We start from the raw sequence: 72,089 nt of genomic DNA, 5'->3' as shown, positions 1-72,089 counted from the left end.
TCCCCTTTAAGATATTTTGACCCAAAACAACTTGAAACTTGATCAAGTTGGTACCAGGTGAAACGAAAAAAAATAACCTACTTCTGTATCCATAAACTCCTATAATATCGACAAAACATTGGACAAATTGCGGCCAAATGGAGCTGATATCAGTATTTTTTGTTTTCAGTTTGTTTTATCTTATTAATACCAGCATTTCTGATCGTTCAAAGGCCATTAACATATTTCATCACTAAGGCACCCCAGCAGGTTCAATAAGGTGTCGTTTATACAAAAGCCCAGAAAGCTAACTCCAGAATTGTAATTCAATATTCGAAAATCAAGATTTGAAATACCAAATTATAAATTCCTAGTTTGATCACATCATCATGTCTCACCCTTCAGATCAAAGCGGACCAGTCAGGTCATGTTTTCAAAAACTGATATTAGTGATAAAAAGTTATTGTGACAAAAGGATTTTTATATATTCAAGTCGGGGGGGGGGGGGGGGGGGTCACTTAACCAATCTGGATAGACACATATGTGTCATGGTTTTGGCAGAGTGTGTTTATCCCTGTGATCATGTCAGACCATTGAACCTCTGTCACATGGTGTCACAGACATGACAGACTTGAGATTGTGTAAAAATTGCCACAAGTTCTAACTGCGATATTAGACAGTCTGGTCTGCTGCATTAAAGGAACCCTGTAGCGCAACGCTTATAAAAATGAGGAGTTTTGAACGGCCCAGTTAAAACCTAAGGCTGGAATAAGCTTCCGTTCATAAATATCAGCAGTTTCAAGTTCCCCTCTGCTAGTTGTTTATGTGAGCTGGACATCAGGGTAACGTTGTATAACGTTGCATAACATTACTGACTCCAGTCAATGAAGTGCATAAGAGGTAATCACTAATTTAGTTATTTTTACTATGTTCAGCTAGTTTTAATACAGACTTAAGTCACGACTGGATCTCTTTAAGGGCTCTCTTGCAAGGCAATGCTGTCAACTGACCAACCTCAACCCAATATGGTCACCAGACTGCGATTGCAAATTTAGGGAATATTAAGCCTCACGAAGGATACAGACAAAAACATGTAATAACCTTTGACTATCCATTTGAGCTCCATCATATATGGGGGAGTTTCGGTCCACATTGGCACATATCTTGATGGGTGTGATACATAATTGGGTTGTCTGTCTTTTATTTGCTTTGTGAAGTGGTTTTTGCTGTGATCTTACCACAATACTTCAAGGGTAAAATAAGTGCTCACTGTCAACAAGGTTATGCATCAACCTGTGAAAACGTGACAGTGACAAATATGAATGCTGAGAAAAATAACAAAGTCATCATAGTTGCACTTTGTGCCTTCAATGTCAAAGAGATGACCTTTAAGGACAAAGGCACTGTCTGTGGTTATTGCCAAATCAGTTGTCTCTGCAGATTGTGTTAATGAGATACTTGACATCTGTGGCCAGGTTTGGGCATGATCCGGAGATAATAAATAATTGACTATCAGGTGGTGGGGAAGGGGGGGGGCCCTCTTGAACTTTTACATTCTTAGTGGAAACAGCACCTTTCAAATTTGATTTCACTTACTTACTCAGTACTTACTTACTTATAGATGTTAATATTCTACCATCTAATAAAAGTGGTGACTAAATAATGATGAAAATTCTGATATTTGACCATTTGGCAACGTTCTTGTCCAAATTTATGCGCGGAAATATGGACAACTGCTCAGTTGTATGAAGAATGCAGACACGTTGCTGTTGGATGGGTATTTGCAAGCGTCGTGTTTGATTCCCTTAACGCACCACATGAGATAAACATGATTAAGTCGTTTGCTATGATTTGTTTATAGCTTCATGAAATCTATACAATAAAAGGAGAAAGTGGTGAGGTTTGTCCGGAGTGTTCTCGAAATTGGGAGGGAAGAGGTTGTTTTTCGTAGTAGGAAGTCATCTATGGTTATATGTGGAATGTTGTTTTAATTATATGTAAACTTGGAATTGCTTGGAAGACGAATTTGACCAGGAAATCCGAGCCAAGATGTATACATCAATACATTGAATTTCGTCAGTGGTATTGGGGACTTCCAAAATTGGCATGCATTACAGGAAACAAATCCCCTCAATACCCCGTCCACAGAACGGGTACTATGCTAGTACTCAATATGAACAAATACGAAGTATTCAAATACTGCCGTCATATGCATTGTGATATTTCAAATACGTACACTTGTGATAAGATGATTTAATCTGTAAAATACTGTCATTATTTGCTTTTACTGAAATAGTTCTTATGATTGCTCAAATCAAATTGGGTCATGGGGTTGTATACATTAATGCAAATTATAAATGATAGCAAGTTGTAAAACACAGTTAAGCTGAGAATGGCATGAACAAGGTGAAGAAAGTAATGACTTCCTCCTCAAACTGACCTCGAGGAATAAAATTAGTAGCTGAATGAATAAGTAACTACTGCTTGTCAAAATGAAATTCTAAATTCCCAGAAAAAAATCAATTGTTCTACTAAAAGCGCTAAATAAAAGAGCAGAGGTGTTTAGAACAAATTGAAATTGTTTCTTTTTCTGCTGAAGAGGGTCAAGAATATAAAGGGAACAATTGAACAAAGAAGTATAGAAACACTTGAAGTGGGACAAAATTACTCGGTAATGGGGGGTTAACTGCCAAATATTGCCAAAGGTTCAGTGGGATAATTTCTTGACCTAATGCTTGAGGCATTTAACTCGGAAAAACCCAGACTTAAAAAATCAGACTTGGGCAACGATTAAGCGTGTGTTTGATAGGAAAAGGAGCCCGAAATTAATGCGTGCGTTATTTGAATCCCTTGTCAGGTCAAAATTGGAATATAATTCCGTTTCTTGGGATCATATCACGAGGGAAAACTTGGTCAAGCTAGAAAGGGTTCAACGCAGAGCCACAAGGCATATGTTAGGTGGAGAACTAAGTTACAAAGAGAGGCTCTCTGTTATGTCTATGTTACCTTTGTCTTACAGGCGGGAGACGGCTGACCTCAATTTTGTGCACAATTGCTTTATCGGTAAAATCGATTTGGACACTTCAAAATATATATCTTTTAGAGAAAGGAGGGGTGACCCACTTCTTATACCTGGTGCTAGATGTAGAACGGAGACATATTGCCGGTCGTTTTTTAATCGTGTGGAGGGCACGTGGAATGCCCTGCCTATGAGTGTGCGTTGTGCGGCGAGTCCTAACGCCTGTAAGCGATCCGTCAGGGACTTTTATGAAAGCCAGCTGATGGAGCGTTTTGACCCGGACAACGCGTGCTCATGGGTTGGGCGTTGCAGGTGTCCTTTTTGCCGCTATTAAAAGAATGCTTTTACATGTTTTATTAAAATTATTATACTCTTTTAGGGGTCCCGTGAATGGGTCTTAATTGACCCTTTGGCGCTCCCTTTTGGGCACCTAGTTTTACTGTTATTTCGACCATATGTTTTATTTGTATTTTCATCACTGTTGTTTTACTATGTATATAATTTTATGTTGGTTCTCAATAAAGTTGTTGAAATTGAAATTGAAATTGAAATTGGAAAAACCCAGACCAGTTATCTATATCCCAAAGACAGGCCATAATCAATTTACAAAATGAAATTGTCCAGGGACCATGTGCTCACCTCAGGTAATGTTAGTGGGTGTATTCTGCAGTGGATATGGGGAAACAGTTTTGGTCATTACAGTCAATTTTGCAATCATAGAGGAAGTGGTGTGGTAGTGCAGCTTTTATGGAGAATTTAAAGATTTTATCGAATTTTCAGGATTGCCACCTAACGGCCATATCCACATAATGTTCATGAGATTCAGGGTTATTGTAGAGTGTACATGAACATGTCACATGGAAATTAACTGACATCTGTTGAACAGTTGAAGAGTAATAGGACTTGGTTGAATTTTCAAGATGGCAGCCTGGAGGCCATATTCACATATTGTTCATGAGATTCAGGGTTATTGTAGAGTGTCCATGAACATGTCACATGGAAATTAACTGACATCTGTTGAACAGTTGAAGAGTAATAGGACTTGGTTGAATTTTCAAGATGGCAGCCTGGAGGCCATATTCACATATTGTTCATGAGATTCAGGGTTATTGTAGAGTGTACATGAACATGTCACATGGAAATTAGTTGACATCTGTTGAACAGTTAAAGAGTAATAGGACTTGGTTGAATTTTCAAGATGGCAGCCTGGAGGCCATATACTTATTATTGTTCATGAGATTCAGGGTTATTGTAGAGTGTACATGAACATGTCACATGGAAATTAGTTGACATCTGTTCAACAGTTAAAGAGTAATAGGACTTGGTTGAATTTTCAAGATTGCGGCCTGGAGGCCATATTTGTCATCAGATTTAACTGAAAATTGAGGATATTGTAAAGACAAGATACACAATCACCTGAAATTTGGTTGCAATCCGAAAGTGGGTTTCAGAGAAATAGGACTTTGTTTAATTTTCAAGATGGCCTCCTTGCGGCCATATTGGTTATTATATTGACTGAAATTCAAAGATGCTGTAGAGAGTACATACATATAAAATTACATGACATTTAGTTCCAATCCGATCATTTGTTTCAGAGTAAACGACATTGTTAAATTTTCAAGATGGCTGCCTGGTGGCCATATTTGATGTCCGAGCATGACAAATTTTTGGGTCACTAGATACATATCCACACATGTTTAAAACCTACTAGCTCAAATAGAAATGAAACATGCAACCAAACGGTGATTAAGCGAACTTTGATCTCTGCGACCTTAAAAGTAGGTCAAATCGAAAACCTGTACAATATGTGACGTATCCTTGCTAGTAGTACATACAAAAATATTTCAATTCTTAGAACCCTTGCAGTATGGGATTAAGATGAACTGACATTTTGATCAGTGTTTTGGGGGGGGGGGGGGGGCTTAAAACTGTGAAAAGAAAAAGAGGGTCATTTATTCAAGGTTACTGTTCAAAACTCTCAATATATCTGTGGGTTGTATTGGCAGTTTTCTACTGTGCACAGGTTATAACTGACATTATGAACCATATTCATTTGCTGGCGAAATCAATTATCTTAACCGGGTTTGATTTTCACAAATTAATCAATGAAATTGTTGAAATGCGACATAAGAAACAAAGACACTGCACACTCCTCAGTGTTCTTCCCCACCATTAATAATTTCATAATATGATTGCACTTTTGAAGCAAAAGAAATTCCCAAACTTTTACATCAACATGGGAAAATCAACTTAAGGACAGCAGTTTCAAGAGAAAATCATTGGGCTAAATTCACTTGTACCCATATTAGATTTGGCTTTAAAGGGACAATATAGGCAGCAGCTAGGTAGGCAAGATAAAGTTACATTAAGTCGCCAATAGAGGTCTCTCATATCTCACAGAAATGATTCGCGCTTGTACGAGGAATACATTTAGTGCTGAATCTGACATGACCCAGGACCAATACTGTGTATATTTAATAGTCACCTGAAAATGACCAAATTAGCCCCTCTGCTCCTGCCTATCGTCCCCCTTTAACGTTACCACTAAACGTTGTCTGTACAGTACCTGGGCTACTTACAGCTTTGCCTAAACACGCCCTTTAAGATATTTTGACCCAAAACAACAACTTGAAACTTGATCAAGTTGGTACCAGGTGACACGAAAAAAACAACCTACTTCTGCTATCGCATGAATTCATATAATATCGATAAAAAATTGGACCAATTTTTTGTTTTCAATTTGTTTTATCTTATATCTGCATTTCTGATCGTGCAAAGGCCAGTGACATATTTCCAGACTTAGGTACCCCAGCAGGTTCAATAAGGTGTCGTTTATACTAAAGCCCAGAAAGCATACTCCAGATTTGTAGTTCGAGATTCAAAATCAAGATTTGAAATAACAAACTTCAAAATTCCTGGTTTGATCACATCACCATGTCTTACCCTTCAGATCAATGCAGACCAGTCAGATCATGTTTCGAAAAACTGATAAAAAATTATTGTGACAAAAGGTTATTTTCATATATTCAAGTCTAGTCTGAAACACTTGAAGTGGGGAAAAATTACTCAAAGAAGTATAGAAACACTTGAAGTGGGACAGAATTACTCGGTAATGGGGGGTTAACTGCCAAATATTGCCAAAGGTTCAGTGGGATAATTTCTTGACCTAATGCTTGAGGCATTTAACTCGGAAAAACCCAGACCACTTATCTATATCCCAAAGACAGGCCATAATCAATTTACAAAATGAAATTGTCCAGGGACCATGTGCTCACCTCAGGTAATGTTAGTGGGTGTATTCTGCAGTGGATATGGGGAAACAGTTTTGGTCATTAAAGTCAATTTTGCAATCATAGAGGAAGTGGTGTGGTAGTGCAGCTTTTATGGAGAATTTAAAAAATTTATCGAATTTTCAAGATTGCCACCTAACGGCCATATGCACATATTGTTCATGAGATTCAGGGTTATTGTAGAGTGTACATGAACATGTCACATGGAAATTAGTTGACATCTGTTCAACAGTTAAAGAGTAATAGGACTTGGTTGAATTTTCAAGATGGCAGCCTGGAGGCCATATTTGTCTTCAGATTTAACTGAAAATTGAGGATATTGTAAAGAGAACTAAGATACACATTCACCTGAAATTTGGTTGCAATCCGAATATGAGTTTTAGAGAAATAGGACTTTGTTTAATTTTGAAGATGGCCTCCTGGCGGCCATATTGGTTATCATATTGACTGAAATTCAGGGATGCTGTAGAGAGTACATACATATAAAATTACATGAAATTTGGTTCCAATCAGATCATTAGTTTCAGAGTAGAAGGACATTGTTTACTTTTCAAGATGGCTGCCTGGTAGCCATATTTGATGTCGAGACAAGACCACTAATGAATATTCATAGGTTGGAGGGTCGAGGCCTATTAATTAGACGAGTGCATGTTTTTAACTCTCAAGTACATATTTGGAGAGGCATTGAAAAAATATTTGTTGTGGCAAGTCTACAGATATAAAGAAATTATTTGATGAAAAAATTAATTTCGAATTTTGCTAATTTGGTAATAGGGGGCGTGTTTTGAGATTTTTCTGCCAGTTGGCTGAAAAGAGTGGACATATCAATGTCTGTCTAATTTGTCGATTATCAAAAAATTTCCGTGGTCAACTACCAGTTTATTTTTCACCATTTACTTGCCCCACTGTCCTGAATATCATATCAAAATTTCAAATTCACAACCATATACGCAGTATTTGATGCGTCGCGGTCAAACATTGACAATTTAACTGCTGAAAGGCTTAAAAAATCAATTGTGGTCTTGTCTCTGTCTGAGCATGACAAATTTTAGATGGTAGATTTACAAATATACATATTGCGATTTGTGATCTGGTATATTTTATTATACAAAATGAAAAATATACCTGGTAAAGTATTTACTCAACTGGTCCTTTAAAAATGGAAAGTAATCTGTGAGATATCAGTGAATTTTGATTTTGACAAAGCACTTTATAACTTGATTTTAAGAACTATTGGGCTCATTGGTTGATGGGTAATTTTTTAAACTGGTTCTTTCGAAATGGAAAAATATCCCTATTTTATTAGTTCATTATTTATTTTGAGAAAGCATTCAACTCGATTGGTGGGGAATTTTTCCAATTAGTCGTTTAGAAATGGAAAACAAATCTGTGAGATGTCTGTAATCATTTATTTTGAGAAACTATTTGGCTTGGTTTATTGGTAATTTTTGCAACTGGTCCTTTAGAAATGGCAAAATATCCCCAGTATGTAGTACAATTTTTATTTTGAGAAGGCATTTAACTTGATCGGTGGGGAATTTTTGCAACTCAGCCCATAGAAATTAAGAAATATCCAAGAGATATTAGTTGATATTGATTTTGGAAGAGTATCTAACTGAATTGGTTGGGAATTTTTGCAACTGATCCTTTAGAAATGGCAAAAAATCTGTGAGATATTTGTAAACTTTGACTATGACAAAGCAGTTAACTTGATTTTGAGACCTATTTGGCTTGGTTGATTGGTAATTTCTGCAACTCGTCCTTTAGAAGTGGAAAAATATCCCTAGTTTATCAGTACAATTTTTATTTTGAGGAAGCATTTAACTCGATTGGTTGGGAATTTTTCCAATCGATCCTTTAGAAATGGTAAGAAATCAGTGATATTGATTTTGAGAAACTATTTGGCTCGTTAGGTTGGTTATTTGTGCAACTTGTCCTTGAAAAAAGGGATATTTGTTTTTCCTTGAGAAAAGTGATTAAAACGTTTTATTAGGCGTGAGTGGTGGTGTGTAGCGAGAGTTGCACGACACCCTGGCTGATGGAATTTTGGGGGGGGGGCTACAAACCCTAGTGCAAGGGCCGGGGTCATGTGCTTAGCATCGTGGTCACAACAGTTGAGCATCAACCTTGTGATCAGGCGGCGGTCCCGTCTTCGATACCTGGCCGGAGCCATTTTGTAACTCTCAACTGACCTGAAAAGTCCTTGTGTGCGCTAGATTGTGGCTGCCCTTGGTTCTCCAGAAAGGTCTCTGGACAGGCTAGATGACAATGTGTGCGATTTTAGAGCAGTTTCATACAGTAAACAGTACAGTGACAAGCAATATATAAAACTCTCTATCAAAAACTCACTATTCTCATGTCTTGGTGTTGAGCAGTTTTTTCAGTCCAATGCCTGTTGAAGTACAATCCATGAGGTCATTACGAGTGAGTACGTGCGAGGGTCCTCATGGGAACTGCATAGATGACCTGGCAGGGTTGAGCTCGACTCAGCTCAAACTTACTGAAAAATGAAGAAAAAAATTATTTATTGAGTAGCATGGAACCTCAGAAAACTGTAGAACTTAAATATTTCACAGCATTAATTTTTGGCGAATGAAGCATGATAGAAATAACTAGGCTGCAGAGTTGCAAGTAGGGGATACAGCTCAAACTGCTGACTGGTCCTTGTGACTGCTGGAATCCCTAGTGATGGTACACTAGAGAAAGGCCCCGGTCATGTGCTTACCTCCTCTCTTCTTGTGGTGTTGAGCAGATTTTCAGTCCTGCAGTGCCTGTTGATTCAGAGCCACGATGTCTTAATGAGTAAATGTGCGTTAGGGTCCTCTCAAGGAGTGTTAGTCTAAGTGTCGATGATCTGGCAGATTGAGAAAAAATTGTGTATTGAGTTGCGTGATGAATAATGATGGAACCTCAGACAACTGTAGAACTTAAATATTTTCACAGCGTTAATTTTTGGCGAATGGAGCATGATAGAATACCTAGGCTCAGCAACACAAGAGTGGCAAGTTTTGGATGCAGCTTAAAGTGCTGACGGGTCCCTGTGACTGCTGGATTCCCTAGTGATGGTACACTAGTGCAAGGCCCCGGGTCATGTGCTTACCTCCTCTCTTCTTGTGGTGTTGAGCAGATTTTCAGTCCTGCAGTGCCTGTTGATTCAGAGCCATGAGGTCTTTATGAGTAAGTGTGCGTTAGGGTCCTCTCAAGGAATGTTAGCCTAAGTGTGGATGATCTGGCAGATTGAGAAAAAATTGTGTATTGAGTTGCGTGATGAATAATAATGAAACCTCACACAACTGTAGAACTTAAATATTTTCACAGCATTAATTTTTGGCGAATGGAGCATGATAGAATACCTAGGCTCAGCAACACAAGAGTGGCAAATTTTGGATGCAGCTTAAAGTGATGACTGGTCCCTGTGACTGCTGGAATCCCTAGTGGTGGTACACTAGTGCAAGGCCCCGGGTCATGTGCTTACCTCCTCTCTTCTTATGGTGTTGACCAGATTTTCAGTCCTGCAGTGCCTGTTGATTCAGAGCCACGAGGTCTTAATGAGTAAGTGTGCGTGAGGGTCCTCTCAAGGAGTGTTAGCCTGAGTGTGGATGATCTGGCGGGTTGAGAAAAAAATTGTGTATTGAGTTGCGTGATGAATAATAATGGAACCTCACACAACTGTAGAACTTAAATATTTCCACAGCATTGCTTTTTGGCGAATGGAGCATGATAGAATACCTAGGCTCAGCAACACAAGAGTGGCAAATTTTGGATGCAGCTTAAAGTGATGACTGGTCCCTGTGACTGCTGGAATCCCTAGTGGTGGTACACTAGTGCAAGGCCCCGGGTCATGTGCTTACCTCCTCTCTTCTTATGGTGTTGAGCAGATTTTCAGTCCTGCAGTGCCTGTTGATTCAGAGCCACGATGTCTTCATGAGTAAGTGTGCGTGAGGGTCCTCTCAAGGAGTGTTAGCCTAAGTGTGGATGATCTGGCGGGTTGAGAAAAAAATTGTGTATTGAGTTGCGTGATAAATAACAATGGAACCTCACACAACTGTAGAACTTAAATATTTTCACAGCATTGCTTTTTGGCGAATGGAGAATGATAGAATACCTTGGCTCAGCAACACAAGAGCGGCAAATTTTGGATGCAGCTTAAAGTGATGACTGGTCCCTGTGACTGCTGGAACCCCTAGCGGTGGTACACTAGTACAAGGCCCCGGGTCATGTGCTTACCTCCTCCTTTCTTATGGTGTTGAGCAGATTTTCAGTCCTGCAGTGCCTGTTGATTCAGAGCCATGAGGTCTTTATGAGTGAGTGTGCGTGAGGGTCCTCTCAAGGAGTGTTAGCCTAAATGTCGATGATCTGGCGGGTTGAGCTCGACTGAACTCAAACTTGCTGAAAAATAAAGAAAAATTTCGTAAACATACACAATGTAAACCATGATGAAAACCTCTTTAGTTTAAGATTATAGCCGTCAAGGACATGACCCATTCCTGACAACCTAAAAGTCTTTGAATTTCAAGATGGCCACTATAAATAGTTCCAAAATTTCCAAATTATCTACTTACTTTAGACTAGGTGACTCCAAAAAGTAGCTGTTGGCAAGGAAAGTTCCGAATATTCTTTAATTTTCAAGTTGTTCGCTGTAATAGACCTACTGATTGTAATTGGGAATATCGTCGAGATCTTCCAGTAGCTGCCTCTCCCAAAGTGCCCCGGACAACATGACACATGCCCTATATAGCCAAGCCATTAAAAAGATCGATATTTTATCAGATTCAACCAAGTTCATGTTTGGATATGCTTGATATGTCATCAGCCCTAATTAGGCATAACTGTGAAGATTTATCTATCCAGGTGTATGAAAGTTTTTGACTTGTTAGCTCTGGTTTATAAGGAAACTTACTCTCACAAGCGTTCTGCTTTCACTGAACCTCTGGTCACACGATCTTCTCGGGAAGTTGTTTTCCTCTCTAGAAGGCATTGAATTTTCTTGAAAAGTCCTGGCCTGTATCCCCCTTAAAGTGGAGAAAAGATTGTCCAAAGAAATCAAGGAAGAAGTCATTTGAAGGAGAAGCTTATTTGCTGTTCTACATGGTTTAAGTGGTCTCTTAACACCTATAGAAATAGTGACATTGCTCAGGAAAGTCATCTAGTCATTTTTCAAAAAAAAACTTTTCCACTTTCCCCTTTTTCTCCCTTTCCCCAAATGCAACATGTTGATCCTTAGCCAGACCAGGGCACAAATCATCAACAATGTATCAGAGAACAATCTGTTTAAGCTTTACAAAAGTTTAATCTGGTGAGCACAATGGCCCATGGTCATTTCATCTGTTCATGGTTTGTTTTGTGTTGCAGGTTTGGTGCAGCATTGCGACCAAGGAGACCTACCATTTACAGTTAGTCAGTGATGCACACACACCAGCTCAGTATAGGTAAGTCAGGCCCAGTTATTCTCTCAGGCACAGTTAGTCACTCCAGCACTGTTAGTAAGTTATGCACAGTTGGCAAGCAGCAACAGTTAGTCAGTCAGGCTTTATAGTGAGTAAGCCAGGTTTAGGTAGTCAGTCAGGCACAGTTAGTCAGTCTGGCATCATTAGTCAGTCATGCTCAGTTAGTCAATCAGGCTCAGTTTATAGCATGATTAGTCAGTCAGGCTTAGTCAGTCAGTCAGGTTTAGATAGTCAGTCAGTCAGTCTGGAAAAGTAATAGTCAGTCATGCTCAGTTAGTCAGTCAGGCACAGTTAGTCAGTCTGCCACAGTTAAGCAGTCTAGCACAGTTAGCATGGTTGGTCAGTCAGGCACACCAAGCCAGTTAGGCTCATTTATCAGTCAGGCAAAGTCAGTTGGTCAGGCACTCCAAGCCAGTCAGGCGCAGTAAGTCAGTCAGGCACTCCAAGCCAGTCAGGCGCAGTAAGTCAGTCTGGCACCCCAAGCCAGTCAGGCGCAGTAAGTCAGTCTGGCACACCAAACCAGTCAGGCACTCCAAGACAGTCAGGCGCAGTAAGTCAGTCTGGCACACCAAACCAGTCAGGCACTCCAAGCCAGTCAGGTGCAGTAAGTCAGTCTGGCACAACAAGTCAGTCAGGCACACCAAGCCAGTTAGGCCCATTTATCAATCAGGCAAAGTCAGTCGGCCAGGCACACCAAGCCAGTCAGGTGTAGTAAGTCAGTCAGGCACTCCAAGCCAGTCAGGTGCAGTAAGTCAGTCAGGCACACCAAGCCAGTCAGGTGCAGTAAGTCAGTCAGGCACACCTAGCCAGTCAGGCACACCAAGCCAGTCAGGCACAATAAATCAGCAAATCTTATCAATATCCCTAATTTTCAGTCAAATCCCATGACAAATATGGCCGCCAGGCCGCCATCTTGGAAATCCTATTACTCCTTAACTGTTGAACAGTTGTCAACCAATTTCCATGTAACATGTACATTCTTCAATAGCCCTGAAATTCAGTCAACTTTATAACAAAAATGTTATACTTAGATGGTACCGGTAGTTTTCTTTTGTGCCATTGAGCCGAGAATAATAATATTATTCAATAGATTCAAAACTGGTGAAACTGGCCTGAAACTGTTCCCCCCAAATCCACTGCAAATGACATGCATAACATTACTCGAGGTGAGCACATGGTCCCTGGACCATTTCATTTGTTTTTGGCAATGTGTCTGCTGGCATATGATAAGTAATGGTTGAAAACCTAATCCGACAACACCTTTTTCCTTGGAAAAAATCTAACATACTTTCGTTTTTTTTCAGGGTGATTGGTTCGCTCTCCAATTCTAAAGAATTCGCACAACACTATAGCTGTCCGTCAGGAACCCCCATGAATCCTGTGAAAAAATGTGAGGTGTGGTGAGGTGGCGTGATACACGTGTATTATACTTGCGGTAAAGATGTAAAAAGGGGAAAGTGGAAAGAGGGAAGAGGGAAGTTGAAAATGGAAAAATATTGATATCTGAGGAAAGGCCAGGTGGTGATTTTCAGCAACGGGTAGCAGATGATCAATGATCGATTTTAAAACAAGCCTGACAAGTCAGCCTCTTGTAGCTACTTTTACTGCCAGTACCTTGGGTACAAAGCTTGAGCCTGCATTGTAGGCATTAGGGTTTTAAGAGTCGAGGGGATCAATGAAGGTTTATCTACCTGGGGGGGGGGGGGGGGGCAAGGACTCTTGTGGTTTGGCTCCCGCTGTTCAACCACTTCTAAGATGTTTCTTGGTTGTAATTGGGACGACGTAATGCCATGTATTCCGCCATACATCATGACGTCATTAGAAATTTGGGTCCATAGTACATGTAGCATGCCTCATGACACTTAGGATTGAAATATTGGTTCATTGTTGTGAAGTTAAAACTTCATCTCCTTTGCGGAGCAGGAGGAGGTGCTTTGCGGCAGACGTCATCAGCCCTTGGTGGTCAAATAGAAAAGTCAGAATTTGAGGACAGGTAGCCTGACAACTCGGCAAGAAAAATCTCAAGCTGAGTACTGCACTTAGGGTGTAAGGTGTTAGAAATGAGTATACCAAGGGATGGGGTCAGTGAAGGCCTATAAATCTTCACTACATATGGGGGAGGGGGATAGCTATTGGCAGCATGGTCATGTCAGCTGCTCATTACATTGGATGACTTGACTCGAATATGCTATGGGCGTGCAAGGTATAAGTGGTTTTAACAGCTCATGTTTTATTTGAACCCAGCTAGTAATTTTGTGCTAGGTTTCAGGGGTTTGGTCTTCGAAAACGAACAAATTCAAATTCACTATTGCAATGAAACTGTATGTCAATACCTGCAGCCTTTATCAAACCAAGGGATTATGAGTTTTCCCCGCAGATGAGCTATTCTTTTATTGCTCATCACAGCGATAATTGTCAGGTCAGAGTGACATAATTCGCACAGTGCTTTATAGAGCCTGTGTGTATTCTAATTTGTCGGTATGATTCTGCATGATGTCTGTTTGATGATTGTTAATGCCATTGGTGTACAATGTATTTACTAGTGGCACAGGAAATAAGAAATAAACAGTGCCGCTGAACAGTAACCAGACGTACAGAAAGATAAAAAATTTACCTGTCAAAGATATTTATTACAGTGTACATAACATCACAGTCGAAATTTTGTCTTCAATTCAATGCGTACTTTCATAACTGAAAAAGCCCAATTTTTGCCTGCATATTATTTCAGGGGATTTTGAGATTAAACTCGATTTGTGAGAAAAAAATGGCAAATATTTATTTTTTATTCGAAAAATAGAAAACCAAAGTAGGAACAGTGTGAATTTTTTGGAACATTTTGAAGTTTACAGTATTGATGTACACTCACATGAATGACTAAAAAAGAGAAAGTACATGTACTTGGTATCAGGAAAAAGATATTCAGGTTACTGTTTTGATTCAGAAGGTCTGTGCAGGTCGATGGGGGTAGATCGCTGTGGTTTTGCCATAAAGTAGTCTATGTTAATTTTGAAGAGTTGATATGAGTTGAAATAAATCTGCCAGGAAGGAACTTTGCCCTTTGTATAATTGGTCAAACCAATTTTGTTAATTGGATAGCGGATGAGGATGAAGTTTTATCTTTGTCAGTGGAAGGAAAAAATGAAAGTAAACCTCACATGACTATATTACAAGAGGTCCATGTATTGTGAATTAACCGTGTCAGCACACTTGATTCCATCCGGATTTCTTCGTTTCTCTGTTTCTCTGTTTATTAATACCCCTTGTCTCGGACAATATTAGGCCATTTCCCTGGATGCATACTTACTTCCTCAATTGGGAAACATGCGTTAGGAGAAGTCGTGTTGTAGAGGATGACATGATTCTTGTCGACAGTGAAAAATTTCCAATTATGGTATCTAGGTCATTCTACAGACGATATATTGATACTTATTCTTATAACTCGAAAAAGACTAGTGTTTTTATGCAAATTTCATTTTTATTTGTGTCGACATGTGACTTTTGGTGCTAGTCAGTGGGTGTATTAAAAAAAAAGTATTTTCAACTTTGGGGAAAAAGGTTTGTAGGTGAGCCCGCTATCCAAGTTACTAAATTTGTGTTGCCTTATATTAGATATATGAAATGTACATACAATTGTAGAAGTGGTTTGTACATATAGTGGAGTTATGAGAGTCACTGCTTGAACAGCACTAATGATGAATGCAAAGTTCTTGTGAAGAGGGAACTACAAATATGTACAGTAGCACCTCTCTATTAAGGACACCCTCGGGACTGACAAGTGCAGTCCTTAATAGAGAGGTGTCCTGATTAAAGTCAAACAGAATGGAAACACAAAATTTGGGACCAAAACTAGTGTCCTTGATAGAGAGGGTGTCCTTAATAGAGAGGTTCCACTGTACATCCAAATATGTGTTCAAAATATTGGTAGAATGATTGTGCTCATTTTGTGATGCACACAACAACTGCCCTCTCACAGGAACTCTGTAAGCTACATAAGTGGCGATCGACATTATTGCACGCTTCTCCTCCTGTCAGAGTTATGAAGTATGGTTTCAAGAGTAAATATATAGATATATATAAATCTCATTTGAAATCAACTGCAGTCAAGAATGCTTTAGTGACAACCTGGTTTGTATCTCGTCAACATTAATGTCTGAGGTGGGGTATAGAGGTCAGTAGTGACACCAGTAGGGCAGCCACTTTGGATGTTGGCCCCTTCTGACATCGCCCAAGAAGTGCGCCACCTATAAAGAATGTCTCCGCTGATGCTGCCACTTTTCGATACCTCCATTTTGGCTCCAATGACGAGGCATGCCGGGCGCATGACATCAATTTGACGTCCTGAATGGCATATATTCCTGTGGTGACGTCATCAGCATGCCATCACTAGAACTGTAGCTGTATATTCATTCAATGTGTGGTCACAATATATTTCATGTACATCATTGATAGCGTTGATTATACTCAAGATTTTAGAAAGTTATTGTTTCTTGAATGTTCTATATTTTGATATGTGTATATTACTCAAGTTTCATATTCTTGAAAATCTCTCAACTTTTGTTCCTGACCGTAGTTAATGTTCAAGTTTTTAGCGATTAAGATTCGAGGGATAGTTCCTTCGAGTTAGGGCGGTATTAGAATTCTAATGATTGATTGATTGATTGATTTTAATCATCAAAGTTGCAGTATATCTCGTGTTCATTATTGGCCCAATTTTTTCACCTAAAACTTGACAGTTAGAAGTGGAGTGCAAACTAGATTTGACCATTGTTATATTTGCATTCAAGATAGTTCAAAAGCTCGTGGTGAAAAGCCAGAAATTTAGAAATATGTATCAACAAAGAAAACGAGTTTTGAGACCAAGACGCTATAGGACATCATCTATAGAGGGCAGCTCTGTGTTGCATCAGAAACTGTACACAAACATTACACCAACTGTCGGTGTACACTTTTGGAAGTATCACCTGTAGCACTGCCTAAACAGGAACTATGTGACAAATGCCTTTAATAGTGATGGCCAAGAATGATTTGTGGGTAATCATCCAAGAAATTTATGACTCGAACCATACATGTAGCGTGAAATTACTCTAGTTTCGCACGCCCAACGTCCATTGTGGTAAGCCAGTGTATGTGTACATTTTGGGGGCCCACGACGGGAGTGAGTTTCATTAGGCCTATACTTGATTGACTAGAAGCGTCAGTGACAATATAAGCTTGAAAAGAAGGCCTATAAATTACCCCATTACGGGCCTAGAAATGTGCACTATGTAAAGAGCTGGCTGGACGTTAGAAGTGAACAACTAGAGTAATTTGAAGGAAAAAAAATTATTTTTAGAATTTCTGTGAAATATCTAGCTTTTACCCTTAACTTTGTTAATTAGTTAATTAGTTTGTGATGATAAACTGGACGTTACTCAGCTGTTGCCATGGAAACGGCCTGTATCTCAGAATATGTATTTTTCATACAGAATCGTAGTGAAATGTGATAAGAACTGTAAATATAAATGATTGTTGTAATAAAATGGATGTATTTACATATAAAAGGCACCTTTTTATTATTTCTACCAGTGCAGATTGTCTCATGTTAAATGCTATTGTCCATCTGTCGGTTCCTGCCTTGGGTTTTACAGCTACAAGGTGTTACGAAAAACTTTGTCTACTTTTACATTTTGATAAATTTGCTGTAAAATAATTTTCAAAATTTTCTCAATCACGTTTCAAAAATGTTTGTTCTGGATGAATATGAAAGAAGCAAAACAATTGTCACCCTCTCATAAACTACATTCTTAAACACCTGGGTTACAATGTGGTAGTGTTGATATGCACTGGGCCTCTTTACTGCCGCCTGAAGTGGTGTTACCGCTTGGGTTAGTGCAAAATACGGAAACCATCAAAAAGCAGTTAAAAATCTGATTTCGTCGTTTAGTTATAGGTGTTTTAGAAGAGATATTGATACTTCGCTGTCAGTCTAGGTTGTCTCGCCAAGTACCCTGAGGGTGGATCAGCCACTCCAGCCAAAACCTCTAAGAGACATCTTGATTTTGGCCAACATTTTATCCCCACCATAATTGGTCAGCAAACCAAACCTCCCAGTTGGTATCAATTCTTTAAACTCATAGTGACTTTAGCATATCCTCTCACATCCCCCTCTAGCACATTCTTGGGCACGAATACATGACAGAGATGATGCATCCTCGAGGCAATTTAACTTCATAGTGTGGGTGCCGCTTGTGAAATACTGATCTGTCTACTGCCTTCTCCTAGCACCATTGATTTATCCTGTCCATCCCAGTCAGTATCTTTCTGTCAGTAGCCATCAAGATTACATTCTAGAGGCCATACTTGGTATCCCGACAGACTACGACTCCGCCCACGTTAGAATATATGTATTGTGGTGGTAGGAATCTAGGTAATTCTAAGCTATTTTAACAAAAGCCCTTACAGGCCTTTTTGTCTCAAATTAGCTTAGAAACCCCTAAGAACCAGACACCACAATACATATATTCTATCATTCATGAGATTCCCAGTGAAGCGTTGCAATGAAATGGTCAGTGAAGCGTTGCAGTGAAATGGTGAGGGAATACTAGAGTTCAATGGGTTAATGTAATCATGACTTACTGTATTCCAACAGAAAGTACACGTCAATAGCTTTTTTCCGTGCATTTTACCTGATATATGATGTTGGCACTGTTCACTGCATGTACATAATTTTACTAGTAAATGAATAGAAAATGGCAACAGGATATTTATTAAATACCGAAAGGGCACATAAGATTCCACTTGGTTTAAAAGCTGAGAGGCAGCATCATATCATTACTCATAACCCCTCATCTGCTAACCCCAAAGAAACACTGTATGTTAGAATACCGGCATTGCGAGAGAATACATTCTTTGTACCTAAATCTCTTTATCTGTCTGCTGATGTAACCATTTCTGGTGATTCTAAAAATAGTGTTGTAAATAATCTTGGTAGAAACCTGATTTCAAAGATGGTGGTTAAGTGGGGAACAGAGCAGATATTTGACCTTGACGAATACAGTCATTATTCTACATTTAAAGATCTGTGGTTTACAGAAGAAGAAAGAAATGATAGAGTTTTTCAGGGTATTCAGTCAAAAAATCTTAGAGAATTAAGATCAGGAGTCGCTGAAGCTGATGTCACTGGAGAAACAGCTAATGAAAAGACTTTAAAGAAAGTGTTTGACAAGAAGTACAAAATACCATTAGATTTTGAACTATTCCATCATCATGCTCCATTTTACAAGTTTCCAATTCAAGAAGATGTGATTATTGAAATAACTTTAGCACCAAAGGAGGAAATCATAGTCACCACAACCACAGCTAGCATGGGCTACAAACTTGAAAATATTTGTTTTGAATATGATACCGTAACCAACAAAATGATTGCTAGTCAATTGAGTAACAAGTACAATTCTGGATTCTCAATATTTTATGATTGGGTAGACCATTTTAAGACAGTCAATGTTACTGCTAATGAAACACTAATTAATGAGAACATCAACTTTCCAAGAATGTCTATTAAAGGATTATTATTACTATTTGTGTCTGACTATGTAGATGGAGCTAGAGATTCAGAGAAGTTTGAAAACCCTAACATAAGTAAAGTGCAGATCACAATAGAGGGTGTTGCCAATCAGGTGTTCCCAGAAGGAATGAGAATGATGGATCAATGGGAGGAGATCAAGAAACATTTTATGTCTGAAGATTTGAAGAAAACTCATGACTGTAACATGACCATGGAGAAATACTATGGTGATTCTAATCACTATGGTTTATGGTTGGACCTGAGAACTTCTGAGGATAATCGTCTTCACGGATCAGGAAAGAAGCTCCAGAACACAAAAGATGGTATTCAATTATCTATTACAAAGAAATCTGGAAAGGGACCATACAAAATGCACATATTCGTGGTTTCTGACGCCCAGGTAAACATCCAGAATTCTCAGATTGCTTCACTCCAGCACTGAGGTGCTGCAAGAACAAAGTTCGCTCCAACACTGAAACAAAGTTCGTACAACACTAAATTAAATACTGAATACTAGATAAATGAGTTTTACTAGTGATTTTCTAAGTAATTAAATGGATACACCAGGAAAGAAAGATATCATAAATACACTGTATCAAAGTTTACTGTTGGCATCAACAACAATTGGTTACTCTATGTTACTGAAAAGGTTCTTGAGAATCAATATTGGTCCCCCAAGTCAGGCCAACCTAGAGGAAATTCTTAAACTGGGAGGAACTGTAGCTATTAGTAATGGAACATTAGAGTACCTTTACGATCAAGGAATCCTACCCAGAAATATTATGAAGTAAGAATAATTTACTTATTTGATAAAAGCTAAATTTGAAAACGAAAATTTGCTTAAGTAAATGGTTACTGTAATGAACATAGATTCAAGTGACTATCCAGATCAGAGTTCAAGTGATTTAACAGTCAATCTCAAGACTGAAATTCAGGATGCATGTAGCATCACTTTAACTTTTGCAGTAATACCTTGTACATTCTACAACATAAGTGCAGCCAGGGAGAATAACCGAATCAAAGTTAAGGGTTTTGATGTGGCAGAGATTACGCTACCAGATGGTCTCTATGACCTACAGAGCTTTTCAAAAGTATTTGCGGATAAGTTGAAAGAAAATAGTATGAGTAGAGGTGCTGTCAGATTTGACCTTGAAGAACCAACAGGTAAGGCCATCTTACACTTCCTAAAGAGAAAAAATGAGGCGCATTATCAGATCTATTTTATTAGTAAAAGTAATGAATTATTTGGCATGAAATCAGAATGGCCTTACCCTTTAGACCATAAAAGTAAGGATGATGTTGTAAGCGAGAAACCCATCAATTTTAGACCAATTAACCATTTTGTTTTTCACTGTGACATAATCGAATCTAATAGTGTATTAAGTAATGGTGAAGCATCTGATGTGCTAACCACAAGACCAATAAAGGAAGCTAATTTTGGGGATTTAATAGCATACACATTTGAGAAACCAATAGCAATTCCCTGTAAACCAAGATTCAATAAGCTGAATATTCGCTTAACTGATGAAAAAGGTGAAATCATCGATCTTAATGGTCATAATGTACAGTACCAATTGGTATTAACTCGAGCTATGCTCTCAGGGACACATCATTGAAATTAAAATTCATTGGAATTAAATGGCTGGCATTGGCATGTTATTTGGATCTGCAATAATCAATGGATTAGCATTCACTGGATCCGGTTACCTTTTTAAAAAACTAGACAAGAATGGCTATGAGACTGAAGTGAAAAGACATGATTTGGCTCAGGAGCAATTACAAAAAGCTTCAACCGAATGGGAGGAGCATAGAAAGAGTACTATTGACTTTGTTAACCTTGAATTAAAGAGAGAAAGAGACGCTTCTATTGATTTTAACAATACTGATTCAGCACTTACTGTTTACAATCATTTACATCCAGAAAGAACTATTGTACTACCTCAGCGACCACAATTAAGTGATTACTACCAACCTAGTGATGAAATGAAGAAATACGAGTACCTATGGATTATCCTAGGACTTAGTGGTTTAGGGTTAATAATTTATTATTTTACTAGGGTTAGAAAGACTAAGACAACTGATCGGACACAGTCCTGATGATCGGGCACAGTCCTGATGATCGGACACAGTCCTGAGAGCATAGCTCAATCAGAAGCGGGACTAAGATTTTTGATGTGAAAGAGTAAATCCAAATGGATGTTGTAGTCTAATGATCAGTTTTGATCCTTTTTTCATCTTAAGTTCTTCTATGTAGTACTGTCTTTTCTCCTTAGGAATAACACTGTTTTCTTCTAAGGCATCTTTCATGGCTGATTCATCCTTATTAAAAAATAATACTAAAATTCTTATGTTCTCTCTGTAGTCCTTGACAACTGAATTGTACTTCTGAACTAGTAACCAAACAGTGAGATTGTAGTGCCTGCCGGAAAAGGCAAGATTACATAACTCGGACACCTTCTTTTTTGTGTCTCTCAAATTAGCACAGTCATCAATGAGGAATAATGTGTTAGAACCAGCAAAGGTCAGAGTAGCAAACTGAAGCACAAGGTCCAAATTACTGGCCACAGCTTCGGGATTAACTATGTAGACGTTCTTGTCTTGGTAAATCCATTTCCTTTCATATGTCTTATTGTTGAAATATGTTGGACAGAAAATGACTATGTTCTGGAACTTGTGCCGATACTCCTTTTCTAAGAGGTCAAGGGCAAAATATGTCTTGCCACAATTGGTAACACCAGAAATTAACATATTGTGTGGCTCGTAAATAAATACTTCACTCATTTAAATGAATGTAAAGGATGACACACAGCAGTATCTAAGGGATTTGTACTACAACCCTGAGAGTCCTGTGGCTTACAGTTCTTTGAGTAAAATCTGGAAACAGGTCAAGGAAGATATGACTTCGTCACGAGAGCAGAGCACAACTTCGTTGTTAGGGACAAAGTCCCGCTCAGGAAAACTTATTAAAAAAAAAGAAGTGAAAGAATTTCTAGAAACACTACCAACTCACCAACTACACAAACCGGCCATTAAGAAATTCACCTTCAGGAAGACAATGGTATCGTACATCGATCAACAATGGCAAGCTGATCTGGTTGACATGCAAAAATTTGATAAACAGAATAAGGGTTTCAGATTCATTTTAACAGTCATAGATCTATTTAGTCGTTTTTCTTGGGCTCTAGCAGTTAAGAGTAAGAGGGGAGAAGAAATCAGAGATGCATTTAAAGTGATATTTGAGGAAGCAAAACCAACGAAAATCCAGTTTGATGACGGTAAAGAATTTTACAACAAACACTTCAAGGAACTCTTAACAGAAAATGACATAGAATGGTTCTCCACAAAATCTGATAAGAAGGCAGCAGTAGTAGAGAGATTCAATAGAACCCTTAAAGAAAAAATGTGGCGTTATTTCACCGCTAAGGAGACTGACAAGTGGATTGATGTTCTGGATGACCTGGTCAGCGGCTACAATAACACATTTCACTCATCAATAGGTATGAAACCTGTAGACGCCAGAAAGATGGAAAACGAAGGAACAGTGTGGTACAATCTTTACGGTCTTCACCTCAAAGAGACATTTGGTGATCCAAAGTACAAAGTAGGTGACAGTGTAAGAATTTCAAAGTACAAGTCCATTTTCGGTAAAGGTTACATGCCCAACTACACTGAGGAGGTGTTCCAAATCAAACAGATCATATTTACTCACCCTATCGTCTACCAGCTTGAGGATTACCACAAAGAAGAAATTCAAGGATATTTCTATGAAGAGGAATTGAGCTATGTTCCTAATCCTGACCAGCTAGAGTACAAGATCGAGAAAATCCTAAGGTACAAGACCAGTAAAGGCAAGAAATACGGATTAGTGAAGTGGAAGGGTTACAGTGATAAGTTCAATGAATGGTTACCAGTTTCTGATATCAAATCATTGAAATGAAATAAAGTCTCTAAAGTGACTTAAGTCACAAGAACAAGTTCGAAAAACGTAATTTAAAAAAAAATGTCCTACTAAATAAAGAAAGAAATGGATGGAGCAATATTTAATGCTACTGTCAATGTGTATCAGCAACAACCTATGTATCAGCAGCAACCTATGTTTCAGCAGCAACCTATGTATCAGCAACAACCAGTAATTTCAGGACCTACAATTTATTGTGTTAAGTGCTGTGAAAAGAAACCTGAAATTAATTTTGAAAAGAACAGGCGTAATAAACTACTTGATTATTGTAAAGAATGTGGTTCAAGTAAAATCAAGGGATGTAATAAATGTTATGAAAATAAATTACTAAGTGATGGTGAATTTGGTAAAGACGGAAATAGAGGTAACTGCAGATCATGTTTTAATTCATATTACAAAATGGATTACCTTGACCAAAATGGTAATAGAGACAGACACAAAATTAGAGTTGGTCTAAACCGCGTTTCTAAGGGAGAGTGTACTCGAGCTCTGCTCTCAGGCCGAAGTCCGACCGGTAATTCATCATTCAATCTAGGATGTACAGACAGTTTCTTCTCACAGTGGTTAGAGTACCAGAGGAGTCTATCTACAATAGGACAAAGTCCCGAGAACAGAGTTCGAATAGTAGAAGAAGAGTTGGATCATGTCTTACCAATCAAGGAATTCAAAGATAAACCTGAACTGTGCTTTGCTTGGTTTAACATTAGACCAATGTCTAAAACACAAAACAGACAGAAGAGTGCTAAAGTAGACTACACACTATTTAAGGATCAATTGGATAGGTCAATGGATTTCATGGTAAAAATGAGAAGTGAAAACTGGTTTGTCTTTCGAGACCAGGATGTAATACCAAATTGGAAAATAGTGATATCACAGCATTTCGGGGATTATCTTCGTGATGAAAATATGATTCTGCTTGATAGATTATCGAATTTAAATAATAACATGAGAATGAACCAGAACATTAACATATGTAGTCAGACAGAAATCATAAACGAGATGATTAAGTTGAATAATAGACTTGAAAGAAATTTACTCTTTGCAGTGAATTGATTTTATTTTACTTAATTAAATGAATAGAACTTGGGGTTACACAAAACGACCACGTAATTGGAAAGAAAGATTAGAACGATTTCATAGAGAATTAGAGGCAGAAGTAGAGTCAAAGTTGGAGCCTGGTCCCGAAAAACCTTTAAAACCTGCTGTGCCTGCTGGGACAGAAAAACCTGTTGGGTCAGAAAAACCTTTAAAATTTAATGTACTTCAAAAACCTGTAGTGTCTGTAGGATCAACACTAAACACTAGAAATGACAGAACAACTGATTCTAGTTTTTCCCACTAATTAAATGGATGGAGACAATAAGGTTTATCCAGATTTAAGTAATTTAAACTCTGAAAGTCATTTGAACTATGAAAGGTCTGAAAAGCATACAGAAAGTAACCCTCAGGCTTTCAGACTACAACAAATATGTGAGGTTAAGAGTTTCTTAGAAAGCGAGATTGAATTTAGAAGAAAGATATTTTCAAAGTACAAAAAAGCATTTAGCGTAATTACTGGCATTAGCCACTTCCTTAATTTAACTAGCGTAGCAGCCGGATCTGTTGGTGTTTCCGCTCTAGCTGGTGTCATCACGGCACCGATAGGATTAGCTTTGGGTGGCGTAACAATAGGTAGTGCCATTATTTCATCAGCCTTAGGCTGGGAGAAAAAGAATATTCTTAAGAAAATTGAAAAGCATGAGAATATCAGAATGTTGGCAATTTCAAAACTGAACACAATCAATGATTTGGTTAGTAAAGCCTTAACCGATTCTCACATATCTACAGATGAGTTTACTTTGATTCTCAAGGAGAAGGAGAAATACATTTCGATGAAAAATGCCATTAGGAAAAAACAAAGGGAGGCAAGTTCAGCTGTTGATGTAGAGTCTTTAAAGAAGACTTTTTTAGAAGAAGGAAAAAAACTAGCACAGACAGAGATGCTAGAAAAACTAAAAGTTCAGTAAATCAAACAGGACTCGAGCTATGCTCTCAAGACGAAGTCGGACCCGGACTACGTCCTAATCCTAATGTGGTGTATCACTATCACTATTATCATGACTTCGGTGTTAGGGATGAATTTCACCAAGTAACACTACCATCAGCACCACCCTATTCATTAGTTTAATCTAGCTATGCTCTCAGGTCAAAGCTCGACTAGGACAAAGTCCGAATAATGATTTTTGCAACTCGAGCTATGCTCTCAAGACGTAGTCGTACTCAAGCGAAGTTTGAATCGCTGTAATCTATGTAGCCTTCATAATACATTCCAAATGGTAAGGTGCTTATTCCATCTTCAAGTATGAACCTCTTGTCATCAAAAGGACTGAGGCTTTTTTTGTCAACTTCTTCCAAATAGATTTGGTGTTTATCTGATCTTAAGTGTCTCATCTTGTGGTAAAATGACCTACTCTTTTCAAGACAATCAACATAGTCATCAAATGAGATATTTCTCCTTACTACATTCTTGGCAATACCCTTCAATTTCTTAGAATCGTAATCTTTTGTCGATCCTTGCTCTCCAGACATAGTCTTGGTCCTGTAAGCATACATCTTACTTCTCAGGGCAATGAATTCAGTCATCTCTACTCCTCCTAGCTCATCCTTAAAGTAGCCTGGTACCTTCTTCTTACTGGTATCATAGAGTGGATGATCTTTTGGATAATTACTGAAGTCAAAATAGTGTTTCAACTCCTTTAAGTCTTTAGTTAAGTCATCAGTATTAATGTTAAGTACAAAGGAATCTGTATCTAGATACAGTAGTTCAATATTTTTCTCACCAAAGTACGGTTGAAGAACTTCATAATAGAATTCATACATTAATAATTTAGACAATTCAAGTACTGAAGCTCCTATGTAGATTGGTTTGTTGAATTTCATTGATGTTTTCCTCATGCTAATAGCAGCATTATGTTCGTCAAATACGCATATCGATGAAAACCTGGGATTGGCCATTACATTCCTGGCTCTCTCCCCGTCCGATACAAATTCAATTTCAACCCTGTTCCTTATGTTCTCACAAGTTTTTCCATAAAAAGAATTGTTCATCAGTTTAAAATAGTCTTTCTCAAAATCAGTCTTAGAGTCCATACGTCTTTTAGTTTTAAAATCAATGTATGGTGCTAACCACTTTGATTGTTTAAAGCTTATCACTGAATGAACCCTCTTAAGTACCATTCCGTGCTTTAGGTAAAATTGTAGCATTCTGTAATGCACTATGTAATTAGTTTTATCCTTTTGTGTTAGTATTAGTTTCTCTACATTTGATCTTTTATCATCGCCCAGTAACTCTCTCTGGTAAGGACTTAATTCATCATCTTCAATAAAGAGAGATTCGGGACAGAATGGAAAGTTCCTTGACTTAAATTTAATATTTCCTGGATACTCCAAATCAACCTGGCTACAGATGGCGCGCAAACAATAAATTGCATGCGCAGAAAGCGCCATTTCGAAAGCGCCGCCTGGAGCCGAACCATCTAACTAGCTAATTGCCGATCCATTTGCGCGTACACCACGACAAAGCCGAGCTTTTAACAAGTCGGGCGAATTTGGACCATCAAGCTTGGTGGGACAAATTCGCTCGGCAATTTGTATCGGCAATGGATTGCCGAACCAATTTGTCGCGGCAATGTGGTGGTGTAAGTGCAATTGGTCCACCAATATTTCGTGGTGTAAGCGCAGCTATAGGGTTGAGGTTCCATCATGGACCAGCCGTAGAGATTATTTGCGTCTACGTAGAGTAGTTTGTGGTGTTCATCTGCCTTGACATGTCTTGTTCCCATAACACCCGAAATTCCACCTCGTATTGCTTTCTCAAAAGTAAGTAAGATGTTGGTATCAGTCAGTAGTTCTAGGTTTATTCCTGTGTACTTCAAACCAGCTTGCCAGGTTAGGCCTGGTGCCGAGTAACAGTGACATGGATCTATCTGAAAGTAGTTCAAATTGACATCCCTTAATTTCTCAAATAAATCAGCTAAAAGGATCACATCAGTTTTGAGGTAGAGGTCAATGAACTCACCGTGATTCCTGATCTTGAAATGATCCCATATTACCTTAGCCTCATCATAGGCAGAATCAGGTGCCATTTCATTTTTCAATTCGTCAAAAAACATAGACTTTTCTAGGTAAGTAACATTGTAGCTTTCATGTGATGTGTAAAAAGAGTAAGGTACTGAACCCTTCTTCCTCAATAGCTTAAAGTCAGTGGTATTTGGGAACAGCTGTCTGGTAATTTTAAAATCATCATCCAACATTGATTTGGTTATGTTGTCTAAACTGGACTGCAGGAATCTGTACGAGTCCAAAAACCTGAAACAACCGAACTGAAATGAGATGTATTCCTCTGATGTTTTGGCAAGTATTTTCAGTTTCTTGTACTTCGGTAGCTTATTCATTAATTCTTTAATAAATAAGTGAGAATCGTAATTACTGAGATTGTGAAAAAACACTGGAACAAACATAGCTTTCTTTTCATTCAAATTACACGAGTTGTGAGCAGCACCTCGATATCTACCACAGTAGTGATCATGATCCTTGACCTTGTCATATCCCAAAGGTTGATTACAATAGTAACAATGTGTTTCTAATTGATATTTATGCCAGTCTTCATCTGTCATTGTTAGAGGAAAGTTACAGTTCAATAAATTAGAGAATTGTTCTTCCATCCTGATTAACCAATTACAGAACACATCTACAACATCAGCACCCCTGTGAGACACATACTGGCTACTGTAAAGGTGTGTGTAGTCTGAGTGAACATAAACACCAACAGCTGATGCATTTTGTTTAAAAAGTTTCTTTGAACTCGGTTCTTTCATCATAGGTGGCTCTACTGATACTACTGGTATGTTGCCTTCGGCAGAAGAACAAGGTTCGCTTATCGCTTCGAAATCAGCATAGATCACAAACGGAACTCTATTTTTGAATGAGTGTTTTTCAAATTTAATTTGTGACCATTTACTGTTAGGTGGAGGCAAAGTAATCTTACAGTAATCGTGTTCTCCACATTTCTTTTTATGTTTATCTAGTGTTGACTTCCTGTAAAAGTAATTCATGCATCTCCTGCAAAGATACACTCTATGAGCTAGTGTCCTGAAGAAAAGATTGATGTCTCTTGTGTACATGAAATGGTCCTTGAAATAGAGCAGATCAATGACATCATCATCATCATAATTCTTGGACAGGTAGAGAGGTTCTAGTTTTGCCTCACAGGTGCTCTTAGCCGATTCGTTCTCTAACTTGAACACATTAATTTTGAGATTATTATCACTCTCTATCTTAGGGATATCCTTTTGAATACATACAGGAAATGATTTGATTTTGATATCAGTAGTTTTCGAACTCTGTTCTCGTGACGAAGTCATTTGTAGCATATCGGTAGTGATATTGAATGTACTCTCGAGCTCTGCTCTCAGGACAAAGTCCGTCTCTGGATTTTCTTTCAGATATTTAGCGGCCAATAAAGACCAGAGAAAACATTTATTGTCATTTGATTCCACATTTATTACTGCTTTTGTTTTAAATGGTAATTTAGTGTAATGACCACCTTTACACCTCTTGTAAGAACAGATAGTCATGTTACAAGACTCTATTTTATTTAAAGTAAGTCCAGACCCTTGAAAGTACCTTTCCTCAATCTGTGTCTTAATGTAGTTTAACTGGTTGGTTATGGCATAAATTGCCTGGTTCCTTGAAATTATGCTTTCCATTGGAGACTGTATGGGGTGTGTTACACTTTCACCCTGACGATCAAACTGAGCAAATACTGATATGCTAATTTTGTGATGGTAATCATTGAGTTGAAATAATACCTCCTCTAATTTATCTCTGTATTCATACACTTGTTTAGCTTCTCTGTCAATCTTCAAACTAATGGTGACTACAGGCTTGCCAAATTGTTTTACTATTTCTATTCCACTCACTTTCTTTATGCCATCTAGCTCATTTTCCTCAAATGCAAGTTTCTTATCCATAGTTTTAGGGATCAGTGATTGGGCTCGGGGTTGAGCAATAGGGACATAATCCGGATTTAATTTACTTAAGTGACCTTTGGTTCTCCTGTGAATAGCCATATTATTGTAGGATATGTACTTGTCACATGTAGTGCAAAGTATTTTCTGATTCTTATCAGTCATTCTATTTATTAGATTAAAATTTATTAAATTCAATAAATATCTTGAATTAAATAGAAATGGACTTCATAATCAATGAACAAGAATGTAATGAAGCCAAATTTGAGTACTACTTAACAGACCAATTAGACATAAAATCCATTACTTTGAAATCGATAACCTTTTACAATTCATGGTGGACAGGTGATTTTCTACCAGAGGGAGTAAGGATTTTCTCATTTCTAGTCGAAATAACCAGAATTACAAAACATGAGCCCTTAGATAAAAAATTATGGTGTAGGACATTATTTGCTCCTGGACTTGAAACAGATACACTTGAAAAGGAAGTCATGAAAATTTGCGAACGGCATTTGGAAAATGATTCTACCACAACTAAAGACACCATTACTCAATACACATTTCCATACTCTCGACATTTTAGTTTAAGTGAGTTTTGTGAGGTATGGCAAAAATACATAAAAGAAATTGGAATAAGCCATGTGAAAATTTACTGTGATAACAATAATTACATAACCCTTGAACTTACAGAGGATAAAGAGTACCCTCTAAAAGTAGACAAGTTAGATAAAAATGAAAAAATCAAGATTGAGAGAAACACAGAAGGTTTTCAAATAAGCAAAACCATAAGAGAGGTGATAGAAAAACAGCTCACAGTGGTGAATGAGTGGTTTGGCTTTAAGCAAACTAAATTCACCAAGAAAGGAAAATACTACTCCACAAGACCACTCAACTTTTACAGGAAATATCTATTCCTGCAAGCTAATTTGGTTGACAAAGCTAATACCCTCTACAACAATAAACCATCTAACATTTTCTGCATCATACCTGTAGAAGATGGTGACCAAATAAAAATGCAGCGATACGAACCGAATTGTAAGAAAACGATAAATAAGTGTACTAATCACATAAAATTCGAAATCACTGATGAGAATGGTAAGCTAGTTAATTTCAGAGGAACAGAGGTTTCTTTAGAGTTAAGAATCGAGCTTTGCTCTCAAGACGAAGTCTGACTGAGACAAGGTCCAGAGAACAAAGCTTGACCACCTGATGAGATCATTCCATTAAAGGAATAGTACATTTCTTCTCTTTAACTACAGGTTTAACAAGAGGGTTAATTGATCCCTTCATGACTGCTTCATTCGGACTTTGTCCTGAGAGCATAGCTCGATTAGGACTACGTCCAGAGAACAAAGTTTGATTCAAGCCTGATCGCTGCTCTTTACTTACTTTTTTAGTAAGTTTCTTAAACATGATAAATGATGCTAAAATAATTGCACCTAAACCTAGTACATAGACATAAGTATTACTACTAGATTCACGCAGTGATACATCAGTATTTTGAGATTGTGGTTCTTCTTCCTCTATTTCTTCTTCCTCCTTTTCCACAACTCTGTTGTTTGGTGAGGAGTCCTGTACTTTAAATGTCGTCTTATCCTTTTTTATCCTCTTAAATTCCTTAGATCTTCTACCCAGTTCTCTAGACCATGCTAATTGTTTCTCTGATCGAGGTTTCTTAGACACTGAAACTTTAGTCGGACTTTGTCCTGAGAGCATAGCTCGAGTAGTATCAGTTACAGTTTCAAGTTCCATTTATCTTGGCCGAATTTAATTCGAACTATGTTCTCATAACCAGGTTAATTTAGTCTTCTTTATCATCACTACCTGTGATATCTAGACTTTCATCTATTGATTTGTCACATTCAGAGACAGTCATATTTGGTGTATTCATATTTGATGCAGTCATACTCGATGTATTCATAGATGATTCCTCATGACAATGACCTAAAGTAATAAGTGTTGTTGAGGCAAGTGCAGTTAGTGCACCCATTCTCAAACTCAACCATCCAAGCCATTTATCCAACTCGTTAGTTATCAAATAATCATTTCTAAGATCATGGTAAAGATTATCTTCATCATCTATTGGTAATAACCACCTTGATAATTTAGTGTAAGCTTTAATTACTGTCTTACCCAAAGAATCATTAAGTCTGGCAGTCATCTTTGTTTCATACATTCTATGGTGTTTTAAGATTTCTTTTTCAGTCATATTATCTAAGTCATTAAAAGTTATTTGTTTATTAAGGAAATCCTTGCTTTTACCAGTTGCAACTAGAATCTCTAAGTCTTGTTTGGCTTTAAGGCCACTATCAGTCAAATAGTTCAAATTTTGTTGATTGCTAGTCGGACTTTGTCCTGAGAGCGTAGCTCGAGTTGAGCCTAGTTGGCAACTAGAATTGACTATTCCTTGACTGGGATTAACTATTCCTTGACTAGGATTAACAAAATTTGAACTATTCAACTGCTTGTTTGAAACTTGTTGATTTGTAGAGCAGTTCTGTTGAAAGTTAGTTCTGTTTTGTTGGTAACTACCAGTGTTCTGTTGGTTAGAAGCCCCAACTCGAGCTAAGCTCTCAGGACTCATAACACCAATCTGTTTCATCTGTTGTTCAATCACTGCAGATGTCTGACTATTCATTTGTTGATTATTCATTTAAAATTATGGAAAAATGACTGTTAAGTGCAAAATGCTGTTTTCACAACTTTATTGCATCTTAACACTAGCTCGAGCTATGCTCTCAGGACGAAGTCCGGCTCGAGCTGTGCTCTCAGGACGAAGTCCGGCTGGTGTAAACTTAATATTACTGATGCAGTTAATGTCTCGATCTGCACTGGCACTCAGTAAAACGTCAAACTGCTTGTCAATATCCTGGTCATATTCCTTCTTAACCTTGTAATTCTGGAAGAAAATACTTTGAGTGAAATCATACCATAATCTCTCCAAATCATTTACTCGCTCCTTGTTGGTTAAAAAAGGTGTAAATATTACATAATCAATTTTCAGCGTTTTAAAGGCTTGGTGTAAAAATACCTTGTAGTTAATGGTGACCTTGACACCACAGTAATGCAGAAATCTAAGGAAAGCATAGTACACTAGTCTAAGGTCAGTGATATTCTCATCGGTTAATTGCGGTTTACCAATTGCCCTGTTAATAAATTCAATGGCAAGAAACCAATCATATTCCCCACAGTGAAATTTAAAAAGCATGGCTTCACCATGTAACCCTTGGTTACATAACTTAGAGGGGAGAGTGTTAATACCCATTTTTAGGGCTGACTGAAGAGTACTTTCATATCTCTGCTTACTAAGACATTTTCTGTGACTTGAAAAGTAGCACTGTAAATACCCTTCCACAAAGTCCTTTAAATACTTAACTGCCGATTCGGACAGCCGACTCCATCCAAGTTTCCTTAGAATACTGTCAAAGTAACGTGTCTTGTTGTCAATATTGATCTCAAGAGTTTTAAAATCATCGTCGTTAGTAGTCGAATTGCAATTGGTGCAGAATTGATACTTCACAGTTTTAGCTGCGTACCTTGCTGAATTCAAGTTTTTTTGATACTCAAAAAGGGTCCACCTTTTACAATTACGGCAGAATTGAGCATTAGTGTTGGTACTGACGTCATATTCTTTCATTCTTGGCAGGACTACTTTGATTGTCTCAGTAGGCTTATCAAATTTCCCACTGTCATAATTCTTGCTGGCATTTTCTTCACTAAAATTTCTATCCATGACCCTAGGACGAATGTATCCTTTAAGATTCTCATTGTTCCACTCGAGCTCTGCTCTCAGGACGAAGTCCGACTCACTAGAATAATAGTCTTTTAATGAGATGTATTTATTCATATTTACATAATAATTATTTTTTAAACATTGTTTTGATAGAAGGTCACCTAAGACCTTTTACGTGATTTTACTGTTTTACGTGATTTTAAGGCTTTAACACCCCCAATTAAACCATAAATTATGGAGCTCACAATAGCAATAACTGCTATGATCAGATGTTCAGCTAGAAAGCCAACAACTGCACCAATTGTTTTCAGGAGAAATGATACGATAGAACCGATGATTCCCGGTAAAGCCGCAGCTGATTTCTTGGCTAGTTCTTTTAGCCATTCAGCAAACTTCTTGAGACCTTCTTTTACTTTATCTGGTATTGATGGTTTTGGTCCAGGTTCTGGTGAAGGTCCTGGAGTTGGGTCTGGTCCTGGAGATGGTCCTGGTCCTGGAGTTGGTTTTACAGATTTAGTGGCACCACTTAAAGCACTACTGATACTGAGACCTAGAGTTGTAAATGTCATTACAACAGCTGTTATTATGGCGCTAATAGTTACACCATACGTCTTAAAAAGTAACTTTATTCTGTCCTTTAGAGGAATAGTTGAATCTGGTTTCTTTAGAACATCAACAATTAAACGTTTAATTCTTCTAGTTTGTGACTCCCTGTCATTGTCTAACCTCCATACCTTTGACTTTTCCTCATACAATTTGTCATTTAGTTCATCTATTTTCTTTTTCAACTCTCCTTTATCTTTAGTATCTTCTTCTACAGACTTTACATAGTCTCTTGTTAAATTATGAAGTTTATTTTCTAATTCCTCTATTTGCATGTCCTTATCCCTCTTTACTGCAGCTAGTTTATCACCAGCCTGTTTTAACCCTCTAAGTTCTCTCAAGGCATATTCAGTAAAACCCAGTGATTTAAGTTCATCATCATTAGAATCTATCAGTTTATCTATTGGTTTGTTTGAACTGTTTACCTCATTAATTACTGCCTGTGTTTCAGGGGTTACTAATGTAGGTTCCCTTACTGGTGGGTCAGGTGCAATCATACCTCTAATCATGTCAACAAATCTAGTACCAAACTTAGTCTTTAATGTGCCTTCAGCATAGAAGCTTCCATTATCCTTAGTTAAAGGAATTAACTTGATAATAATGGTTTTATCCTTATTACGCCAGTCAAATAAATTTTCGTTTTCAAGTTTACCTTTTATCAAATCAACTTCATACTTTGTTTTCGGATCGTAATAAAGTTTGTTTCCATTGTAACTAATGTGTGGTGCAAGATTACTCAATTTTTTCTTGTCATAATTCCAGTTTGATCCTCCCAATGCTGTATCAAGTTTATCCTCTATTGTATCGTAACTTAACTCCTTTTCCATCAATTCAGGGACAATACCTCTTACTCTTTCTTGTGTACTGAATGAAGTTTCAGTAGTAAGATTTCCACCTCCTGTGTTGTATGTTGTGCCGTCATCTTGAAAAGTTCTATTGGTTTCACTTGTATTAGGATCTATCTCACCCATTTGGATATATTCACCTCCTGTGTTGTATGTTGTGCCGGCATCTTGAAAAGTTCTATTGGTTTCACCTGTGTTGTATCTTGCGTGATAATATTGATTAATTAAATCATCCTTTCTCATTTCTAGAATTTGTTCAAAAGTTCCTGATGATGATGATGATGATGATTGTGGATCGTAATCACTCATTTCATAATTTTCACCTCCTTCAGCCATAATTACTTATTTATTTACAATGTACCAACAACTGAGTAAAGCATGAATTTAATTGTTTCATGAGTATCATCCTCCTTCTCAACTTTGGTGTCAAAATTAGTAGTAGTAGGAGTATTCTTTGAGGTTTCAGTTGTTTTTGGTGTATCAACATTACTATTTGGTTTATGACTGGTCTCGAGCTTTGCTCTCAGGACGAAGTCCGTCATTGATGTACCAACGCTACTCTTAACTCTTATTTTCTTAGAACTATTTCCTTCCATCAGTGGTGGTGGTAAGGTCTTTTTGTGGTTAATGTCATTCTTACCGGGTTTAGCATTTTTTGGTGCTATTAAAATGTTATTATTGTAGTTATCCAGCTTACCAATAACGAGTACCATATTTGATCCTATGACATACAATCCTGGTGCTATTACATAATCTAGTCTTGTATGAGTGTCACTCACTGCTTTTTGATATCTTTGAATTGAAGTGGGAATATCAGGATGTTGATTAATCGAATCCTTTAATAGTTTGTTAAATTCCTTCTGTGCATCCAATTCTGTACCCGGTACTCCAATTATTGGTGTTCTGGTCAACGCCTGAGCACCCAGAATACAGTAAACATATGTTCTTATTGTATCATTCAACCTCTCTATTCCAGGATTAGAGAAACCATTTGATTTAAATATCATGAATTGTTGATAGGTTTGACATTCATTTTGTGTAATTACATCAAATACATTCTTGTGTCTCCTGACATGATCCTTGATGAAAATATCTGGATATTTGAAATTAGCCATTCCAGCATCCCAGTCTTTACTGAACATCGGTGGCATTCTATTTTCATGAACTTGCATGAGGAAGAAATTGATTTTAGAATCATTGATGTAATATCCGGGATCAGTTATGTTCGGGTTGTAATCCGGTACACTCCATGACCTCCAACCACCGTTATTTTCAAACACCGAGAAATCGTACTCGTCTTTTAAACCAAATTCACTCAATAACCCTCCTAGTTTCCTACGGTTAATGTTATTGTTTGTCTCATTAAAATCACTTTCACCTGGAATTGGTATCTCTAGATTCTTCATGATCTTCAATATTTGATAGTAAACATGAAACCTGTAAATTGACCTTTACAATGGGTCACTGTGATTCAAGTGATCGTCTATTGAAATACCACAACCTGTTGTAGCAAACCAAACAGCCATGTTAAATTGGTTCTGGTAAAACGATAATGGATTCTTTTCCAGTCGCAGACAGTCTTTCTTATTTTTCAGGCTCAAAAACCCAGGTGTTATCTTAGTTTCTTGTAGGCGGAAGAAGTTATTAGTATTAACAGTTACTTCTAAATTAAAGAAGTCATAGGTGAATTTACTTTTATGTTGATTTGCTATTGGATAATACATTTAATTTACTTGAATTTTTTCCTTGAATTTTGGTTAATGAAGACAGTAAAAAGGCCATTTATTTTAATGGAATAATCTCACCAGATGGAGAAAGTGTGACGTTAACATCATGTCTCCATGGACAGAATAACATTTGCCTTTAAACCATAGTGATATTAAGTTGTACAATGGCCATATCAGATGTTGCAATCATTAATTATTTGTGCTTGCAAATTACAATGGCCATATCAGATGTTGCAATCATTAATTATTTTTGCTTGTCAAAGACATGAAAAGGCCTATTGTGTCTTAATGCGTTTATCCGACAGAATTTTAGAAAATATTTTCAGCGCTGAAAATTATTTTTGCGTCGTTAAAATAATGTCTCGAAATTCTGTCGGATAAACGCATTAACGAACAATAGACTTTTGTAATACTTTGGGACGTGAGTATTGTTTGGTAACATATGTTACCATGTACATGCAGACTCTGTCAACAATATTATCAATAGATTCAAGCAACAATGATTAATCACTGTAACAGCTGTCTTGTAGGCCTACAGCATTTATTGGAATACGCTGGGACTGTCAAGATGTGCGAACTTCAAGGGTTCATTTCTCTGCTAGTTTTTAACGGATATTTGCAAGGATGTATCCTTGGAAAGCTATTGACGTGTACTTTCTGTTGGAATACAGTAAGTCATGATTACATTAACCCATTGAACTCTAGTATTCCCTTACCATTTCACTGCAACGCTTCACTGACCATTTCATTGCAACGCTTCACTGGGAATCTCATGAATGATAGAATATATGTATTGTGGTGTCTGGTTCTTAGGGGTTTCTAAGCTATTTTGAGACAAAAAGGCCTGTAAGGGCTTTTGTTAAAATAGCTTAGAATTACCTACATTCCTACCACCACAATACATATATTCTCACGTTTATACATCTTGACCCTCGATGCATTGACATTGCTAAGCTTTACAGACAATGCGCGTATTTCTTCAATGGTATGGGCAGAGGTAACAATGGTAACACCACTGGAATTTCAGTATGGATGTAGGTAACGGAGGCAGTACCTCTGGAAGTTCAGTATGGGCGGAGGCAATACCTCTGGAAGTTCAGTATGGGCGAAGGCAATACCTCTGGAAGTTCAGTATGGGTGGAGTCAATACCTCTGGAAGTTCAGTATGGGCGGAGTCAATACCTCTGGAAGGTCAGTATGGGCGGAGTCAATACCTCTGGAAGTTCAGTATGGGCGGAGGCAATACCTCTCGAAGTTCAGTATGGGTGGAGGTAACGGAGACAATACCACTGGAAGTTCAGTATGGGCGGAGGCAAAACCACTGGAAGTTCAGTACATGTATATCATTTAAAGGGACAACTTAGGCATGAGATATGTTTCGTAGAAAAATGGCTTCCTGCAGGACCGTGACTCTTTGAAAAGCATAATTGCAACTAGAGTTTTGATATTTGCTTTTAGCAAATTTGAGTCCAGCACCAGGGTGCAGATATTGGGGTTTAGATACTGAGAGGAGAAATAGAGGGTTTTGCAGAAATGCGGCAAATGTTTTGCCACGTAACTGTAGTGAGTTAACCTGGAATCGGGGAAAAACCTGAACATTCTCATTCCTGTAATGAAGGTTTGCGATCTCAATTGACATGCAAGCAGGGTTTGCACATGCTTTGTTTTGGCTTTCCACATGCTTTTTGGGAATTAGCCTTCCTTGAAGTTTAGGCCTAGATCAGGTCCACAACCATTGCAAGGAAATTCAAGGTATCTTTTTGCCCTCCTCTTCTAGGACAGACAATGTCTGTTTGGCGACACTTCCGGTCGGGGATTGTAAATTTTCTTCCCAATTCATAATGGGGAGTAGATTTGGCTGTATTTATTATGTTCCAAAAACTGTTCCGCAACGTCTTTCCCCCTTGTCCGTCATTAAAGGCATTCAAGTGTGTTGGTCAACCATGACTATCTCCTTTGTCCCTCCACCATAAGGCCTAGTTTCTCCTTATGACATCACTATTTCGGACACTCAACGCCCCATTTCTGGAAAGGTGTATAGGATTTTTCCAGAAACGATAATTTCTTTTAGTTTTTATTACGGTATCATCAAAATTACAGACAGTTTCATAGCTGAGAAGCATCATACATTAGTTCAGAATATTTACAATCAATGATATTACATAGCAAATTCTATATACCCCGGTATAATTGATTTAATTGGGCACTACGTTCGTGTTCGCTCATGAATACTAAAAAATTGATCGCGCAAAGATCCTGGTCACGTGAACGATGGCTCTTCCATTCATTGCCGCTACTTAACTTTGCAACAATTAACTTTGCAAAACAAAAAACAATTTAGCAACACTTTGATATTTTATCATGTAGAACATGTGACATTTCATGCGTTTATTAGGAAGAAAATACAAAAAGGGAATGTAATTAATACGGTACCTAAAGGAACATGAGGAAGTGATGACAAAAGCTACAACAGCGCTGAATGCCACGTGGCTTTGTTTACAATCAGTACGGGCAAATTTTGAGATCTAAAATGCAGCAAAAGCATCGAAGAGGTTTAGAAATTTTTAATGAATTTAGAACTCAGACCTAGATATACCTATGATAGACATGTGAGCGAAGCGAGGAGTCATGTTATTTAGTAGTTAGGCCAATACCGTCAATACAAAAGTCAAAATAGGTCAAACACAACAGCGTCGTCTGACGGTGGCCAGTGGTACCAGGCTATTAGGCCAATCTCGCGTCCCAATTGAAAAATTTGTGAGAATTATAATCTTTCCTATAGTGAAATCAGTACATCCAGCACCCAAGAAGGGTGCTGGACGTAATAAATACTAGAACAGAATGTAACTTAACATTGACGGGTCGTGTTCAAAACATGCAAAAGTTATTATTAGAGATAAGCCTGAGGATGTTACAGGTGGTGGCACATAGTGGCGAGTGAGCGCACCATCCTCCTGGCCACCTAAATCCGGTGCCCAAGTTGTCCCTTTAAAATGGACTCGTCCCGTCTTCTGGTTGTGACTTTGTCCTCATAAGACTGATTTGAGATGAATCGATAGTCGAACACCATGGGTTTCTCCCAGCTACTCTGCCCGATGTGGAGGAGAAAATGATCGAAGCAAACTATGATGATCTTGGTTTGGATGGTTTTACAGTGCTTTCCAAGATCAAATATCAAATTCATGTTAACTGGGACATTTAGCTCCATAAATAATATTGGACGATTTGTAATGATGTGGGAGGAATCCAGATACCTTGGAGGAAATCCACGCTGTCCCAGAGTGTCGCACTCTGTTGTTTAAAGATGTGAACCAGCGGGGAGTCTGACCCACGACCTCCGAGGTGACGGGCACTGATGTAACTCACAATCATATTGGCCTTCAGACAACTCTGCCAGCCTGGACGGCGTGTTGAGAACAGGGAAATCATTGATATGCTTCATGGCGCATTGAATCGGGCTGTGAAATCAGGGAAATGAAGCAATGTCTCGGCTCTCCCACGCCCACAGGGACTGCCCTGGTTGTTGGCAGACATCCAGATCCTTAACCAGTATGTACATGTAGATTGAAATTAAACTGCTTTTCACGAGGATTCCGAGGGTGACGTCACATCATCGCTATGGCCAATTAGGTTCAGTCTACTGACAGCACCAGCACTGAACACATCTCCACGTCCCACTGTCTGGTGCGCTCCTGTACACAAAAACACCAATAGACATGAAATATTGCAATACCTAGTATGAATTCTTCCTGTGTAAAATAAAATTTACATAGCAGATTATTAAACTTCCACGAATAAAAAAGATGTTTGGCGTGGCCAAGTGCGGAAATAATGTCTCCGCTAAAATACACTACGAAATACACTAGGCAATGGCAAGGGTAGAGATGCAGTTGAGTTTGTTATTGTTTTGACTTAGAAGACCGCCCATATCATAAAATATTCATGTATTCATGAAGTATGAACTCATTTCTGTCCCATACAACACTAAGAACAGTCAATTTCTCCTTAAATCATCACCGAAACCGCGATATCCGCAGGAATATATTTCGTTCTAGAGTCCGAAAATGCATGATCTTACAGGGGCGCTAACTCGACAAAGGGGATCTATGGGGATCTATGGGGATCTATGCGAGTTTTAGGTTCCACAGGTCTCGAACTTGTAAAATCTGTAACCACGCCTCCAAATGCCATTATGGTAATGAAGAGATTGCCCCATATTTGGGAGACTGTTTTGAAACCATCGCTAATTTTGGAAGATCGGTGCCCGGCTATTTGGTTTAAAAAACCCTATTTTTCCCCATCAAAACAGCACTTTCCATTATTCAAATGATAACTTATTGTCTGAAGACTTATTTCATAGCAGAAAAGTACTAATAACTTTGATTTGATGCGAAATATCTAACTTTATTTGATGACTTGATTTTCCCTTGGCCGTGGATCGGGTTTGTTTACAATCTGCAGCGCCATCTTGGAAAAACCGTGACGTCACCGCGGAATCCTTGGTGTGCATTGAAGTTACACGGCAAGATAGTTACAGTAAGTTGCCAATAGGGGTCTCTAGCATCTCGCACCGTTACGCTTCACAAAGATATTTAGGGCTGGATCTAGCATGACCCAGTCATTACTGTGTATATTAGTCACATGAAGATGGCCAATTTAACCCCCTGCTCCATGATGATGAACAAATTGCTCTGATGACGACTGACGCAAGGGAAAGGCATTGTATTGCTCGGACGGAATTCACTTTAAAGGGGGACTATAGGCAGGAGCAGAGAAGCTAATTTGGCCATCTTCAGGTGACTAATATACACAATAAGGGCCTTGGGTTATGTCAGATTCAGCACTTAATATATTCCCCGTACAAGAATGAATCATTTCAACGTACTGTGAGATGTGAGAGACCCCAATTGGCGACTTTGTGTAACTTTATCCTCTCTGCCTAGCTGCTGCCTATATTGTCCCTTTAAGGTCCTGCGGTAAGAAAAGAAAAAAGTCGACAAATATCTTTATATTGTTTTTATTACATATATATGTTTCATATAAACACAAGAGCTGGTATAAACTTATCAACCATAAATGCGGTTTGTCATACAAAACATACAAATTGATATGAAATCATGGATCATCTCAGATGATTTTGATAAAAGGGTTTTTAAAATGAACCAAAATAAAGAAAATGCCAATTCTCGAGTGGTTTTACCTTTAATCACAACAGAAATGCTGAAAATAGTTCAGAAATTTTTGAGAGAAATTTTAGTTTTTCAATTTATTTTTTTGTCAGGTTATTTGATCTAACCATCTCACCTGCAAGAACTGGTATTCCCCTTTGAAGACAAAACCCCAAAAAGTTCCGACCAGCTACTGCAAAGTGCCAGATTTTCATGCCTCTTTAAACTTTTAGCACTCCAAACATGCGTCGATGCCGGCAGCTTTTCCTTCAAACGCCTATGATTTAGTAGTGACATCTGATGTGAAAGTGCTGAACCAAAACATCATTCTACTTGAGCCAATGTTCGGAGCCAAACATCTGCTCAGTCATTGAGTTATCCAACACTACAAATTTCATGTTGAAATTGCTCATTTTTTGCTTAGAGTAACCGGACTTAAGTCTTGTTACTCAAAGTTTTTAGGCAATTTTCTGGAGGAACAGATGGAAAAAAAATCAAAACACTAGAGTGCTAACGGGTTAAGGAGAGTTAATATGTCCACACCTTAGTTCGTGTTTCACAATGCAAATCTCATGCCAAAGTTGTCCCTTTAACACCAGTCGCATAATGAAAAAGCATGTTAGTTGTCGGAAAACATCGTTGTCAAAATAAGCCCAGCAGAGTGTCACAGGGTTCACTTTGGTACCTGCACCATACTCCGTCTTTCCCGCACTGATTACTGATGAGAAAACACCTTTTCGAAACCGTTTTCAAGGCAACCATCACCCGGCGAGCCAAACGCGCAAACACACTATATGTCGCCACCTATGGGGACACATGCGCAACCCAGTTTTCCCACCAAATCTGACGCCAAATTGCGTCATCGAAGGGAACGTCTCTCCACGAAGGGCGACGCCACGGGTCAACCCGACGTCACCGAATCCACGGATGACGCAGCGACTTTAGGATAATGCAACGGTATTGACACTGATTGACGCAAGTTCAATCACAACGGTCTAATCCGCGTACGGGACAAGTCAGCCCTCTTTACGTTTCACACAATGGAGATGTCACACTTGGGACATATAAAATAGGCCAAACATCACAATAAAGGCTTGGTGTGACAACCGATAGCAACAGTGCAGAGGTTCCTGGGTATCAATTTCTATTACAAAATATCTCAGAAATAACCATGTGATTTTTACTGCTTTTTGACCACTTCCATATTTTTTCGCTAACCCAAGCACTTATCATGGTTATGGTTACCATAACCGCTGCCACAAAATGAGGCACAGTGCTTTATACTATTAATTATACTCTGTAAACAATGTTATGCAGCAACCAAGGTAATTTTGTGTATAAAACTGAAGCTCTAAGTAGGTTATAAAACGAAAGTATGAAATATTGGCTTTTCATTATTCTTGGTCACAATCATGTATGTACGGACAATCATTTTAGAACTGTGAACGGGTTTTGCGTGCTCTTCGGTCAGTGGATAATACTGTTATGACTGACGTCTCCGCCTTGTTGGAGAGACGCCGAAAGTCCCTTGTGATGTTACCCGCGGTTGTGGAGACGGGCCCTTTGTTGACATTGTTTGGTTGTCAAGTAGGAATATGGGCAGGGGTGGTTTTGGCGCTAAAATGACACTGGAGGGTCATTTAGGGTCAGGATATTGTTTGGCCGGGTTTTACGCTACCAAATGAAACGGTTTCGGTGTAGCGGTGACCTCATCAGTGATGCTATTTGACTAGAACTGAGTGTAGTAGGACGGTGTGCCTGCTGGGCCCTTTAAGACTCACTTCTGGGTGAGTCCAGTTTCCTCTTTGTGGTGAGAGGGAGCTGTAGTGCGTCTGTGAGACCGGACAAGAGGGGGTTGTAGCTGTTTGGCTTAATTACAGAAGCGCTGATCAGAGCCTTCATGAACTAAGGACACACCAATTTCCTGCAATCCATCACTCTGTAAATAATAATAATGACCATTTATTAAACTCCAGGGGGACACCCACCCCGAAAGTGAACACTGAGTATGTTATCGATTTGTCCGACATAACTCTTACCGCAGCTCAGACCTCTCTTCTGAGCAAGGTCTGAATTTTTACCCCACACCAGGCGAACCCGATTTCGGAGAACTTTTCAAGGACTTGGATAAATTCCATGTCAGTCTCAGACGCATGCGGGGAATTTTTTTATGAAAGTGACGCTGACTCAGACCCAACCCCCACCAGGCCCAACGATCTTAAACGCAAATTAAAATTGCCCTCAAAATGGAACCCCCTGGTCCCCCAGATCTTCAAGAGGCTTTTATCAGGACGAATGAAAACCACTTCGATCGCATCCCTCTATACTCACCTGCCTCGCACAACCTCACCGGGGCAGAAAGAGAAGCATTGATCCAACTCAAGGACATGCCTCAGGTCGTTATAAAACCCGCAGACAAATGATCTGCCGCAGTAATCATGAACAGAAGTGATTACATCAAGGAAGCGGAACGTCAACTGTCAAATCGGACACACTACCGTCCGACCCTCGATAGCATGACCCAAACCCACGCGGACAATGTCACATCCTTTCTTAAGGACATGCTGCAAACGGGTGAAATCACTCAAAAAAAATGTATGATGATCTCGCCCAAACGGAACCCAAAACTCCGGAGTTCTATTTACAGCCAAAAATAAATAAAGGGACACTGCCACCACCAGGTAGGCCCATTATGTCTGCTGATGATTGCCCAACAGAACGCATCTCCCAATTAGCGGACCATTTTCTGCAACCATTGGTTCAGAACACACGTTCATACATCAAGGACACAACCCATTTTCAACAGTCCATGACAGCCCTGGGACAAATCCCACCTGGCATCCTGCTGGTCACTTTAGATGTCACATCCCTCTATACCAACATAACCATATGGGAGAGTAAAAGAGCTGTGGCACGCCATCCTAGAAACAGGGGCGCCCAAATAGGCCCTACTAACCAGTCCATCATCAAACTTTTGGACTTAGTTTTATCACAAAATAACTTCCAGTTCAACAACCAGAACTACATGCAAGTTTCAGACACAGCCATGGGGACCAAAGTGGCACCCTCATTCGCAAATCTCTTCATGGCCGATTTTGAAGAGCGGCATGTATAAACTAACCCCACGAAACCACTCTTTTGGGGCAGATTCATTGACGACATCTTCGCTCTCTTCCCGCAAACCAGAGAGGAGGTTGAACAATTTGTGACGTCACTAAACTCGGTACATCCAACCATCAAATTCACTGCCGAAATCTCAGAGACCAGCGTCAAGTTCCTTGACACTCAGATTCACGTCACTACTGACGGTTAGATATACACAGATCTGTACACCAAACCCACCGATGCTCACAACTACCTGTTGTACTCATCAGCCCATATAATGTCATGCAAAAATTGCATACCCTATGGACAATTCCTAAGAATTCGGAGAATATGTTCGAACCGGGAGGACTTCGAGAAACATGCACCCGAGATTGTACAGCATTTCGTCCGCAGAGGCTTCCCCAAGCCATTGATAGAGAAAACCATGGTAAAAGCACACAGGCAAGATCGCAACGCATTTCTTAACCCAATCGCCACCCAAGGGGCCCCTGATGATGAAGAAAAACCCCCATTTTTCTTTGTCACAACCTACAACCCGGCACTGACTTAACCAGCCGTCATCCTTAAAGAAAACAGGGACATCCTAGCTAGACACAAAACTACTGTTCACTTGTATGAGACACCGGTCATACATGGCTTCAGAAGATCAAAAAACCTCAGAGACAACCTAGTCCGAGCCAGATTAGGCCAACTTCGCGCAGTTACCAACACCACTACTGCCTCCCAACCTCGGTGGAATTGTCTTTCCCCGAGGACATGCAGATACTGCCCCCGTCTGGACACGTCTGGTCAAATCACCAGCCATACCACAGGCAAATCATACAACACAAAGACAAAAATATGTTGTAAAAGCAATAATGTGATTTATTGCATCGAATGCCGTCAATGTCACATACAATACGTCGGCGAAACCAAACGATCTTTACTAGAACGTTTTCAAAATCACTTCTACAGTTTTACCAAAAACATTGCAACGGATGTCATAGGACATCATTTCAACCTCCCAGATCATCATGGCCTCAAGGACTTCTCAATCTATGTCCTAGAATTTATGCACATCGCCCCAGATGGCGCAATCGCCAAGGCCTAAGGACACCCCAGAGAGTATTCCTGGATCCATCGTCTGCGCACCATGTCGCCGCTAGGACTTAACATTATGGACAACACGTCCTGGTAACCTCCCTCATACTCCTCTGGCGTTTCCATCATTGGTACAGAGAGACAACAGTACGGTGTCCAATTCAATTCTGTCACACTTACCAACAATTAAGCAGCTTGTCCGCACAAAACTCTTCGAGCTTGGCTCCATTCCATCGAATCCAATGCAATTTGATCGAAAAATCACCGAACGCCAAGAACAACCAAAGTGATGTGGTTCGTACTTTTGACCAACCACGATAAAAAGAGTCGCATGTCGCTCCGAGCTTGACAGGTTGAGATGGACTGGTTGTTCATTTCACTGTTGTCCGCCTTTTGTAAAATCTGACGACATCAATTTCTTCTGTTATTTCCTGGTGTCATTTTAGGCTCATCTTCTGTGCGACATGCGACTCATTTTGTCGTGGTGTGTCACCTTTTCTCTGCTGTGGTAGAGGTGATTAGAATGGCTCCTGAAACGCCCATGAAGCCTCAGTGCGTATGGCTGCGTCATCACTGTTAGCACCAGCTAAAACCCTGAGGGAAGTTCTGTTAGTCATGCCCTGCTTTTCACGTTTAGTTTAAGTGCAGATGGTAGGTTTGCTCCGGTAGCTGTGACTATTTCATGATTTGATGGCAGGTGCTGATTCGTGTCTCTTCTTTCGTAAATCAAACCAACCTTCTTCGCTTCAGATAAATGGTCAACAGACGGTTGGTGAAAATATAGCCGACAACGGAGGGTTAAAGGCTGCTTATAGTGTAAGTATCAGGTAGGAGGGGCTGCGGTATTGGCACAGGTCTCTGACCACAGCGGTCATTAGGACCCTGGTTTGATGTGAGGGGCTGCAGTATTGGCACAGGTCTCTGACCACAGCGGTCATTAGGACCCTGGTTTGATGTGAGGGGCTGCGGTATTGGCACAGGTCTCTGACCACAGCGGTCATTAGGACCCTGGTTTGATGCGAGGGGCTGCAGTATTGGCACAGGTCTCTGACCACAGCGGTCATTAGGACCCTGGTTTGATGTGAGGGGCCGCGGTATTGGCACAGGTCTCTGACCACAGCGGTCATTAGGACCCTGGTTTGATGTGAGGGGCTGCGGTATTGGCACAGGTCTCTGACCACAGTGGTCATTAGGACCCTGGTCCGATGGGTATAAATGGTTACTGGCGGTAGCCTGTCTGGCAAAGATCCCTGTGTTGCCAGTTGTAGCCAATTTGGGGAGTTGTTGCTGCTCCACCGAGGGGTACAAATGGTCATTGACTAGAAGTGCTCGGTTTGTAGCCTGTCTGGCAAAGATCCCTGTGTTGCCAGTTGTAGCCAATTTGGGGAGTTGTTGCTGCTCCACCGAGGGGTACAAATGGTCCTTGATTAGAAGTGCTCGGGTTGTAGCCTGTCTGGCAAAGATTCCACGCCAAACATGAGGCCATAAAGGCCTTCCTCCGTGGCTGGCTTGTCAAGCCGTGCCATAGTACACTCCTGAGGAGGAGATGAAAAGGGGCTGAAAATTCACGTAAAAATCTCTAATGAAGGGGGACCAGGAAGATCTGTAAAATATGTAAATAAGGTTCAGGTAGAGAATTCAATTTATTATTGATCTACAACATCCAAGTTAAAGTCAAAGTCTTACAACAAGTACAAGTTCATGAAATACAAATATTTAGATAACATACACAAGTTTTATCATGGTTTACTGTACTATTCAGAAGTAAATGTTCGCGTCCTTTTGATCCGCTGTGCAAAAGATACTGGACCGATTTCTTCAGAATTCAGTTTTTCTTAAATCAAATTTTATTGCCCAACATTACCGTAAACCCAGAAGTATTTGTCAACCTTTTATTTCGCAATTTCGTGAAATTGCAATTTTGCATATTTATGAAATAGCATAATAACACCCAATACCAGTAGTGGACCTCCCTAAGCAGACACCACTCTATTTAATACAACTTCTCTCTTAAGGACACTAGTTTTAGACCCAAATTGATTGTTTCCATTCAATTTGAGCTCTCTTATCAGGACACCTCTCTATTAAGGACAACACTTGTCACACCCAATGGTGTCCTTAATAGAGAGGTTCTACTAAACAACACAGACAACAGATTTATGAATGGACTATACACAATCCCACCCACCAAGGTCAGAATGTGGTAATACCAAATTACCGGTTTTACAACGACTCTGAGTTACCATGGTAATTTAGACTCAGTAATTAGATTTTCGTTTTTGCAGCCAAAACTCTTTCTACATAAAAGGCATTCAAATATTTCTGCCTTGATAGTGTCTTCAACTTATCAAGGAGCCTTATACATATACGAAGAATACTCGGTAGAAAGAGGACGAATTTTCTGTACGTTTTTATCCATACTCGATCCGTGATAAGTCCCAGATCTCAACCTCCCTAATATGAACTGTTTACAACTTGTCCAACATATCGCCCTCTCTCAGGTTTGTAGCTACGAGGGGGGAGGTGCAAAAAGCCTCATGAAGTCACCAAAATGTGTTTTTGACCATGATTTTGGCCCATAAATTTCAAGCAGTGTCATATTTCACACCCAAAAACACTTCTGCTCCCCCCCCCCCGCCAAACCAAAATGCTAGCTCCGCCCCTGAATACTCAAACAATAGAACTGAAGTTGAAACATACTCAACATGAAATAGAAAATATACTAAGTTTGGCGGACAAGTACATGAGAATATGGTCCCAGTTTGAGAAGTTCTTTTAACAAGTTGGAGCCCGAGTCTCCACGGAAATGCCACCCCATAAAGCCCGAGTTTCTGGAGCAAAATGTTGTTTACATCATATTGACGCCAAAATACTCGAAGAACAAAAGTTTTCACCCTGGAAAATCTTGTATGAAAATCATGCTCAGCTACCGCAGTAAGTTACCAAAGCTGCCATTCAGAATACCTCAGTCTCGCAAAGTTGTAATAAATATTTTCTGTGAAGTGGTGAAGATCAGGCTTTAAATGGTTTAGAAATTTATACCAATGATGTCTCATCTAAAATATTGGTCAAAACCAATTTGGCGGCTGAGATTTTGGGCAAAATCGCTTCTCCCCGAGCAGTGTTTGGTGAGAGACAACCATTACTATCAGTGAGGTATCCATTTCTATTATAAAACACACCAATCTACACAAAAAAATGAGATTTTGACTGCTTTTCACCGCTTCCATATTTTGCACCAACGCAGGCCGTGGTTGCCTGATCATAACTGCTGCCGTCAAAATGAGGCACTGAGTGCGTTATACACTGTAAACTGTGGTTCATTGTAACCAAGGTGTTTTAGAATTATCATTGATCAACATCCCAGTTGAAGTACTTCAAACCTAAAGCATTTAACGAATATATAAAGAGAATCCTGAATTCATTTTGACCAATAAGAAATAGTATTATACAACCTAGGTCAAGCCCATACAACCTAGGTCAAGCCGAAAACCTAGTTCAAGCCTATACAACCTAGGTCAAGCCTATACAACCTAGGTCAAGCCTATACAACCTAGGTCAAGCCGAAAAACTAGATTTACCTATATGTAGATGTGTAATAATCAAAATTCCGAAAAAATACTTATTGGTTTGAAAAACTGGAAGCTATTTCATAATCCACTAAACTGAAAACCGTTAAAAATTTTATCTCTTTCATGAATTTTCGCCAATCATGAAAAAAGAGACGTGAATATTAGGGGTAATTGACCCCTGAAGCCTTTTCTATGCCTCAACATGCTTAATTCTGTTCCTTAATGTCATAAATTAATGCCTGATACACCCAAATGTGTCATTTTCATGTGGCGACAAAAAATAAGAGACATACTTCAAATGCCCACTGAATTTTTGACTAATTTCGATGGCTTGCCACACAAAATGTCCCCAAAGGCTTAATAGTGAAAAAAACATGTCCCCAAAAAAGGTTAAAAAATTACAAGGTGTAAGGGTGTCAATGTAATTGAAAGGCCTGGGAGAGAGATCAAGCGTGTTCATTTTCTCAGCCCCGTGATATTTGACATGCGCCCTAACTCGGAAATGTTTTGTTTTTCAGGCTTATCAGGACTGGCGTAAAGTTCACGGGTCAGAGCACCCCCTGCCTGGGATAAATATGACCGACTATCAGTTATTTTATCTTGGGTTTGCTCAGGTATGTTTTATTTTGTTCTTCTACAGTACAAGTGATGTGTGATACCGAGATAAGGTATGTTTGATATCAAGATAACCTCCTATGAAATTCAAATTTTGTACACATAATCCCCTCGGTCAGATGACCTTTGACACTTAATTTCAGTTCAATCTGACCCTTAATTTAGCCACCAGAGGGCGAAAACTTAAAACATAAATAGTGCAGCAAATCTTCAATTTATGACAGTATTATCATCATAGGCACCTCTCATACAAGTTTTTCATTTGACCTAATGTTCGAGGTCAAAGAGATTAAATGGCATGAGTTTGCTATTTAGCTTCAAAAACTTCATAAATTCAATATGCATTCATCATCACAGAGAGGAAAACTAATTATGTTTGTTCCCAGTCTGGAGTCCAAAATCTGAATTTAGATAATAACATTAGATTCACAAAGAAATCTAGTACATGTAACAACTACATTTGTATTACAACACAAATTCACCTGGGGACAGAAATTCAAAAATAGCCCAACACAAACATGTTTTTGAGTGGCTGATCCAACATCTCAATAACACATGAAACAAGCTCATTAAAACAAATTATAAAAAATTGTTTAAATGTTATTCTTAACTAAGCTGTGCTAAATGATTGTCGGAAGCTAATTAAGTAACATTGTGAAACGAGAATGATCAAGATACATTAAAATACATAAAAAAATAGATAGTTGCGCGAACTATCAAAAATGTCTGATTTCCATAACTGCTCTTATAGTCCCAGTGTTTGAGCTATGGTCATCCGATTTTCTCTGTAATATGTACAAAGGATAGTAAATATAGTATAAATGTGTCTGCAATATTTAATAGGTACCAGCTCTGATACTATTTGCACAATTCCATATTTACATGTAGCTGTGGGCTCATTTTCATTGGCCCACCCCCAATCTGTCAGCTGAGCACCTTAGATTTGACCAAATATTCAAGGTCACAAGAGTCAAATGATATTTGGCAAATCAGCCAGTCTAAACTATGATAAAATAATCACGTTGAGTTCTTATATCGCGCTTTTCAATGTTTCCCTGTTCAAAGCACTTTTGGGGTACCATATGATTACCTGGTCTCCACAGAAATCAATCACGGATTTCAAGGAGCAACCAGAAGACGCTCACTTGAACTCGACCAGTAGGGGAACCAAGCAGTGACTTAGCTGGGAGTCAAACCCACAACCTCTCGATCCAGAGGCCGACTCTCTTCCACTGTGCTGCTTCTGCCCCATACCCATATATAGCATGTTTCTTTAGCAGAATGGTTATAACTTGTCTGCCAAAGATTGATCCGATGCTCACACACGGCCGTAGCTTTTTCATTTGAGTTACTTACACACAAGCTAACTCAATCAGTCAATGAGCACCGAATTCATAACAGTTATCATTGATGACGAAGCCTGTGGTTGTTAACCATTGGTTACATTAGGAACCTCAGCTTGGATTCCGTCCCCAAGGCGCTACCAGAGACCTACAATGCTTGAATAGACACAATATATTGCAGAACCACGCATTTGAGGAGACATAAGAACTTTTTGCTGTAAGCATATAGACTTAAGTGCATTTATCATTTATTCAGCTTTGAAAGGTTCATGGCTATGTCTCCAGAAGAAAGGGTTAAACTACACCGAGAAAGAAACTGGTGTGATGTAACCGAATGTCACTACCTGGGAAGCTTTGGAAACAGGATTGGATTCAGTATTGGTTTATTATCAAAATCAGGCAAAAATTCCTCCCAGTAATTTGGTTTCCTTCTTTGATCCCTCTTAATAGTCCATTCATCCAGTTCCTGATCGTACTCTGCTCTTAGTCTCGTTAGTCCCTGAGCCTCTTCTCTTGAGTCTCTCTCCCGTTGTTCAGCTGAGACATCCCTCTCGTACAGTCGCCTGACAAACCTTGCCATGATCCTGGTCACCTGGAGGCTGTCTTCTGTACTCAGCTTGGACCCAGCCAACACATTGACCTTATTATCCATGGGCATTGGTAGATTATCTCTCTCGAGACACTTTTCTAAATGTTCATACACCATCAGGACCATTTTCCCGAGGGACATGTCTGACTTCAGGAACAGTTCAACCAGATGCAAGAATACAGATTTCAATCTGTAGCTGGTTACTAACTCACTGACCGACTTAATATTGACATTGTTGTTTTTAATTTTGTAGCCACATACCATATCACCCTTGTTGCTTTTAATTTTGAAGCCACATACCTCTGCCTTTCTCACACATTTTGCTGTGATGAAGACAGCCTTCATCCGTTTATCCAAAGTTTTGAGGAATTCCACCTCTATTGTTGGGTAGGAGACTCGCCCAAGCTGATTAAGTTTGTCTGGTTCAATGTTTTGTGCTACCGTGCTGGTCCTGTATGGAATTTTAGGAACTATGTACTTATTTGGTCGTTTCCAGTCTTCTCTCTTAAAAATCATCAATGCTAATTCCCAGTCTTCCTGTTCATCGATGTCAACCTCAATGGCAGGCACCAAGTCTATTGATATTGGCAAGTCGGTAAACATTTCATCACTGTACAGCCAGATCCATGTCGTGCAGGTTTTACGATCAGGATGTCTCTGAGGTGGCGATAACATACAGAAGCTGCGATCACCATCACTTCGTGTGGCCTTTTTGTTTGATACGCAATCACTCCAATATTCCATGAGTCTGCTCCACATCCACATCCCATGTGACCCAATGACAGGTCCCACAGATTCATCCCTGAAATTAAAATCCTTCATATTTTGATATCCTTCATGTTTATCACCTTTTTCAGAATAAATAGGTCCCAACTTCACCAAAAAATCAAATTCATCAGGCATGCCATGCTTTGATGCCTCAAATGAACTTCCAACCCCAATAACCTTCACTTCCGTGATCTGTGGTAGTACCTCTTTTATAACTTGTTGCACCTTTTCTTTAACATATTTGACAAATTTTACATTATCGTGTCCTGTGATTGCCATTACAGACCCAATGTATGGTTGTTCTGAAATTTTGCACAAGTCAGGAATATTTGTAATATCAGAGCATTCTCCGGCAGTATGATCATCACTTTCGGTGTTACCAAGCTCAATTGCAGTAACTCCTGATGTCCAGCCTCGAAGGTATTTTGATGTCAAACTGCCTTCTTCACACTGATGCAAGTAGTCAGTCGGTGTCTTGTTTCGATAGTCCCTTGCATCCTTCCTAGGATCACTGTATTTCTCCATCAACAGGGCAACTACGTCCTCATTTCGATAGATCACAGCATAATGGAGACAGTTCCTGCCATCAACATCAGCCTGATATGGATCTAACCTATATTTTTCAATGAAAAATCCTATAAGATTGCAGTGTCCATTTATTGCAGCATGGTGCAAAACTGACTTCCGTGCTAAGTCTAATTCATGAACATCACAACCAGCTTCTAGAAGTTCATGTATTGTCTCTTCATTCCCAATCTCTACGGCGTAGTGGAGTGAACTCTTTCCAAAGTGATCTTTGTTATTAACCTGGACTCCATCACATGTTGTTAAATGTTGAATGTATTCATGGCAGCCGAGTTGTCCGGCAACATGGAGTAAGGTCCTCCCGTAATTGCCACAAGCACGGTAGACTGATGAATTGCGGCACATAATCTTCAGCATACCAATATCGGTTTCCAGTAATAAAGAGTGTAATATCGAGAGTGCACCAGGGTCAGCTAAATCAGTTTTGTTCATTAGTTCATTTATGATTTGTATGTATCTACCTTCTACTGCCAGATGAATAGGTATCACACCACAGTTGTTCTTAAGATTCACATTAGCCCCCTTTAGTATGAGTCCCACAACTACTTGTAAATCCCCTCTTCTAGTTGCTTGATGCAAGGGTGTGACATTGTTAGTGTCCTTGGCATTAACATCAGCCCCAGCATCTATCAATATCTTGACAGTATCAGAATGACCTCCCCGTGCTGATGCAAGCAAGAGTGTGACATTGTTAGTGGTCTTGGCATTAACATCAGCCCCAGCATCTATCAATATCTTGACAGTATCAGAATGACCTGCCGATGCTGAATAATGCAAGGGTGTGACATTGGTAATGTCCTTGGCATCAACATCAGCCCCAGCATCTATCAATATCTTGACAGTATCAGAATGACCTCCCCATACTGATTTATGCAAGGGTGTGTCATTGGTAATGTCCTTGTCATTAACATCAGCCCCAGCATCTATCAATATCTTGACAGTATCAGAATGACCTCCCAATGCTGATTTATGCAAGGGTGTGACATTGTTAATGCCCTTTGCATCAACATCAGCCCCAGCATCTATCAATATCTTGACAGTATCAGAATGACCTCCCCGTGCTGATGCAAGCAAGGGTGTGACATTGTTAGTGGTCTTGGCATTAACATCAGCCCCAGCATCTATCAATATCTTGACAGTATCAGAATGACCTGCCGATGCTGAATAATGCAAGGGTGTGACATTGGTAATGTCCTTGGCATCAACATCAGCCCCAGCATCTATCAATATCTTGACAGTATCAGAATGACCTCCCCGTGCTGATGCAAGCAAGGGTGTGTCATTGTTAATGCCCTTTGCATCAACATCAGCCCCAGCATCTATCAATATCTTGACAGTATCAGAATGACCTTCCGATGCTGATGCAAGCAAGGGTGTGTCATTCTTAGTGCCCTTTGCATCAACATCAGCCCCAGCATCTATCAATATCTTGACAGTATCAGAATGACCTCCCCGTGCTGATGCAAGCAAGGGTGTGACATTGTTAGTGGTCTTGGCATTAACATCAGTCCCAGCATCTATCAATATCTTGGCAGTATCAGAATGACCTCCCCATGCTGATTTATGCAAGGGTGTGACATTGTTAGTGTCCTTGGCATTAACATCAGCCCCAGCATCTATCAATATCTTGACAGTATCAGAATGACCTCCCCGTGCTGATGCAAGCAAGGGTGTGACATTGTTAGTGTCCTTGGCATTAACATCAGCCCCAGCATCTATCAATATCTTGACAGTATCAGAATGACCTCCCAATGCTGATTTATGCAAGGGTGTGACATTGTTAGTGTTCTTGGCATCAACATCAGCCCCAGCATCTATCAATATCTTGGCAGTATCAGAATGACCTGCCCGTGCTGATGCAAACAAGGGTGTGTCATTGTTAGTGTTCTTGGCATCAACATCAGCCCCAGCATCTATCAATATCTTGACAGTATCAGAATGACCTCCCCATGCTGATTTATGCAAGGGTGTGTCATTGTTAGTGTTCTTGGCATTAACATCAGCTCCAGCATCTATCAATATCTTGACAGTATCAGAATAACCTTCCCATGCTGAATAATGCAAGGGTGTGAAATTGTTAGTGTTCTTGGCATCAACATCAGCCCCAGCATCTATCAATATCTTGACAGTATCAGAATGACCTTCCCATGCTGAATAATGCAAGGGTGTGACATTGTTAGTGTTCTTGGCATGAACATCAGCCCCAGCATCTATCAATATCTTGACAGTATCAGAATGACCTTCCAATGCTATATAATGCAAGGGTGTGACATTGTTAATGTCCTTGGCATCAACATCAGCCCCAGCATCTATCAATATCTTGACAGTATCAGAATGACCTCCCCGTACTGATGCAAGCAAGGGTGTGTCATTGTCAGTGTTCTTGGCATTAACATCAGCCCCAGCATCTATCAATATCTTGACAGTATCAGAATGACCTCCCCGTGCTGATGCAAGCAAGGGTGTGACATTGTTAGTGCCCTTTGCATCAACATCAGCCCCAGCATCTATCAATATCTTGACAGTATCAGAATGACCTTCCGATGCTGATTTATGCAAGGGTGTGACATTGTTAGTGTCCTTGGCATTAACATCAGCCCCAGCATCTATCAATATCTTGACAGTATCAGAATGACCTTCCCATGCTGATTTATGCAAGGGTGTGACATTGTTAGTGTCCTTGGCATTAACATCAGCCCCAGCATCTATCAATATCTTGACAGTATCAGAATGACCTTCCCATGCTGATTTATGCAAGGGTGTGACATTGTTAGTGCTCTTGGCATTAACATCAGCCCCAGCATCTATCAATATCTTGACAGTATCAGAATGACCTTCCCATGCTGATGCAAGCAAGGGTGTGACATTGTTAGTGTCCTTGGCATCAACATCAGCCACAGCATCTATCAATATCTTGACAGTATCAGAATGACCTGCCCGTGCTGATGCAAGCAAGGGTGTGTCATTGTCAGTGTCCTTTGCATCAACATCAGCCCCAGCATCTATCAATATCTTGGCAGTATCAGAATGACCTGCCCGTGCTGATGCAAGCAAGGGTGTGTCATTGTTAGCGCCCTTTGCATTAACATCAGCCCCAGAATCTATCAATATCTTGGCAGTATCAGAATGACCTGCCCGTGCTGATGCAAGCAAGGGTGTGTCATTGTTAGTGCCCTTTGCATCAACATCAGCCCCAGCATCTATCAATATCTTGACAGTATCAGAATGACCTCCCCGTGCTGATGCAAGCAAGGGTGTGTCATTGTTAGTGTAGTTGGCAAGAACATCAGCCACAGCATCTATCAATATCTTGACAGTATCAGAATGACCTCCCCGTGCTGATGCAAGCAAGGGTGTGACATTGTTAGTGCCCTTTGCATCAACATCAGCCCCAGCATCTATCAATATCTTGACAGTATCAGAATGACCTCCCCGTGCTGATGCAAGCAAGGGTGTGTCATTGTAAGTGTAGTTGGCAAGAACATCAGCCACATCATCTATAAATTTCATTACAGTATCATCATGACTTCTCCATGATGTTTCATGCAAGGGTGTGACATTGTAAGTGGTCTTGCCATCAACATCAGCCCCAGCATCTATCAATATCTTGGCAGTATCAGAATGACCTCCCGATGCTGATGCAAGCAAGGGTGTGTCATTGTTAGTGTTCTTGGCATTAACATCAGCCCCAGCATCTATCAATATCTTGGCAGTATCAGAATGACCTTCCGATGCTGATGCAAGCAAGGGTGTGTCATTGTTAGTGGTCTTGGCATTAACATCTGCCCCAGCATCTATCAATATCTTGACAGTATCAGAATGACCTCCCGATGCTGATGCAAGCAAGGGTGTGACATTGTTAATGTCCTTGGCATCAACATCAGCCCCAGCATCTATCAATATCTTTACAGTATCAGAATGACCTCCAGATGCTGATGCAAGCAAGAGTATGTCATTGTTAATGTCCTTGGCATTAACATCAGCCTCAGCATCTATCAATATCTTAACAGTATCTCGACGACCTTTCTCTGCTAATTCAAGAAAGGCTCTATTAACAGTCTCCAAATCAATTTTAACTCCATCTCCAGTTACCACAGCTTTATGTTTCCTGTGACCCTGTCCTGTTCCAGTTCCATCGACTTTGGCGTCATGACCCTCCTGCTTGTCTGCTCCATGTCCACTCTGTCCTCGTTGATTTTCTTCCATGTTCGAAGCAAGCTTGTCGTTTCTATTCTCGAGTTTGCGCTTTCTGGAACCAGCTTCACTGTCTCCTGGGCTTTTCTTTTCATCTGCATGCCGTTTTAACCTGCAAGATGATGATATACTGCAAAGTTCCCAGCCGAAGATTGATGAAAGATTTGGCAATAAATGACCACTGGGGGGGGGGGGGGGAAAACTATGAAAAGAATAAGAGGGTCATTTATTCAAGGTTTCGGTTCAAAACTCTCAATATATCTGTAGGTTGTATTGTCAGTTTCCTCCTGTGCACAAATTATAACCGACATTATGAACTATATTCATTTGCTGGCGAAATCAATTATCTTAACCGGTTTGATCTTAATTCAAGTGCAGAAAGTTTCTCTGAACAAAATAAATCAATGAAATTGTTGAAATGCGACATAAGAAACAAAGACACTGCACACTCCTCAGTGTTCTTCCCCACCATTAATAATTTCATAATTTTTAATAATTTCACTTTTGAAGCAAAAGGAATTCCCAAACTTTTACATCAACGTGGGAAAATCTAAATTCACTCGTACCCATATTAGATTTGGCTTTAAAGGGACAATATAGGCAGCAGCTAGGTAGGCAAGATAGGGGTCTCTAACATCTCACAGAAATGATTCACGCTTGTACGAGGAATATATTTAGTGCTGAATCTGACATGACCCAGGACCAGTACTGTGTATATTTAATAGTCACCTGAAGATGACCAAATTACCCCCTCTGCTCCTGCCTATAGTCCCCCTTTAACATTATCACTAAACGTTGTCTGTACAGTACCAATGCTTACAGTAATCCCTGGGCTACTTACAGCTTTGCCTAAACACTCCCTTTAAGATATTTTGACCCAAAACAACTTGAAACTTGATCAAGTTGGTACCAGGTGAAACGAAAAAAAATAACCTACTTCTGGTATCCATATAAAACTCCTATAATATCGACATAAATTGGACAAATTGCAGCCAAATGGAGCTGATATCAGTATTTTTTGTTTTCAGTTTGTTTTATCTTATTAATACCAGCATTTCTGATCATGCAAAGGCCATTAACATATTTCATCACTAAGGCACCCCAGCAGGTTCAATAAGGTGTCGTTTATACAAAAGCCCAGAAAGCTCACTCCAAATCAAGATTTGAAATACCAAACTTCAAATTCTTGGTTTGATCACATCATCATGTCTTACCCTTCAGATAAATGCGGTCCAGTCAGATCATGTTTCGAAAAACTGATAAAAAATTATTGTGACGAAAGGTTATTTTTATAAATTCAAGTCAGGGGGGGGATCACTTAACCAATCTGGATTGACACATATGTGTCATGGTTTTGGCAGAGTGTATTTATCCCTGTGAACATGTCAGACCTTTGAACCTCTGTCACATGGTGTCACAGAAATGACAGACTTGAGATTGTGTAAAAATTGCCATGAGTTCTACTGCGACATTAAACAGTCTAGTCTGCTGCATTACAGTCAATTTTGCAATCTTAGAGGAAGTGGTGTGGTAGTGGAGCTTTTATGGAGAATTTAAAGATTTTATTGAATTTTCAAGATTGCCACCTGACGGCCATATTCACATATTGTTCATGAGATTCAGGGTTATTGTAGAGTGTACATGAACATGTCACATGGAAATTAGTTGACATCTGTTGAACAGTTGAAGAGTAATAGGACTTGGTTGAATTTTCAAGATGGCAGCCTGGAGGCCATATTTGTCATCAGATTTAACTGAAAATTGAGGATATTGTAAAAAGAACTAAGATACACAATCACCTGAAATTTGGTTGCAATCTGAATATGAGTTTCAGAGAAATAGGACTTTGTTTAATTTTCAAGATGGCCTCCTGGCGGCTATATTGGTTATCATATTGACTGAAATTCAGGGATGCTGTAGAGAGTACATACATATAAAATTACATGACATTTGGTTCCAATCAGATCATTAGTTTCAGAGTAGAAGGACATTGTTTACTTTTCAAGATGGCTGCCTGGTGGCCATATTTGATGTCCGAACATGACAAATTTTTGATGCTAGATTTACAAATATATTTACAAATATATTGCGATTTGTGATCTGGTATATTTTATTATACAAAATGAAAAATATACTTGGTAAAGTATTCAACTCAATTGGTCCTTGGAAAAAGAAATCTGTGAGATATTAGTAATTTTGATTTTGACAAAGCACTTTATAACTTGATTTTAAGAACTATTTGGCTGATCGGTTGATTGGTAATTTTTGCAACTGGTTCTTTCGAAACAGAAAAATATCCCTATTTTATTAGTACATTATTTATTTTGAGAAAGCATTCAACTCGATTGGTGGGGAATTTTTTCAATTAGTCGTTTAGAAATGGAAAACAATCTGTGAGATGTCTGTAATTATTCATTTTGAGATTTTTATTTTGGCTTGGTTGATTGGTGATTTTTGCAACTGGTCCTTTAGAAATGGCAAAATATCCCTAGTATATACATATAGTACAATTTTTATTTTGAGAAGGCATTTAACTTGATCGTTGGGGAATTTTTGCAACTCAGCCGATAGAAATTAAGAAATATCCATGAGATATTAGTTGATATTGATTTTGGAAGAGTATCTAACTGAATTGGTTGGAAATTTTTGCAACTGGCCCTTTAGAAATGGCAAAAAATCTGTGAGATATTTGTAAACTTTGACTATGACAAAGCAGTTAACTTAATTTTGAGACCTATTTGGCTTGGTTGATTGGTAATTTCTGCAACTTGTCCTTTAGAAGTAGAAAAATATCCCTAGTTTATCAGTACAATTTTTATTTTGAGGAAGCATTTAACTCAATTGGTTGGGAATTTTTCCAATCGGTCCTTTAGAAATGGTAAGAAATCTGTGATATTGATTTTGAGAAACTATTTGGCTCGTTTGGTTGGTTATTTTTGCAACTTGTCCTTGAAAAAAGGGATATTTGTTTTTCCTTGAGAAAAGTGATTAAAACCTTTTATTAGGCGTGAGTGGTGGTGTGTAGCGAGAGTTGCAAGACACCCTGGCTGATGGAATTTTGGGGTGCTATAGCTAGGGTCCACTGTGTGGCAGCTAAAGGGGCTGTCCCCGTGTCTACTCGAACCCCTAGTGGTTAAACCCTAGTGCAGTCATGTGCTTAGCATCGTGGTCACAACAGTTGAGCATCAACCTTGTAATCAGGCGGCGGTCCCGTCTTCGATACCTGGCCGGAGCCATTTTGTAACTCTCAACTGACCTGAAAAGTCCTTGTGTGCGCTAGATTGTGGCTGCCCTTCGTTCTCCAGCAAGGTCTCTGGACAGGCTAGATGATAATGTGTGCGATTTTAGAGCAGTTTCATACAGTAAACAGTACAGTGACAAGCGATATATAAAACTCTCTATCAAAAACTCACTATTCTCATGTCTTGGTGTTGAGCAGTTTTTTCAGTCCAATACCTGTTGAAGTACGATCCATGAGGTCATTACGAGTGAGTACGTGCGAGGGTCCCCGTGGGAACTGCATAGATGACCTTGCAGGGTTGAGCTCGACTCAGCTCAAACTTACTGAAAAATGAAGAAAAAAATTATTTATTGAGTATCATAGAACCTCAGAAAACTGTAGAACTTAAATATTTTCACAGCATTAATTTTTGGCGAATGGAGCATGATAGAAATAAATAGGCTGCAGTGTTTCAAGTAGGGGATGCAGCTGAAACTGCTGACTGGTCCCTGTGACTGCTGGAACCCCTAGTTGTGGTACACTAGTGAAAGGCCCCGGTCATGTGCTTACCTCCTCTCTTCTTGTGGTGTTGAGCAGATTTTCAGTCCTGCAGTGCCGGTTGATTCAGAGCCACGATGTCTTCACGAGTAAGTGAGTGTGAGGTTCCTCTCAAGGAGTGTTAGCCTAAGTGTGGATGATCTGCCGGGTTGAGAAAAAAATTGTGTATTGAGTTGCGTGATGAATAATGATGGAACCTTAGACAACTGTAGACCTTAAATATTTTCACAGCATTAATTTTTGGCGAATGGAGCATGATAGAATACCTAGGCTCAGCAACACAAGAGCGGCGAGTTTTGGATGCAGCTTAAAGTGCTGACTGGTCCCTTGACTGCTGCATTCCCTAGTGATGGTACAATATTGCAAGGGCCCGGGTCATGTGCTTACCTCCTCTCTTCTTATGATGTTGAGCAGTTTTTCAGGTCTGCAGTGCCTGTTGATTCAGAGCCACGAGGTCTTTATGAGTAAGTGTGCGTGAGGGTCCTCTCAAGGAGTGTTAGCCTAAGTGTGGATGATCTGGCGGGTTGAGCTCGACTGACTCAAAATTGCTGAAAAAAAAAAAAAAAATTTCATGAACATACACAATCTAGGCCTAAACAATGATGAAAACCTCTTAAGTTTAAGATTATGGCCGTCAAGGACATGACCCATTCCACGACAAGCTAAGTCTTTGAATTTCAAGATGGCCACTATAAATAATTCCAAAATTTCCAAATTATCTACTTAATTTAGACTTAAATAAGAATAAGAGGGTCATTTAATCAAGGTTACGGTTCAAAACTCTCAATATATCTGTGGGTTGTATTGGCAGTTTTCTCCTGTTCACAAATCATAGCCGACATTATGAACCATATTCATTTGCTGGCGAAATCAATTATCTTAACCGGTTTGATCTTAATTCAAGTGCAGAAAGTTTCTCTGAACAAAATAAATCAATGAAATTGTTGAAATGCGACATAAGAAACAAAGACACTGCACACTCCTCAGTGACAGTGTTCTTCCCCACCATTAATAACTTCATAATTTTTAATAATTTCACTTTTGAAGCAAAAGGAATTCCCAAACTTTTACATCAACGTGGGAAAAACTACTTAAGGATAGCAGTTTCAAGAGGAAATCAATGGGCTAAATTCACTCGTACCCATATTAGATTTGGTTTTAAAGGGACAATATAGGCAGCAGCTAGGTAGGCAAGATAGGGGTCTCTAACATCTCACAGAAATGATTGTTGGGGGTGCTATAGCTAGGGTCCACTGTGTGGCAGCTAAAGGGGCTGTCCCTGTGTCTACTCGAACTCCTAGTGGTTAAACCCTAGTGCAAGGGCCGGGGTCATGTGCTTAGCATTGTGGTCACAACAGTTGAGCATCAACCTTGTGATCAGGCGGCGGTCCCGTCTTCGATACCTGGCCGGAGCCATTTTGTAACTCTCAACTGACCTGAAAAGTCCTTGTGTGCGCTAGATTGTGGCTGCCCTTGGTTCTCCAGAAAGGTCTCTGGACAGGCTAGATGATAATGTGTGCGATTTTAGAGCAGTTTCATACAGTAAACAGTACAGTGACAAGCAATATATAAAACTCTCTATCAAAAACTCACTATTCTCATGTCTTGGTGTTGAGCAGTTTTTTCAGTCCAATACCTGTTGAAGTACGATCCATGAGGTCTTTACGAGTGAGTACGTGCGAGGGTCCTCATGGGAACTGCATAGATGAACTGGCAGGGTTGAGCTCGACTCAGCTCAAACTTATACTGGAAAATGAAGAAAAAAATTATTTATTAAGTATCATAGAACCTAAGAAAACTGTAGAACTTAAATATTTTCACAGCATTAATATTTGGCGAATGGAGCATGATATTGATAGAAATAAATAGGCTGCAGTGTTTCAAGTAGGGGATGCAGCTGAAACTGCTGACTGGTCCCTGTGACTGCTGGAATCCCTAGTGATGGTACACTAGTGAAAGGCCCCGGGTCATGTGCTTACCTCCTCTCTTCTTGTGGTGTTGAGCAGATTTTCAGTCCTGCAGTGCCTGTTGATTCAGAGCCACGAGGTCTTTATGAGTAAGTGAGCGTGAGGGTCCTCTCAAGGAGTGTTAGTCTAAGTGTCGATGATCTGGCGGGTTGAGAAAAAAATTGTGTATTGAGTTGCATGATGAATAATGATGGAACCTTAGACAACTGTAGAACTTAAATATTTTCACAGCATTAATTTTTGGCGAATGGAGCATGATAGAATACCTAGGCTCAGCAACACAAGAGTGGCTAGTTTTGGATGCAGCTTAAAGTGTTGACTGGTCCCTTGACTGCTGGATTCCCTAGTGGTGGTACAATATTGCAAGGGCCCGGGTCATGTGCTTACCTCCTCTCTTCTTATGGTGTTGAGCAGTTTTTCAGGTCTGCAGTGCCTGTTGATTCAGAGCCATGTGGTCTTTATGAGTGAGTGTGCGTGAGGGTCCTCTCAAGGAGTGTTAGTCTAAGTGTCGATGATCTGGCGGGTTGAGAAAAAAATTGTGTATTGAGTTGCGTGATGAATAATGATGGAACCTTAGAGAACTGTAGACCTTAAATATTTTCACAGCATTAATTTTTGGCGAATGGAGCATGATAGAATACCTAGGCTCAGCAACACAAGAGTGGCTAGTTTTGGATGCAGCTTAAAGTGCTGACTGGTCCCTGTGACTGCTGGATTCCCTAGTGGTGGTACAATATTGCAAGGGCCCGGGTCATGTGCTCACCTCCTCTCTTCTTATGGTGTTGAGCAGTTTTTCAGGTCTGCAGTGCCTGTTGATTCAGAGCCACAAGGTCTTCATGAGTGAGTGTGCGTTAGGGTCCTCTCGAGGAGTGTTAGTCTAAGTGTCGATGATCTGGCGGGTTGAGCTCGACTGAACTCAAACTTGCTGAAAAATTTTTAAAAATTTCATGAACATACACAATTTAGGCCTAAACAATGATGAAAACCTCTTAAGTTTAAGATTATGGCCGTCAAGGACATGATTCGTTCCACGACAAGCTAAGTCTTTGAATTTCAAGATGGCCACTATAAATAGTTCCAAATTTTCCAAATTATCTACTTAATTTAGACTTTGTGGCTGCAATTGACAAGGAAAGTTCCGAGTATTTTTGAATTTTCATGTTGTTCACCGCAATAGACAGACTGATTTGTAATTATAAACAAGCCCTTGGCTTCGAGGGTCGCAACTGGTGAGGCTGATGATGGCTGAGGAGAGATAGATAAAAGGGTAAATCACAGACTAAAACGGATCATTAGTTTCAGAGTAGAAGGACATTGTTTACTTTTCAAGATGGCTGCCTGGTGGCCATATTTGATGTCCGAGCATGACAAATTTTTGATGCTAGATCATTTACAAATATATTGCGATTTGTGATCTGGTATATTTTATTATACAAAATGAAAAATATACATGGTAAAGTATTTAACTCAATTGGTCCTTGGAAAAAATAGAAAGAAATCTGTGAGATATTAGTAATTTTGATTTTGACAAAGCACTTTATAACTTGATTTTAAGAACTATTTGGCTGATCGGTTGATTGGTAATTTTTGCAACTGGTTCTTTCGAAACAGAAAAATATCCCTATTTTATTCGTTCATTATTTATTTTGAGAAAGCATTCAACTCGATTGGTGAGGAATTTTTCCAATTAGACATTTAGAAATGGAAAACAAATCTGTGAGATGTCTGTAATCATTTATTTTGAGATTTTTATTTTGGCTTGGTTGATTGGTGATTTTTGCAACTGGTCCTTTAGAAATGGCAAAATATCCCCAGTATGTAGTACAATTTTTATTTTGAGAAGGCATTTAACTTGATCGTTGGGGAATTTTTGCAACTCAGCCGATAGAAATTAAGAAATATCCATGAGATATTAGTTGATATTGATTTTGGAAGAGTATCTAACTGAATTGGTTGGGAATTTTTGCAACTGGTCCTTTAGAAATGGCAAAAAATCTGTGAGATATTTGTAAACTTTGACTATGACAAAGCAGTTAACTTAATTTTGAGACCTATTTGGCTTGGTTGATTGGTAATTTCTGCAACTTGTCCTTTAGAAGTGGAAATTATCCCTAGTTTATCAGTACAATTTTTATTTTGAGGAAGCATTTAACTCAATTGGTTGGGAATTTTTCCAATCTGTCCTTTAGAAATGGTAAGAAATCTGTGATATTGATTTTGAGAAACTATTTGGCTCGTTTGGTTGGTTATTTTTGCAACTTGTCCTTGAAAAAAGGGATATTTGTTTTTCCTTGAGAAAAGTGACTAAAACCTTTTATTAGGCGTGAGTGGTGGTGTGTAGCAAGAGTTGCACGACACCCTGGCTGATGGAATTTTGGGGGTGCTATAGCTAGGGTCCACTGTGTGGCAGCTAAAGGGGCTGTCCCTGTGTCTACTCGAGCCCCTAGTGGTTAAACCCTAGTGCAAGGGCCGGGGTCATGTGCTTAGCATCGTGGTCACAACAGTTGAGCATCAACCTTGTGATCAGGCGGCGGTCCCGTCTTCGATACCTGGCCGGAGCCATTTTGTAACTCTCAACTGACCTGAAAAGTCCTTGTGTGCGCTAGATTGTGGCTGCCCTTGGTTCTCCAGAAAGGTCTCTGGACAGGCTAGATGATAATGTGTGCGATTTTAGAGCAGTTTCATACAGTAAACAGTACAGTGACAAGCAATATATAAAACTCTCTATCAAAAACTCACTATTCTCATGTCTTGGTGTTGAACAGTTTTTTCAGTCCAATGCCTGTTGAAGTACGATCCATGAGGTCATTACGAGTGAGTACGTGCGAGGGTCCTCATGGGAACTGCATAGATGACCTGGCAGGGTTGAGCTCGACTCAGCTCAAACTTACTGAAAAATGAAGAAAAAAATTATTTATTGAGTATCATAGAACCTCAGAAAACTGTAGAACTTAAATATTTTCACAGCATTATTTTTTGGCGAATGGAGCATGATAGAAATAAATAGGCTGCAGTGTTTCAAGTAGGGGATGCAGCTGAAACTGCTGACTGGTCCCTGTGACTGCTGGAATCCCTAGTGATGGTACACTAGTGAAAGGCCCCGGGTCATGTGCTTACCTCCTCTCTTCTTGTGGTGTTGAGCAGATTTTCAGTCCTGCAGTGCCTGTTGATTCAGAGCCACGATGTGTTCATGAGTAAGTGAGCGTGAGGGTCCTCTCAAGGAGTGTTAGCCTAAGTGTGGATGATCTGGCGGGTTGAGAAAAAAATTGTGTATTGAGTTGCGTGATGAATAATGATGGAACCTTAGACAGCTGTAGAACTTAAATATTTTCACAGCATTAATTTTTGGCGAATGGAGCATGATAGAATACCTAGGCTCAGCAACACAAGAGTGGCTAGTTTTGGATGCAGCTTAAAGTGTTGACTGGTCCCTTGACTGCTGGATTCCCTAGTGGTGGTACGATATTGCAAGGGCCCGGGTCATGTGCTTACCTCCTCTCTTCTTATGGTGTTGAGCAGATTTTCAGTCCTGCAGTGCCTGTTGATTCAGAGCCACGATGTCTTCATGAGTAAGTGAGCGTGAGGGTCCTCTCAAGGAGTGTTAGCCTTAGTGTGGATGATCTGGCGGGTTGAGAAAAAAATTGTGTATTGAGTTGCGTGATGAATAATGATGGAACCTTAGACAACTGTAGACCTTAAATATTTTCACGGCATTAATTTTTGGCGAATGGAGCATGATAGAAATAACTAGGCTGCAGAGTTGCAAGTAGGGGATACAGCTCAAATTGCTGACTGGTCCCTGTGACTGCTGGAACCCCTAGTGATGGTACACTAGTGAAAGGGCCCGGGTCATGTGCTTACCTCCTCTCTTCTTATGGTGTTGAGCAGATTTTCAGTCCTGCAGTGCCTGTTGATTCAGAGCCACGATGTCTTCATGAGTATTAAAGTGAGCGTGAGGGTCCTCTCAAGGAGTGTTAGTCTAAGTGTCGATGATCTGGCGGGTTGAGAAAAAAATTGTGCATTGAGTTGCGTGATGAATAATGATGGAACCTTAGACAACAGTAGAAGTTAAATATTTTCACAGCATTAATTATGCCCCCGCTAAAGTGGGGGCATTATGTACTTGGGTGGTTTCCGGCCGCCGCCGCCATGTCCGCGTCCGCCGCACTGAATTCCAGACTATAACTCAAGAACCCCAAGCTCGGCTGACTTGAAATTTTTAGGGGGTGTAGGCCTAGTGTGTCAAAGGGTCCCTATTGTTTTTTGGCGCGTTCCAAAATCCAATATGGCCGCCAGCCGCCATCTTAGATTTTCGCATTCCGCTCGTTTACTAGAGAACCAGAGGTCCAACAGTCTTCAAACTTTTGTGGTGTGATGGTCTATGGTAGGGGAGGTTCCCTATCGATTTTGGGCCCGACCCGAAATCAAAGATGGCCGCCAGCCACCATCTTAGATTTTGGCATTCCGCTCGTTAACTGGAGAACCAGAGGTCCAACAGTCTTCAAACTTTTGTGGTGTAATGGTCTATGGTAGGGGAGGTTCCCTATCGATTTTGGGCCAGACCCGAAATCAAAGATGGCCACCAGGTCCCCGACTTGTTGATTTGTATTCCGCCCCGTAAATTAAGAACCGAGTGATTGACAGACCTGAAACCTATGTGGTGTTATTACCTAGTGTAGGGGAGGTTCCCTATCCATTTTGGGCCCGATCTGAAATCCAAGATGGCTGCCAGGCCCGACTTGGTTTTTCGCATTCCGACCTGTAACTCAAGAACCAAGTGAGTGACAGACCTGAATCTTATGTGGTGTGATGAGGTTGTGTAGGGGAGGTTCCCTGTCGATTTTGGGCCTGACCCAAAATTCAATATGGCTGCCAGCAGCAAACTTAGATTTTGGTATTCCGATTGTTAACTGAAGAACTAGAGGTTTGACACACTTCAAACTTTTGTGGTGCAATGGTCATTCAGGGGATACTCTCTATCAATTTTGGGCGTGTTCCAAAATCCAATATGGCTGCCAGCAGCCAACTAAGATTTTGGTATTCCGAGTGTTAACTGAAGAACTAGAGGTTTGACACACTTCAAACTTTTGTGGTGTAATGGTCTTCAGTAGGGGAGTTTCTCTATCGATTTTGGGCGCATTCCAGAATCCAAAATGGCCTCCAGCCGCCATCTTAGATTTTCGCATTTCGCTCATTTATGGAAGAACCAGATGTCCTACACACTTCAACATTTTGTGGTGTAATGGCCAATGGTGGGGGAGGTTCCCTACTGATTTTGGGGGTCAGTTTGAACTCCAACATGGCTGTTAGTTGGCATCTTGGATTTTTATCATACTGACCTAAATCGCCAGAGTGTGTGAGGGAGCTAGTATTTCTGTGGTATGATCGCCTCAGGTAAGCATGGTAAGGGAGGTGCTGTATAATTTTTGATAAATAGCCTGACAGTTGTTATTCATTAGCATGTAAGCAATGGATATTCTGTGACTGATTCTAGCAGATTGCACTAGCTACCCGGCAGTGACTAGTCTTTAACTTCCTGAGTACCAGATATTCTGTGACTGATTCCAGGCCATCGCATAATTGAAGCTGTTCCAGTAACAGGGTCAACAGCTTGCCCACTGATCTTCTGTGTAAATTGCTAGCAGGCAATCGCCTTGGAAACGGCAAAAACTTAAAAGATGAAGGAGATGACAACGGCGAAAATAGTATAGACCACGCTTCACCTCTGTAGTGAGTAAATGGGAAAACCAACCTCTGCTGTTCACGTGCATGTCTATTGTCAGACCAACTAGCCCAGTCAACAGCCATATTATTGTGAATGTTATTTGAGAGCCTCCACAAAATTTCATAAACAGCCACAGAGAAGATATTATCGAATTTATTTCGCTTATAAGCGCACTGCGCTTATATTCGAGGTGCGCTTATAGCCACAATTTAATATTTATAGGCTAAATAACGCGCGCAATGAACATATTAACACACCGAACACACCAGAGTGGGGGCATACATTCGCAATTTGCCCCAATTGCGTTATATATTTCTAGTTTTTGGCGAATGGAGCATGATAGAAATAACTAGGCTGCAGAGTTGCAAGTAGGGGATACAACTGCTGACTGGTTCCTGTGACTGCTGGAATCCCTAGTGCAAGGGCCCGGGTCATGTGCTTACCTCCTCTCTTCTTATGGTGTTGAGCAGATTTTCAGTCCTGCAGTGCCTGTTGATTCAGAGCCACGATGTCTTCATGAGTAAGTGAGCGTGAGGGTCCTCTCAAGGAGTGTTAGCCTAAGTGTGGATGATCTAGCAGGTTGAGAAAAACAAAATTGTGCATTGAGTTGTGTGATGAATAATGATGGAACTTTAGACAACTGTAGAACTTAAATATTTTCACAGCATTAACTTTTGGCGAATGGAGCATGATTGATAGAAATAACTAGGGTGCAGAGTTGCAAGTAGGGGATACAGCTCAAACTGCTGACTGGTCCCTGTGACTGCTGGAATCCCTAGTGATGGTACACTAGTGAAAGGGCCCGGGTCATGTGCTTACCTCCTCTCTTCTTGTGGTGTTGAGCAGATTTTCAGTCCTGCAGTGCCTGTTGATTCAGAGCCACGATGTCTTCATGAGTAAGTGAGCGTGAGGGTCCTCTCAAGGAGTGTTAGTCTAAGTGTGGATGATCTGGCGGGTTGAGAAAAAAATTGTGTATTGAGTTGCGTGATGAATAATGATGGAACCTTAGACAACTGTAGACCTTAAATATTTTCACGGCATTAATTTTTGGCGAATGGAGCATGATAGAAATAACTAGGCTGCAGAGTTGCAAGTAGGGGATACAGCTGAAACTGCTGACTGGTCCCTGTGACTGCTGGAACCCCTAGTGATGGTACACTAGTGAAAGGCCCCGGGTCATGTGCTTACCTCCTCTCTTCATGTGGTGTTGAGCAGATTTTCAGTCCTGCAGTGCCTGTTGATTCAGAGCCATGAGGTCTTTATGAGTGAGTGTGCGTTAGGGTCCTCTCAAGGAGTGTTAGTCTAAGTGTCGATGATCTGGCTGGTTGAGAAAAAAATTGTGTATTCAGTTGCGTGATGAATAATGATGGAACCTTAGACAACTGTAGAACTTAAATATTTTCACAGTATTAATTTTTGGCGAATGGAGCATGATAGAATACCTAGGCTCAGCAACACAAGAGTGGCAAGTTTTGGATGCAGCTTAAAGTGTTGACTGGTCCCTGTGACTGCTGGATTCCCTAGTGGTGGTACACTAGTACAAGGCCCCGGGTCATGTGCTTACCTCCTCCTTTCTTATGGTGTTGAGCAGATTTTCAGTCCTGCAGTGCCTGTTGATTCAGAGCCATGAGGTCTTTATGAGTGAGTGTGCGTTAGGGTCCTCTCAAGGAGTGTTAGTCTAAGTGTCGATGATCTGGCTGGTTGAGAAAAAAATTGTGTATTCAGTTGCGTGATGAATAATGATGGAACCTTAGACAGCTGTAGAACTTAAATATTTTCACAGTATTAATTTTTGGCGAATGGAGAATGATAGAATACCTTGGCTCAGCAACACAAGAGCGGCAAATTTTGGATGCAGCTTAAAGTGATGACTGGTCCCTTGACTGCTGGAATCCCTAGTGATGGTACAATATTGCAAGGCCCCAGGTCATGTGCTTACCTCCTCTCTTCTTATGGTGTTGAGCAGATTTTCAGTCCTGCAGTGCCTGTTGATTCAGAGCCACAAGGTCTTCATGAGTGAGTGTGCGTTAGGGTCCTCTCAAGGAGTGTTAGTCTAAGTGTCGATGATCTGGCGGGTTGAGCTCGACTGAACTCAAACTTGCTGAAAAATTTTTAAAAATTTCATGAACATACACAATCTAGGCCTAAACAATGATGAAAACCTCTTAAGTTTAAGATTATGGCCGTCAAGGACATGATTCATTCCACGACAAGCTAAGTCTTTGAATTTCAAGATGGCCACTATAAATAGTTCCAAATTTTCCAAATTATCTACTTAATTTAGACTTTGTGACTGCAATTGACAAGGAAAGTTCCGAGTATTTTTGAATTTTCATGTTGTTCACCGCAATAGACAGACTGCACCTTACGGAGGTAAATACATGCTTTCGGTATTTGCCCTAGTTTACTGCAGACTACCAAGGCTCATACACGGTCCCAATGTTCACTGTGATAATGAAACGGGCAGGGGCCATTGTGCTCACCGTATAGATATTTGCTGGTTAGGAATTCATCCTGGTTAAGAAACATGCTACATATTTAGTATATAGGTCAAACCAAAGTCGGTATGACATGTGATGTATCGTTGCTTGGAGTACCTACCATAAAAATATCATCAAAAACAAGTCACTGATAAGCGAGATATTGCACCTTTTACCTTTTAGCTGGGCCAGGAAATGTGCCAGGATACCGATATTTTGAACAATGATGAGAACCTCTTAAGTTTAAGATTATAGCTGTCAAGGACATGACCCATTCCACGACAAGCTAAAAGTCTTTGAATTTCAAGATGGCCACTATTCCAAAATTTCCAAATTATCTACTTACTTTAGACTAGGTGACTTCAAAAAATAGCTGTTGGCAAGGAAATGTCCGACTTTTCTTGAATGTTCAAGTTGTTCGCTGCAATAGACCTACTGATTGGGAATATCGTCGAGATCTTCCAGTGGCTGCCTCTCCCAAAATGCCCCGGACAACATGACACATGCCCTATATAGCCATTAGCCATAAAAAACGATATTTAATGAGATTCAACCGAGTTCATGTTTGGATATGCTTGATATGTCATCAGCCCTATAAATTAGGCATAACTGTGAACATTCATCTATCCAGGTCACCCTAGAGAATGAATTCCCCAGGCACCTGGCCTTCCGACTAAGCAAGCACACTGCCCCCGATAGTACTAGCTCGTTGAGGCCTGGAAGAACGGCTGCCTCACAAGAAAAACATCCAAAATGTGCGCTCGTTGGTAAATTTTCTAAAATAACTTGTGCCCATCTAGTAACATGGACAATATGCACTAAATTTTGAGGTAAATTAACCAGCAGATTAATCTGTGGTGCACGCATAAAATCCATCCGTGCATATTTTATAATTTGATGCGATCCATGCTTGAAGAACCTTATCACAGTGGAACCTCCAATAGCGGACACCTCTCTATTAAGGACAC

The 72,089-nt window shown here is 39.7% G+C and overlaps 2 protein-coding genes and 3 long non-coding RNA genes across 5 annotated transcripts in view; all 5 read right to left on the bottom strand.

Annotated features, from left to right (window-relative positions):
• The window catches only part of LOC135497164 (ankyrin repeat domain-containing protein 17-like), a 13,696-nt gene extending 5,235 nt beyond the window's left edge, over positions 1 to 8,461 (bottom strand). Inside the window, exon 1 of the mRNA XM_064786910.1 lies at positions 8,355 to 8,461. Coding sequence (XP_064642980.1) covers positions 8,355 to 8,461 — 107 coding nt within the window. The remainder of the gene's footprint in view (positions 1 to 8,354) is intronic.
• LOC135496617 (uncharacterized) overlaps positions 1 to 9,100 on the bottom strand; it is a 14,728-nt gene extending 5,628 nt beyond the window's left edge. Inside the window, exons 1-2 of the long non-coding RNA XR_010448699.1 lie at positions 9,014 to 9,100; positions 8,638 to 8,788 (exon numbers count right to left, since the gene is read on the bottom strand). This is a non-coding gene — a long non-coding RNA (uncharacterized LOC135496617). The remainder of the gene's footprint in view (positions 1 to 8,637; positions 8,789 to 9,013) is intronic.
• Positions 9,101 to 9,116: 16 nt separating this feature from the next.
• Positions 9,117 to 10,988, bottom strand: LOC135496615 (uncharacterized). The gene is made up of 6 exons (XR_010448697.1): positions 10,851 to 10,988; positions 10,516 to 10,677; positions 10,140 to 10,268; positions 9,764 to 9,892; positions 9,389 to 9,517; positions 9,117 to 9,142 (listed from the first exon to the last, which is right to left on the bottom strand). It is a non-coding gene; the product is annotated as an uncharacterized LOC135496615 (long non-coding RNA).
• Positions 10,989 to 49,690: 38,702 nt separating this feature from the next.
• On the bottom strand, positions 49,691 to 63,034 carry LOC135497089 (uncharacterized). Its single transcript, XM_064786795.1, has 6 exons — positions 62,929 to 63,034; positions 62,543 to 62,695; positions 61,337 to 61,497; positions 60,962 to 61,090; positions 60,585 to 60,735; positions 49,691 to 57,283 (listed from the first exon to the last, which is right to left on the bottom strand). Exon 6 carries the CDS (start codon positions 57,181 to 57,183, stop codon positions 51,376 to 51,378), a length of 5,808 nt encoding a protein of 1,935 aa, XP_064642865.1. The 5' UTR covers positions 57,184 to 57,283; positions 60,585 to 60,735; positions 60,962 to 61,090; positions 61,337 to 61,497; positions 62,543 to 62,695; positions 62,929 to 63,034; the 3' UTR covers positions 49,691 to 51,375.
• Positions 63,035 to 69,090: 6,056 nt separating this feature from the next.
• On the bottom strand, positions 69,091 to 71,602 carry LOC135497093 (uncharacterized). Its single transcript, XR_010448764.1, has 6 exons — positions 71,468 to 71,602; positions 70,581 to 70,742; positions 70,206 to 70,338; positions 69,830 to 69,962; positions 69,461 to 69,589; positions 69,091 to 69,213 (listed from the first exon to the last, which is right to left on the bottom strand). It is a non-coding gene; the product is annotated as an uncharacterized LOC135497093 (long non-coding RNA).
• Between the last annotated feature and the right edge of the window lie 487 nt (positions 71,603 to 72,089).

This window comes from Lineus longissimus, chromosome 12, assembly GCF_910592395.1.
Source record: "Lineus longissimus chromosome 12, tnLinLong1.2, whole genome shotgun sequence".
Lineage (NCBI taxonomy): Eukaryota > Metazoa > Nemertea > Pilidiophora > Heteronemertea > Lineidae > Lineus > Lineus longissimus.
Note: the sequence above shows the minus strand (reverse complement) of the source record. Positions and strands in the feature narration are given on the sequence as shown.

Excerpts from the sequence above, each read along its gene's own strand:
- LOC135497089 (XM_064786795.1), bottom strand. The coding sequence starts at position 57,183 with ATGGAAGAAAATCAACGAGGACAGAGTGGACATGGAGCAGACAAGCAG.